This window comes from Carcharhinus amblyrhynchos, chromosome 2 (genome assembly GCF_965287045.1).
Source record: "Carcharhinus amblyrhynchos chromosome 2, sCarAmb.v2.hapA, whole genome shotgun sequence".
NCBI classification, from domain to species: Eukaryota; Metazoa; Chordata; class Chondrichthyes; order Carcharhiniformes; family Carcharhinidae; genus Carcharhinus; species Carcharhinus amblyrhynchos.
In genome coordinates, this window is record NC_137325.1 from 32,666,027 (window position 1) to 32,738,115 (window position 72,089).

The 72,089-nt window shown below is 42.9% G+C and overlaps 1 protein-coding gene across 1 annotated transcript; it reads right to left on the reverse strand.

Moving 5' to 3' along the window:
- Window positions 1–10,407: 10,407 nt before the first annotated feature.
- LOC145353422 (N-acetyllactosaminide beta-1,6-N-acetylglucosaminyl-transferase-like) lies at window positions 10,408–55,574 on the reverse strand. Its single transcript, XM_080204179.1, has 3 exons — window positions 54,478–55,574; window positions 41,127–41,216; window positions 10,408–12,341 (listed from the first exon to the last, which is right to left on the reverse strand). The coding sequence occupies exons 1-3, from the start codon at window positions 55,433–55,435 to the stop codon at window positions 12,157–12,159; spliced, it is 1,233 nt and encodes a 410-aa protein (XP_080060305.1). The 5' UTR covers window positions 55,436–55,574; the 3' UTR covers window positions 10,408–12,156.
- Window positions 55,575–72,089: the final 16,515 nt, after the last annotated feature.

Here is a 72,089-nt window from a genome sequence, read left to right on the forward strand (position 1 = left end):
TATATTTAGAGCTAGTTTAGCTTTGGGGCCTCCCTATGGGGCTGTTTTCCCCACAGTGCCACTGTGGGCTGACCACTTCCTGAAATGTTCAGCCTCCCATGCTCAAAAAACGTGAGCTTGCTTTCAACCATTTAGGGCACTTTCTGCACGAGACACAAGATAGATTAAGATTGATTTAGAGTGCGTGTGTGTAAATGCCTAAAGGGTGATAAATAACGATACTGAACACCACATTGTTGCTTGTTGATCACAGTAGACAAACGGGATAATGGATTCTTGTCTTGAACAATGGGAGGCTTAGAAACTGTGTGTTCTTGGTTACAATGTATTCAAAAATATATTGTGGCTGTGGCAATACTTATAAAAATATACTGTTGTCGAACTAGAAATGATTAACTCAGTTAATATGTATTCAGTCAACAGAAAGACTGATGGCAGAAAAAAAACGTTTAGCATCGTGAAGAGGATTTTTCCACTCCAATGTGGAAAAATAGTCATCGCAATAAAATTATTTGCCACTAGATGGTAATAAGGAGCCACCTGTGAGATTATGTTGACGGCTGGCTGGAACCATTCTCGCCTAAAGGTGGAGACAGTAATCTTCCAGGTATTGTTCAAATATCTAGTAAGTTAGGGTTTGCAAGGGCAAAATATGGCACACCATGTTCAAGCCTGATAATATCCTCAGCCAAAATCCAGATTCAAACACTTAGCACAGCTTCCATAAGACCACAAAAACGAAAAACGAACAGGTGTAGGCCATTCAGCCCTTCGAGCCTGCTCAGCCACCTAATAAGATTAAAATGCTCCATCCCTACCCATTTATTGCCTGACCAGGATAAGGGAATATGTTTGAATCCAATCCTTCCATGGGTCACTTCTACTTGAAATCTTTGAAAATGAATGATCTTGTTCACCTCACGATTTTGAATTTCAGATGGTGCAGGTTGTTTGGGGGGGGGGGGGGGGGGGGGGCTGCGGGGAGGTGGTGGAGGTGGTGTTATGGTAAAAAAAATGCTAATGTCAATGGACTAGTAATTCAAAAGGCCAGGGCTAGTACTCTGAAGACATGGATTCTAATGGAATTTGAATTTAATTTTTGAAAATCCATCATTAAAAGCCAGTCTCAGTAATGACGCCCACAAAATCATCATTAACTGTCATAAAAAAAAAACTCTAGTTCACAAAAGTCCTTTTGGGAAGGAAATTTGCTGCCCTTACCTGGTCTGGCCAACAGCTGACACCTGGCCCAATATGGGAGACTCTTACTTAATTACCTTCTGAAACAAGCCACTCAATTCAAGGGCAATCAGGGATGAGCAACAAATGTCGACACTTGCCAACAACACCTACCTTACATAAATGAGGAGTGGCCAAAGCCAACTAGTTGGAGATCTCATTGAGACGTGCAAGATGTTGAATGGGATGGATAGGATAGAGGTGGAGAGGCTCTTCCCGCTCAGAAAGGACAGTAGGACTAGAGGGCACAGCCTCAAGATAAAGGGGGGGGCGGTTTAGAATGGAGTTGAGGAGGAACTTCTTCACTCAAAGGGTGGTGAATCTCTGGAATTCTCTGCCCGTTGAAGTGGTGGAGGCTGCCTCACTCAATATTTTTAAGACGCGGGTTGATAGGTTTTTGATAGGGTTATGGGGAGAGGGCGGGAATGTGGAACTGAACCACGACAGATTAGCCATGATCTTATTGAACAGCGGGGTAGGCTCGAGGGGCTAGATGGCCTACTCCTGCTCCTATTTCTTATGTTGTTATGTTCTTATGTTCATAGCCAAAGCAATGTTGGAAACACACAGATGGTTAAGTCATAGAGGTTTACAGCATGGAAGCAGACCCTTTAGCCCAACTTGTCCATGCCACCTAGTTTTTACCATTAAGCTAGTCCCAATTGCCTGCATTTGGCCCATATCCTACTATATTCATCTTACCAATGTAACTGTCTAAATGCTTTTTAAAAAAAAACAAAATTGTACCTGCCTCTACTACTGCCTCTGGCAGCTTGTTCCAGACATTCGCCATCCTCAGTGAAAAAATTGTCCTTCATCATATAACTCTGCATTACAAATGAAGAGAAGCAAAAGGATATACTCATATAGCATAATCATGTCCTCAAAGCACATCACATACTGAGCACTTGGACAAATTTAAGCTGATCAGAGAGAGTCATTATTTATTTATCTGGCTAATCTAGTTGAATCTTTTTGATGTTACTAGGAGGGAACTTTCAGCAAGGTTTTGATTAGGTTTCCCCATGAATTTAAAAAAATTGGTGGTAATCTTTAGACTTATTCCTGTAACTGGTGTGCAATTACTCAACATTTAATCTCCATCAATAATTTTCCCCACCAAGGCAGATCGTGGAATTTGAATTCAATAAGAAATATCGGGAATTAAGAATCTACTGATGACCACAAAACCATTGTCGATTGTCAGAAAAGCCCATCTTATTCACTAAGGAAAGGAAATCTGTCATCCTTACCTGGTCTGGCCTACATGTGGCTCCAGATCCACAGCAATGTGGTTGACACTCAATTGCCCTATGAAATGGCCTAGGAAACCACTCAGTTCAAGGGCATTACGGAGTATATTCTGGCTAGCCTACGATGCCAATGTCCCTTGAATGAATTTTAAAAAAGCAAAGATAAAGAATTGGCTAAAACAAAGACACGGTGAATGGCTTTTATTTCCAGATTGAGAGTTTGTGATCCTCAGGTTCTGTTTTTGATATACATTCATGACTAGGAGAGTACAGGGTATAATTTGAATAGTTGCAGATAAGTGTAGTTAACAAATAGGAAAATAGTGATAAGACTTTAAGAAGACAAAGTCAGGCTGGTGGAATGGTCAGCTAAATGACAGATGAAGTTCAATATAGAAGTGAGGTGATACTTTTTTTATAGAAAGAATGAGAGACAACACATGAAAAATGGCATTATTTTGATGTAGATAGCGATTTGGACTCTGAGCTGATTGGTCTCCTTTTATAGTATTCATTTTACAAAGATTACACAAATCTTTAAAAATGGTAACAAAACAATTAATAAAGCATTTGGCATCCAGGACTTCACAAATAGAGGCATAGAATACAAAAGCCAAGGCATTTTAGGGAACCTATGTGAGGCACTAGTCTGGATGCAGCTGAGGTATGATACCCAATAAGACAAAGTCTTCAGATAAACAGTACAAGAGATTTACTAGAATGGCTCAAAGGATAAAGGATAACTGGTGTGAATTGACTCAAGAAGCTGTGACTCTTCTTTCTAGAACAGGACTTATTAGAGGTGCTCAAAACCATAAAGAATTTAAATAGAGTAAATAAAGAGAAATTGTGCTCAGGAGTCAGAAATCAAAGGGTTTTAAAAGTTGATTGGAAGATGAGGCAAAGACGATATGCAGAACACACTCTTCAAGGCAGTGGATATAGATTTAGGAACTAGATAAATATTTTGAGAAAAAAATTACAAGAGCCTAAAATTTTTAGGATGGCAAACATCGGCACCTTACCCATCCCTGCCAACTCTGACAGGTCCACTGCAATTTCACATTCAATTGAGCATTAATTGGCAGCAGATGGGACCGCCATCCAGCCTTGGAAGGAGGTTCCAATCTGGAGAACTGTTCCATCCAGGTAGTGCTGCAGTGGCCAGAAGAGATACTGCAGCGTTGTTCCTCAGCTTACATCCTGGATTGGGTGGGCGAGGTGGCAGAAGAGATACTACAGTGCTGTTCCTCAGCCTATGTCCTGGGCTGGGTGGGGGAGGGGTCACAATCTTGGCACTGGGGGTTCAGGTGGAGGGGGTATGGTAATGGTGGGGAGGGGGGGGGGTTGGATCTCCCAGGTCCTGGAGGAAACTCCAAATTTAAAAGGGGCTTTAGATTGAGGTGCCCCTCCCCCACTTCCAACTCAAGATGGGGATTCATTCATTTTTCAGTTTTCCACCCTGCTCTGACATGCACCCAGTAGCCTAAAAATTGAGGCTGGCCAGGAAAAGGTCTTCAAGTGGCCTTAAGTGGTACTTAAGGGCCTTAATAGCAGAAATAATGGGTTTCCTGCCCAGAGGCCCTGTCCGCCCTATTGTGAAATTGTGTCAGGGTTGGGGCAGACAGGATACTGGAGGGAACCCCAGTAATTTACGCTGCTTTGCACCCCTCAGAACTCGCCTGTAGGAGCGTAAAATTCCAGCCAAGGATATTCGTAAAGAACATGACTAAAATGGGAGGGAGATGGGAACCCATGCAAGGAGTCAGAGGAGGGAAATCAAGGACAAGTATAAAAGACAGAAAAGGGACTAAGTGATAGGCTGAGAAATCAAGGGCAAAAATCAAACAGGGCCCCACCATGAAAAATAGTGGGATTCATAGAATCCCTACAGTGCAGGAAGAGGCTATTTAGCCTCTAGAAATAGTGGATGCATTGGCGATCATCTTCCAAGATTCTATAGATTCCGGAATAATTCTTACAAATTAGAGGGTAGCTAAAGTAACCACGCTATTTAAAAAGGGAGGTAGAGAGAAAACAGGGAATTATAGGCCAGTTAGCCTAATATCGGTAGTGGGAAAAATTCTGGAGTCCATTATCAACGATTTTATAGTACAGCAGTTGGAAAACAAGGGTAGAAATGGTAGCGTCAGCACAGATTTATGAAAGGGAAGCTATGCTTGACAAATATACTGGAATTCCTCAAGGATATACCTAGTAGAGTTGTTGAGAGGGAGCCAGTGAATGATTTATTTGGACTTTCAGAAGGCTTTCGACAAAGTGTCACATAAGAAATTATCTTGTAAAACTAAAGTGATGGGACTGGGCGTAGTGTATTGAGATGGATAGAAAACTGGTTGGCAGACAGGAAATAAAAGAGTAGGTATAAATGGGTCTTTTGCCAAATGGCAGACAGTAATTAGTGGGGTACCATAGGGGTCAGTGCGAGGACCCCAGCTACATATATATGGTTTAGATAAGGCTACTGAATGTAATATCTCCAAATCTGCTGATGATACAAACCTGGTTGGAATGGTGAGCTATGAGGAGGATGCAGAGATAATTCACTGTAATTTGGACAAACCAAGTGAGTGGGCAAATGCATGGCAGTATAATGTGGATAAATGGGAGGTTATCCACTTTGGTGGTACCAAAAACAGGAAGGCAGGTTATTATCTGAATGGAGATAAATTAAGCAAAAGGAATGTGCAATGAGATCTGGGTGTATACCAATCACTGAAGGAAAGCATACAGGCGCAGTTGGCATCAAAGGCAGCAAATGTTACGTTGGCCTCCAAAGTACAGGAGCAGGGATGTCTTGCTTCAAAAAAATACCGGGCTTTGCCTGAGGCCACACCTGAAGCATTATGTACCCAGTGAGGCTCCACCTGGAATTTTACGTACAGTTTTGGTTTCATCTGTGGAAGGATGTTCTTGTAATAGAGGGAGTGCAGCGAAGGTTTACCAGAGTGATTCCTGATGTACAAGGAGAGATCGAGTCAGTTAGGATTATATTCGCTGTAGTTCAGAAGAATGACGAGGGCGAAGGAGGGGATCTTATAGAAACCTATAAAATTCTAACAAAACTACACAGAGTAGAAGCAGGAAGGATGTTCCTGATGGTGGGAGTGTCCAGAACCAGGGGTCCTACTCTAAGGATAAGGGGTAAACTTTTGAGGGCTGAGATGAGGAGAAATTTATTCACCCAGAGTGGTAAGCCTATGGAACTCACAATCACAAAAGGCAGTTTAAGCCAAAACATTGTACGTTTTCAAGGAGTTAAGATATAGTTTTTGGAGCAAAGGGGATCAAAGGATATTTGGAGGGTAGGGAACAGCATGATCAGGCCACTGAGTTGAATGATCAGCCATGATTGTAATGAATGGCGGAGCAGGCTCAAAGCTCAAATGTCCTATTCCTGCTCCTATTTTCTATGTTTTTATGAATATTCTTTGCAGTATTAATGCAGATCTAATGGACTGAATGGCCTCCTTCTGTACTGTACTTTTTACAATTCTATGTTTCCAAACAGATTTTAGGAATGGTGTCTAATAAGCTTTAAAGATCAACTTAAAATTTGGAGAGAGAACTCAATGGTGTGAAGCCAGACAGCTGAAGGTACGGCTACCAATGTTGGGGTCAGGGGACCATGGGTTACAGAGTTTTTGAAAGATTGGAGGATGTTACAGAGATGGGGAGGGACATGCACGGAGGAATTTGAACAGAAGGATATAAATTTTAAATTTGAGCTGGTAGGGAGACCATTGTCTAGTGCAGAATGGCAAACACAATTCACCAATAAGAGACATTGTAACCACTGGCTCTTCGATGATGTTAGTTAGCATCACTGAACCCCCACTGTCAATATCCTTGGAGTTACCATTGACCAGAAACTCAAGTGGACTCGCCACAAACACAACGGCCAGGATTCTCCCAAATTCTAAGTACCGAATTTATGTAAAATGGGAATAATCCTGCTTTTTTTTTGTAAAGCAAGATTTTTAAAATGAATCATCCACACACTGTGCACTGCAGGGTGCCTTAGTGAGATTCACATTGAAAATCCAGGGCGGGGCCTGTTCCTGCTCGAGGGGCCAGCAGCGTAGTGCTGAACAGGCCTGTTGCATGCACACCAATCTGTTAGAGTGGAGATCGGCGCACGCACAGTAGCCTCACACTGCCGGCCTCCCAATCACTGCCACACAGATCCCGCCACCCCGCCCGATTGCTGACGTCCCGGGTGTCTCCGGGCCAGCCCCGCCCACCTCAGGCCTGCCCAAATCTCACCCCCCCCCCCCCCGATCTGCTCATCTCCCCCACCCGATCTGCTCATCTCCCCCACCCACTGCCCTGAACCCTCTGGGAGCTCCCAACATTCCCTAATGGCTAGCCCCAATTAGCCTCTTCACTTCATCTGCCACAGCTCCCTGTGCAGAATGGTAGTGGGACCCCCACGACCCCCGACTGCCCTCCCAACAGGCCACACCCCTGAATAGGCCCCACACCCTTAGCATTGCCCAATGCCCAGTGGGCAGTGCCAATGTGTCCTCTTGGGCAGTGCCAGGGCACCTCCCCCTTATCCCAATCTCCTGGAGGGGAAGGTGGGAGGAAAGAGGCTTCAGTCAAAGTGCCAGTAATAAGATGGAAATAGCAATTTCAATATTTAAAATCAACTCCACAATGATTTCCAGCACAGAGTTGACAACGCCAGAAATCCAGGGCCCACAGATACACAGAGGCTATGGTGCACAGTGAAGAGCCCTCAAAATGGCCTCTGCTGATGATTCCCAGCCCGTTGCACTGCTCTAGCTGGGAGACTCACCCACAATGGCTACAAGCGCAGGTCACTCGTCACCTCTTGACACCACCACCCCACCCCCCCCCACCAAAGTCTGTCCACTATCTATAAGGAATAAGTCAGGAGTTTGATAAAATACTGTCCAGTTACCTGGATGGTGCAGCTCCAACAACATTCAAGAAGCTTGGCATCATTCAGAACAATGCAGCTCACTTGATTGGCACCACATCTACAAACATCCACTCCCTCACTACCGATACTCAGTAGCAGCAGTGTGTACTATCTACAAGATGCACTGTACAATTCAGCAAAGATCCTTAGGCAGCACCTTCCAAACCCACAACCACTTCCATCTGGGTGGTCAAGGGCAGCAGATATATGGAACACCACCACCTGCAAGTTTCCCTCCAAGCTACTCACCATCCTGATTTGGAAATATATCGCTGTTCCTTCGCAGTCAAAATCCTGGAATTCCCTCTCTATAATGGCATTGTGGGTCAACCCCACAGCATGTGGACTGCAGTGTTTCAAAAACACTGGGCAATAAATGCTGGCCAGCCAGTGATACCCATGTCCCATAAATTAATTTTAAAAAAACATAGGGATGATGGATAAATGGAACTTGGTTCGAATTTGGATTTGGACACCAGAATTTTGAAATTTATTAAGAACATAAGAAATAGGAGCAGGAGTAGGCCATCTAGCCCTTTGAGCCTGCCCCGCCATTCAATAAGATCATGGCTGATCTGAAGTGGATCAGTTCCACTTTCCCCCCATAACCCTTAATTCCCCTGTCTATCAGAAACCTATCTACCCGTGACTTAAATATATTCAGCAAGGTAGCCTCCACCACTTCAACGGGCAGAGAATTCCAGAGATTCACCACCCTTTGAGTGAAGAAGTTCCTCCTCAACTCTGATCTAAACTGTGCCCCCCCCCACTTTACCTTGAGGCTGTGCCCTCTAGTCCTGCTATCCTTTCTAAGTGGGAAGAATCTCTCTACCTCTACCCTATCTTATATGTTTCTATAAGATTCCCCCCTCAGCCTTCTAAACTCCAAGAAGTACAGACCCAGTCTATTCAGTCTCTCTTCACAGGCTAACCCCCTCATCTCTGGTATCAGCCTAGTGAACCTTCTCTGCACTCCCTCCAAGGCCAATATATCCTTCTGCAAGTGCAGCAACCAAAACTGCACACAGTACTCCAGTTGCGGCCTCACCAGTGCCCTGTACAGTTGCAGCAAGACCTCCCTGCTTTTATATTCTATCCCCCTCACTATAAAGGCCAACATTCCATTCGCCTTCTTGATCACCTGCTGCACCTGCAGACTGGGTTTTTGCGACTCGTGCACAAGGACCCCCAGGTCCCTCTGCACTGTAGCATGCTGCAGCTTTTTGCCTTTTAAATAATAATCCTTCCTACTATTATTTCTACCAAAGTGGATAACCTCACACTTACTAACATTATACTCCATCTGCCAGGTCCTCAACCACTCGCTCAGCCTATCCACATCTCTCTGCAGACTTTCCACACCCTCTACGCAATTTGCTTTTCCACTCATCTTTGTGTCATCAGCAAATTTCATCACCCTACACTCAGCCCCCTCCTCCAGATCATCTATATAAATGGTAAAAAGTTGAGGCCCCAGCATCGATCCCTGAGGCACTCCACTAGTCACCAACCGCCAATCAGAATAGCACCCATTGACACCAACTCTCTGCTTCCTATTAGATAGCCAATCCTCTATCCATGCTAACACCTTACCCGCAACTCAGTGCACCCTAATCTTCTGTAGCAACCTTTTGTGAGGCACCTTATCAAACGCCTTTTGGAAATCTAAAAACACCACATCCACCGGTTCCCCTCTGTCTACCGCACTAGTCACATCCTCATAGAAATCCAATAAATTCGCCAAACACGACTTCCCCTTAACGAATCCGTGCTGTGTCTGCTTGATCAAACCATTCTTTTCTTGGTGCCTCGCTATTTCTTCTTTGATGACGGATTCCAGCAGTTTTTCAACTACAGACGTTAAACTAACCAGCCTATAATTCCCTGCCTTTTGTCTGCTTCCTTTTTTAAACAGCGGTGGGAGGAATTTCAAAATTCCTGAGCCACATTTTTATTTCTTACAGGAACCACCATGATCAATGCAGCCAAATGAACCATGAATTTACAATTAAGGGTGGTAGATGGGGTGCCAATCAGAAGAGTATTTAAAGAGCTGTGTCAGAGGTCAACAGAAGCATTGATGAGGATTTCAGCAGCAAATAAGCAGAGACAGATGATGTTATGGAGATGGGAAAAGGCATGTATGACAGGAAAAAACGGGGTCAAAAGCAAATAAATGTTGAGGTTGTAAGCAGTCTGGTTCAACCAATGTGAGAAAGACCCAAGGGTTTGGTCTTAGGATGTGTGCACAGTGGTACAGTAGTCAACACTACTGCCTCAGTGCGGGGGACCCTGGTTCAATTCTGGCCTTGGGTAACTGTGTGGAGTTTGCACATTCTCCCTATGTCTGCATGGGTTTCCTCTGGGTGCTCTGATTTCCTCCTACAGTCCAAAGATGTGTTGGTTAGGTGGATTAGCCATAGTAAATTGCCCATTGGTGTTCAGGGCTGTGTGGGTTGGGTGAATTAGCCATGGCAAATGTGCAGGTTTATGGGGAGAGGGCAAGCCTGGGTAATATGCTGTTTCGAAGAATCAGTGCAGACTTGATGGGCCGAATGACCTCCTTCAGCACTTTAGGGAATCTATGATTCCATGACATGGGGTTTGAGGAGAATGGGAGCTGTTGGAAAGAAAGAGATACAAGGACGACCATATGGGTGGAGACTGCATTAAGAGCAAGGTAATAGGGAAGTCCTTCTACATAAAGGACAAGTTTTCGTTAAGGTCACAAAATAAATGTACTTGTCCATAATAGGATCATGGATGGCACTGGTAAATAGACCTTCAGATTAAAATAAGACTCCATGTAGGTACCTGACTGCAAGGAAGCAGGTTATTATAAAGTCCTGGAGTAACATATTCACTGTCCAAGCCAATTTCATAATTATGAAATGCTCGACAAGCTTTTCAATGACAGGCATCTTAAGCAACATCTTGCATTTCCCATTAACCCTTTGAAGAAAAAAAGTTGGGGAAATGATCAAATCAGCCCTGAATATAGATGGATGATTGGTGGACAATTCCTTTATAAAACATTTTAAACTCTTAAGTAGCTTTGACCAAAATTAGCAAAACTGGAATGTTGGTTACTCATGCACCAAACTTTGAGGAAGATTTGAAAATGTTGACTGCTGGAAGAAAGAACTGATATTGAATGTACATAGTTAAGACACATTCAAAATTCCTGAGCCACATTTTTATTTCTTCGAGGAACCACCATGATCAATGCAGCCAAATGAACCATGAATTTATCTATGTAGTAAAATGTAATCAGCTCCATTAACAATGAGGTCAGTAAGACGGCCATAATACAAAAGGATAATTAAAAAGATTGCTTGATTTACAATCTTAAAGCATTACAAACTTCCAGGAGAAAGCTTGCACATTGGAATTTAATAATGTACTACACTGGTCCCTACTGCTGTTGATTTCTGTAGTGCCTTTCCTACTTTACCTCATTAAGAAAGTACATGCATCTTGCACTTTGTGATTTTCTATGTAATAAGGTCTTTTTGCTTCATAAGTTGTTGGTAGCTGCATACATGAAAAGTATGAGTACACTGTTTAATGGAACCAAAAAAAAACCAAGATGGATTTATTTCATGTGATAATAGAATATCCTTCAAATTACACCACCAGTCCAGTCAGTATCTTGACTAGGGCTAGTCAATGCTTCAGGTAGAATACTTTGTTAGCACTTTGTCACGCTGAAGTGTTCAATCCAAAATACTATCCTACGATCTTCATTCGGCCACTGACTGTCCTGAAATTAAACATATGCATTTCAAGCTTCTTTGATTACTGTTGACTTTTAGAACTCGTCTAGAAAAATAAAACGTGATGATATTTCCAAGAATCCCCGGTCCTTTCACCTATATTGAAAAAAATTCACCTGAAAGGGTTAGCGAATTTTAAATGCCCAAAATTGCAAGAAGCAGAGCAACCATTTCATTATGGAATTATTTCATTTGCCGGCAGTTTTAGCTCCAGACACCTTCATTCTGTTAAAGTACACAAATCGATTTTGCAAAAGGAACAATAGCAGTCAAGGGGGTCATAATGGAAAGTCCTGGAATGAGCTTCACTTGAGGGAAGCAAGGCTGGGGCAAGTCACAAGGCCCATCTGCAGGCAGTGCTGCCATCCCTCAATGCTCTTTATGCCAACATACAGCCTTGTAAAAGATCTTCCTATTCCAAAATAACAGGAGGTGTCTTTCATATGAAATGTCCCAAAAAAGATCTCAATATTTTCACACAGTTTTCATAACTCGTTGACCATGGAAAGTGCAAATGCAGCTTGTGTGCAACTAACTGGCAACTCTTACAGTGCATGAAGTTTAAACTCTCAAGTTCCAAGTAACCCAAATTGACTAGTTACCTCTCTGCAGCCCCTACCTACCCACCCCACTCAAGTAAATATGGGAGGGCAAGGGAATTGGTGACCCAAAACAAACATGGATAATAGGGAATGCTCTAGTACTGTGGAATTTTCCCCTGTGCAGACATTTTATGGGTATGCTCTATTCTCATGGTGCCAAATAAAAATGAATGGAACATAACACATTTAAACAAAAGAAAAAAATCAAAACAGTTAAAAAAAAGTCATGGAGAATCAAGTATATCCCAGATAGTTTCTCAGTTTATGTTCATTCTGTCTTTTCACGTCCTGCGACGTTACAACCTACGCGGAGTCATTCACAAACCAGTTTGCGAAGCAATGATACTCTGATTCCGAGCTCGTTTGAGGATCCGGTATTCAAGGCATTCCAGAGTTGGTGGATAGGCATGGACTTCAAATTTATTAGCAAACAAGCAGTTTCTTTCATTCAACCACTTCAAATCCTCAGGTCCATAAATACAAATACTTCTGATATAGTGGCCTGCAAGACATAAAAAAATGTCCAACGTATAATTTATAGTCTGAGTTTGGCAACTGCACGAGAAAGCCCTTTAATCACACAATTGTGCAATATCTTGTTTGTCCATAGCTGAAAAATATCTTTATCATTTGCTTTCAACAATGACGCCCAATCGACAGCCCTACCCACGACCCAGAGCCCAAATGGCAGCCCACACCTGCAGTCATGAACCCAATGGCCATCTCCACCCATGTTCCTGAGCAATTAGATAATGGGACCTGCAAAATGGGTGAGTGGAAAGACCTCGAGACTAAGATGAATTAAAAACTAATGGGGATCAGGTGGTGCTCTCTAGCGTGTACTGTACAGCACAACAGTTGTTTTGGACCAACTGAAAACCTGATTAAATTCAGATACTACTTAAAGTAATTTCCTTGTATTTTTCAGTGCAGGTTGTTGAGTGTTTTTGATAGCTGTCCAGCACACTCAAAGTTTTTAGTACACAGGGTATAAAGGCACAAGATCACTCTTCTAAACTCCAATGGATACAAGCCTAGCCTATCCAGCCTTTCCTCACGCCATAACTTGTTCATTCCAGATATTGTTTAATAAAGCTAATAATTGAACTTCTTCCAATGCATTTATACTTTTCCTTAAATAAGGAGACAAATACTTGTACAGTACTTCAAATGTGGTCTTACTGTATAACTGAAACAACCTCCTTACTCTTGTATTAAATTCCCCCTGCAATAACCAATAATACTCTATTAGCTTTGCTAATTATTTGCTGCACCTCCATGCTAACCTTTTGTAATTCACACACACTAGGACACCCAAATCCCTCTGTAATCTCTTACAATTTAAATAATATGCTTCTTTTTTATTGGTCTTATCAAAATGGATAACTTCATGTTTTCCCACATTATACTCTGTTTGCTAGATCTTTGCTCATTCACTTAATCTAAATCTTTTTGTAGCCTCCCTACGTCCTCTTCATAACTTACTTTCTTTCTATCTTTGTGTTGTCAGCAAATTTAGCAACCATGCTAAATCTTCATCCAAATCATTTATGTAAATTGTAAAGAATTGAGGGCCCAGCACTGATTCCTGCAGCATACTCATCACATCCTGCCAAACAGCAAAATCACCCATTTATGCATACTGTTTCCTGTCAGCTAACCAATCTCCCTCTATGCCAATGTGTTACTACCCACACTAAGAGCTATTGTTTTCTGTAAAAACTTTGATGTGGCACCTTATCAAATTCCTTCTGAAATTTAAGTACAGTACATCTACATCAACTTCAATTAATTGGTTAAATGTGATTTCCCTTTTCCAAAATCATGTTGACTCTGCCTGATTACCTTGAATTAATCTAAGTGCCCTGCTATAACATCTTTAATAATGGCTTCCAACAGTTTCCCTATGAGAGATGTTAAGCTAACTGGCCAAAAATTTCCTGCTTTTTGTCTCCCTCCCTTTGAGCAAAGGAGTTACATTGGAAACCAGCTAATCTAATGGAACCAAATTAGGTGAATTTTGGAAATTAAAACCAACTATCTCACTCACCACTTCTTTTAAGATACAGGAAAGATAGAACAGGAGGTAAGAAAAGGAGGGGGAGTTGCACTTTCGATTAGGGAAAGCATCACGGCTGTACTGAGAGGGGATATATCCGAGGATACAACCACTAAGTCTATATGGGTAGAACTGACAAATAAGAAGGGGGAAATCATTTTGATGGAGTTGTACTATAGGCCCCCAAATAGTCAGTGGGAAATTGAGGAGCAAATATGTAAGGAAATAGATAGCTCCAAGAAAAATAGGATGGTAACAGTCAGAGATTTTAATTTTCCCAACATTGACTGGGACAGTTGGATGGAGAGAAATTTGTTGAGAGTGTATTCAGAAGAAATTTCTCATTCAGTATGTGGATGGCCCAACTAGAGAGAGGGCAAAACTTGACCTCCTCTTGGGAAACAAGGAAGGACAGGTGATAAAAGTGTTAGTGAGAGATCACTTTGGGACCAGTGACCACAATTCTATTACTTTTAAGGTAGCTATGGAGAATGATAGGTCTGTCCCAAAAGTTAAAATTCTAAATTGGAACAAGGCCAATTTTGATGGTATCAGGCAGGAATTTTCAAAAGTTAATTGGGGGAGTCTGTGGGTAAGCAAAGAGACATAAGTGGCATGCTTTCAAAAGTGTGTTAACCAGGGTTCAGGGTGAACACATTCCTCAGAGTGAAGGGCAAGGTTGGCGGAAGTCGGGAACCCTGGATGACTCGGGATATTGAGGCCTTGGTCAAGAAGAAGAAAGAGGCACATGATATACATAGGCAGCTGGGATCAAGTGAATCTCAAAGAGTGTAGGGGGTGTAGGAGTAGAGTTAAGGGAGAAATCAGGAGGACAAATAGGGGACACAAAATTATTTTGGCAGATAAGGCAAAGGAGAATCCAAACAGCTTCTATAAATACATAAAGGGAAAAAGAGTAAAAACGGAGAGAGTAGGGCCTCTTAAGGATCAACAAGATCATCTGTGTGTGGAACCACAAGAGACAGGGAGATCCTAAATGAATATTTCTCAACAGCATTTACTGTTGAGAAAAGCATGGATGTTAGGGAACTTGGGGAAATAAATAGTGATGTCTTGAGGAGTGTACATATTACAGAGGTGGTGCTGGAAGTCTTAAACCACATCAAGGTAGATAAATCCCCGGGACCTGATGAAGTATATCCCAGGATGATGTGGGAGGCTAGGGAGGAAATTGCAGATCCCCTAACTGAGATATTTGAATCATCAATAGTCACAGGTGAGGTGCCTGAAGACTGGACAGTGGCAAATGTTGTGCCTTTGTTTAAAAATGGCTGCAGGGAAAAGCTTGGGAACTACCAGGCCAGTGAGCCTCACATCTGTGGTGGGTAAATTGTTGGAAAGTATTTTAGAGACAGGATTTAGAGGCATTTAAGAGATGCAAGGACTGATTAGGGACAGTCAGCATGGCTTTGAGTGGAAAATCATGTCTCAAATTAAATTGAGTTTTTTGAAGGGGTAACCAAGAAGGTAGATGAGAGCAGTGCAGTTGATGTTGTCTACATGGACTTTGGCAAGGCCTTTGACAAGGTACCACATGGTAGGTTGTTGTATGAAGTTAAATCTCACAGGATCCAGGGGGAGGTATCTAAATGAATGCAAAATTGGCTTCGTGGTTGTAGAGTTGTTTTTCAAATCGGAGGCCTGTGACCAGCGGTGTGCCTCAGGGATCAGTGCTGGGCCCACTATTATTTGTCATTTATATTAATGATTTGGATGAGAATATAGAGGGCATGGTTAATAAGTTTTCAGGTGACACTAAGATTGGTGGCATAGTGGACAGTGAAGAAAGTTATCTCCAATTGCAACTGGATCTTGATCAATTGGGCCAGTGGGCTGACAAATGGCAGATGGAGTTTATTTTAGACAAATGCGAAGTGATGCATTTTGGTAGACTGAACCAGACCAGGACTTACTCAGTTAATGGTAGGGCGCTGGGGAGAGTTAGAGAACAGAGATCTAGGGGTACATGTTCATAGCTCCTTGAAAGTAATGTCACAGGTGGACAGAGTGGTGAAGGCAGCATTCGGCATGCTTGGTTTCATTGGTCAGAACATTGAATACAGGAGTTGTGACGTCTTGTTGAAGTTGTACAAGACATTGGTAAGGCCACACTTGGAATACTGTGTGCAATTCTGGTCACCCTATTATAGAAAGAATATTATTAAACTAGAAAGAGTGCAGAGAAGATTTACTAGGATGTTACTACTTGATTGTTTGAGTTATAAGGAGAGGCTGAATAGATTGGGACTTTTTTTTTCCTGGAGCGTAGGAGGCTGAGGGGTGACCTTATAGAGGTCTATAAAATAATGAGGGGCATAGACAAGATAGATGGTCAATATTTTTTCCCAAAGGTAGGGGAGTCTAAAACTAGAGGGCATAGGTTTAAAGGAGAGAGGAGAGAGATACAAAAGTGCCCAGAGGGGCATTTTTTTCACAAAGAAGGTGGTGAATGTCTGGAACAAGCTGCCAGAGGTAGCAGTAGAGGCAGGTACAATTTTATCTTTTAAAAAGCATTTAGATAGTTAGATGGGCACGATAGGTATCGAGGGATATGGGCCAAATGCGGGCAATTGGGATTAGCTTAGGGGTTTTAAACAAAAAAGGCCAAATAGACAAGTTGGGCCAAAGGGTCTGTTTCCATGCCATTGACTCTAAGATGCCAAGATAAAATCCATCAGGATCTGGGAACTTGTCGTCCCAAGTTCCAACAATTTGTTTCACTAATTATTGTGATTTTTGAGTTCCTTCCTCCCTTCCTTTTACACAGCTATTTCTGTGATGTTACTCGTATCCTCTACAGTGAAGACCAACCCAAAGTTTCTGTTCAATTCATCTGGCTTCTCCTTATTTTGTATTAGTAGTTCTCCAGGCTCACTTTCCATAGAACCATTTTGTTAACTCTTTTTTAAAATACCTATAGAAAGCCTTACTATCCATCTTTATATTTCTAGCTAGCTTTCTTTTACATTCATTTTTCCTTCATTCTGAATTTTTTTAGTTATTCTTTGTAATTCCTGATATTCTGTACAATCCTTTGACCTACCACTCACCACTGCGCAATTATATGCTTTTCCTAAAAATGTAAGACTAACTTTATTTTTTTTAATTAACCATGAATGGAGAGTCCTCTCCTTAGAAACGTTCTCACTGGAGTGTATCTATTTTGTATGTTCTGAAATATCTTAAATGTCTGCCACTGCATCTCTATTGACAAGATCTCAAGTTAAATGGCCAGTGCTGCTTTTATGTCCTCAAAATTTCCCATATTCAAGTTAAAAATACTAGTCTGAGACTGACTTTTCTTTCCCTCAACTGAACGTAAAATTCAATAATATTATGACCACTGCTACCTAGCAATGCCTTCATCATGAGGTCATTAATTAATCCCATCTCACAGCATAATATCAGGTCTGGTACGGCCTGCTCCCCGTTTGGCTCCAGGATATGTTGATCTAAGAAACTGGTATCCTGAAAACATTCAATGAATGTGTCATCTACGCTATCTTTCCCATCTGATTTTACCAGTACATACGCACACACGAACAAAGTTCAACTAAAAACAAAAGGCTAGACGGAATTATTGGTTGCAACAGCTCAGCAAATATTGCATGTTTAAAGAATGCAGGAAGTACAAAGTGCCAGAACTGAAAAATCAGTAGAAGTTCTGACCAATAGGTAATATTACTGCTCTAGTATATAATGGATGTGAAGAACTAAGTACATTTATATTCCATTATCCCACTAGTACAAAGGTCTTCAGCACCCACAAGTAGATATTTTTTAATTTGGAGGGAAATCCTCAATGTATTTATAAATTTATCTTATGTTCAAAAAGCTTATTCAGTCAGAGAGGAGCCATTAAGACAGAAATGTTTTAACAATTTCATATTACAAAACCTGTGACATGTAGATAACAGACAATGAATAATTACATCCAAAAATTCAGACTTTTTGAGGGAACAGGTAGGGAGTCCACTGGTCACTACATGAAACTTCAAGACATTCGCATTTGGCTATAAGTTGACATAGACAATTTTCCCCCCAGCCTGAGTAATCCAATGGAGCAGATTGCTCTCTTACTTGCAGACTGGCACAATACTGCTGGACCAGCAGGACCCAGCTTCGCCAAAAAGCAACCTTAATCATTTTTATCCAAAATGTTCAAATATTGACCTAAAAATTATTGAGCCCTCAAAATAACAATGAAGCATTGTTTATGCTGCAGGCAAGATGGGAAATCAAAGCATTGTTAATGTCTAGACGCATTGCTCTGCCATTTGCTGCATGAAAATGGCATCTGGCTGTCAGGCTTCCCATTCAAATGCATTGAATGGCTTGAAGGCCCTGCACTCACTCTGTAGATGCACTGCCAAGACTACAGATAGTTAAGTCAAATCATTTTATGTCCATGTGCCCTTTTAACAGCATGATAAGTTCTAATTATTTCTTACTTAACACCTCACCTCTCTGGTACTTAAAGTTAATCATTATATGCATAGCGTCTCATTCCTTCAAGTTTTTGAATACTGGAGACTTTTATGTTTAGTTTGCTTGGTGCCTTTTTCTCTCTCTATCCAGTCTTTCTTTCTGTGCCTAATTTAGCAATAAATACATCATTCTAACGTACACTTCATTAACAGATTTTGTGAAGTAAACGGCATGTCAGATATATAATTTAAAACATGGGGGTGCAATTCTCTCCAAAAAATTCTAAATGTCGAATTCATGAAAAACTAGTAAATCCCACTGGTAAAACCTTGTAAATCCTCCCCCCCCCCCCCCATCCCCACGGCCTGATCGCTGGCACTCCGAACATGTCCAGGCCAGCCTCAAATCCCTCCGCCCCAAGATGCCCCCTGGGCACTGTCACTCTGATTTTAATTTGATTTGATTTATTGTCACATGTATTAGCCTCCTGAAATGTACTGTTTGTGTATGCGATACAGACAAAGTAGACCATTCATAGGGAAGGAGACAGTGCAGAATGTTAAAAGAGTTAGAAATAAAGTTTTAGAAGCATTGAATGAGAGTAAAGGATAGAATTAAAAGGCATGCTGGGTACAGCCTGCAAGAAGTCACCTCGCTCTGGTGCCATCTTGATTTGCCCCTTGCGCAGTGCTGGGGGCCCAGGCTGGCACTGCCAAAGTGCCAATGCCCAGGGTGCAGCCTTCTCAGCACCCAACCCTCAACTGCCCCCTTCACTCCAGCGGGTTGAGCTGGTAGCTCCCCACAAGTGGGGAGCTGCTGTAATCCACACCAAAAAGTGAAGGGGGGAGGGAGGGGCTAGCAGGCTTGGAGATTTCAGTTCCAGGCCCATTAATGATATTTAAAACTGATTTACATGCACTGCTCCAAAAATCGGCGCAGAGCTGATGGCGCCGGAAATCCAGCTATTGGAGTTGCACAGAGGCTGTGAGGCCCAGTGAAGAGCCCTGAAACGGCCTCCACTCGAGCCTCCCAGCCAACTGCGCTACAAAAACAGTGTAGTGCGCTGGGAGATTTGCCCCAATGGACTCTGCCCAGATGGAAGCTTCTGGACCTGCCTTTGATGATTTAAAAATGGATACTGATGAAATGTTAAGATGGCTGCCAAGGATGCTAGGTTGCAACCTCAACCTAGACTATCATGTAAACAGAGGGGCGATAGATTTGTCATGTAATAAGGAAAGCTAATGAGACCAGTTATCTACAAGTTAAGAACAGATGTTCTATGGTATATCGATGACTATTGACCATGAAACTGGTTCTCTGATACTGAAATTCTTTTAACTCAGGAGACACCTGGGAGCAGTCGCAGATGAATACCGACATGACAAAAGCTACAGAGATGCAGTGTCACCTTTGCCTTTTCAGAGCCTTAAGTGTCTTTTAAAAAGCCATACAGTCTGATTTGAATGCTCTGATTTCATCTGTAAAGTTATTGGGCCTCCTGATACAACAGCCACTTGAGTCCTTGACTTAATTATCTACTCAACATCCTTCTCTTTGAAGTAATTCTGATATCTGATCCCCAGCCACTTGAACTTACCTAACTTATATTTCAAGAGTGGGGAAATCTTCCTCCTTCATTGGACTCGCAAAGATACATGAATTGTTAACTACGCTTTTGGCTTAAATGTGTACAAGCTCACTATCGCCATTAATTGCAAGCTATATTAAACTTTGGTTAGGCCACATTTGGAGAATTGCGTGCAGTTCTGGTCACCACGCTACCAGAAGGACATGGAAGCTTTGGAGAGAGTGCAAAGAAGGTTCAGCATGTTAACTGATCCCGAGGATGTTAACTATGAGGAGAGATTGAATAAACTAGAATTGTTTTCACTGGAAAGACGGAGGCTGAGGGCAGACTGGATAAAAGTATACAAACTTATGAGAGGCATGCACAGGGTATTGTCAGAGGCTTTTTCCAAGGATGAAAGTGTCAATTACAAGGAGGCGCAGGTTCAAGGTGAGAGGGAGAAAGTTTAAGGAAGATGTATGGGGGAAGTTTCTACGCAGAGAGTGTGGTGGATGCCTGGAATGGACTGCCAGAGGACATGGTGGAAGCAGGCACCTTAGCAACATTTAAGAGGTTTCTGGGTGAGTACATGAATAGAGAGGGAAGAGAGGGATATGGACTGAATAAGGGCAGAAGGTTTGTTCTTCAGTTTAGCTAGGGCATCAAGACCAGCACATGCTTGGAGGGCCAAAAAGCCTGTTCCTGTGCTGTACTTTTTTGTTCTTGGAGTGTTTAGTGTGCAATTGGTTGAGTGCTTAGTCACAGATACACACATACATACACAGACAAAAAGAAATTGAGGGTACAAAAGTAATTGGAGATTAGCTGCATGTTCGGTTCACAGGAAAAAAAGGAATTGGGGATTAGCTGCGTGTCCTGTGGTTGATACCACAACATTTCCATTATAGAACTGTCAACATTAGATAAGAAGGGCAGTCTATGTAACAGCGAGCATGTTTAATCATCCAGTTACAGGAATGTTTAGGCCATCGGAAATAAGAGGGTCAACTTCTGACACAACAGAATCCAACATATTAGGCCCAACATTACATAAGCTAAAATAAAACTTCATAATGTATGGGTTCAAGTGGGGTTACCAACCCTATCTTCCTTTGGTGTTACTAGGAATACAAGATTATTCACTTGAACATTACTGTGAACAATCTAAGGAAAAGCAAAGTCAAAATTAAAAAGGTTTTCTCCCATTTTCTTTGAAAACTTTTGTTTATTGTTAGCTAATAATTGTAAATGTATTGAAGAGGAGTTTTAAAAAAAGGTTGGGCGAGTGGAAGTGAAGTATTGGACTCACCAGGAACAAAGCCAACCAGAATTGGTAACTCTAGTTTAGACTAATTATTTGGGGGGGGGGGGGGGGGGGGGGGGGTCCTTAAATGTGGCACGTGGTTTCATTTCATGTATATATTGGCTCTAGCCAATATATAAGCAAACGCTTTTTATACTACAAGAAATCTGTGACTTTGTGTAACTTACTTTAAGCAGTTCTCATTCTGCCATCAATTCATTCTCAGCAGTTTGTTCTGAAGAAAAATCAACAAAAGAGAAGTTGCAATAGCTAGATGTCTCCCTCATTATTCTAAAGTATGCACATATAGAGCCAGAATAATAAGCAACAGGACCATCGTTCCCTGCTTTTGAGCACAAGAACCTAACAAAATGAGAAAAAGTAAATATTTTGCTAATTCTTCTAAATCCTGTGATATTAACCCCACCGTCCCTCTCTGTCCTGACAAACATACTCCATTATATCAATCGTCGACCCAAGTTTGGTGACCTCCATCCTTCACTTGCTGTATAATTCCTTCTATATCTACCCACTGCTGGAATTCACCCACATCCTTTGTCTAGGATATGCATTTGTCTCAGTCACTTACACCAAATGTAATGCATCCACTCGGTGAATATGTTGCTTTCAGTCACTCACACCTTGTTTGCTTTTATCCTAGTAGGACAAGGGAGTGAAAAACACAAGGGAGGGGAGAGATGACTGCAGGTGGACCACACAAATACTCCAACTCACTGCTGCAGACGAGGCAGCCCTGGAGAGAAGAGGCACATTTGTGTCCTTCACAGTTGGAAATGGAGAGATGGAGTTCGTGGATAGCTTGTGACAGACTTGAAGCATCTGATATGAATGCTGACTTTGATGAACATTGTTACTTTGTATGACAATTCATGGCTATTTTTATCTTCAGGTGCCATCACGCATAAAGTGTGGGAGATGTGCGGGCATTTGGAGAAGGTGGGCTTGTTTGTGGCAGTATCTGTTTTAGTTGCGATAATGAACCAAAACTTAAGCTATCCAAAAGCATTTGTAGCAGCAATGTACATGGCTGAATTGGTAATGGCCTGGCTGACTCCATCATCTCAGAAGAGCCCATTTATCCTCCTCCCTCTCCAATCTTCTCCACTGTGCAATGTTGCAGAGGACGCACACACAATCTTTCTGGACTGAAGGGCTCCTCCGGATTAATGTACCTGTAGCTCATCAACATTCCAATGACTTTCTCAATGACAGCCATGGTAGTCATGTGGTTCTTGTAGAGTTCCACACCTCATTGACGGATGTCACGAACCCATTTGAGGTGAATATCCCCTGATTCACGTAAACAGTTCTTAATTCTACTCCCAGAATAAAATGGTCTGGGATGTTGGACTGCTTCAATATGAAAGCATTGCAACAGCTTCCAGGAAATTTGGCATACATCTGCATGAACGTCTTCCTGTGGCTGCACACTAGCTGCATGGAGCAACATCACATGATTGATCAAAAACTCCTCATTACTGCAGTGGTGCTCTGATTGTTACGTGCATGATGCCACTCTCTACCAGTGGGAATTTGAATTATTATTGTCACATGTATTGGGATACAGTGAAAAATATCGTTTCTTGCAAGCTGTACAGACAAAACATACCATTCAGAGAGTACATAGAGGAGAAGCAAAGAAGAAGGTGCAGAATATTGTGTTACAGTCATAGCTAGGGTATAGAGAAAGATCAGCTTAATATATGGGAGGTCCATTTAAAGTCTGATGGCAGCAAAGAAGAAGCTGTTCTTGAGTCAATAGCTACATGATTTCAGACTTTTGTATCTTTTTCCTGACGGAGGAAGGTGGAAGAGAGAAGGTGAGTGGAATCTTTGATTATGCGGGCTGCTTTTCCTAGACAGTGGGAAGTATAAACGGAGTCAATGGATGGAAAGCTGGTTTGGATGATCGACTGGGCTACGTTCACAACCTTTTGCAGTTTCTTGTGGTCTTGGTCAGAGCAGGAGGCATATCAATCTGTGATACAACCAGAAAGAATACTTTCTATGCTGCATCTGTAAAAGTTGGTGAAAGTTGTACTGGACATGCCAAATTTCCTTAGTCCCGTTAAAGTAGAAGCATTGGTGGGCTTTCTTAACTATAGTATCAGCTTGGAGGGACCAGGACAGATTGTTGGTGATCTGAACATCTTGAAAGTTAAAGCTTTTGACCATTTCCACTTCTTCACTTTTGATGTAGACAGGGGCATATCATCCACTATGCTTCCTTAAGTCGATGACCATCTCCTTCATTTTACTGACATTGAGGGAGAGATTATTGTTGTTGCACCATTTCTCCTATACTCCGTCTCATCATTGTTTGAGATCCGATCCACTATGGTGGTATCATCAGCAAACTTGAAAATGGGAAGTCAACCATAGAGACAAATCTTAGTTGCTTGCTCATTCTAGCTACTTTGGCACAGGGAACGTTTACATAGCACCACATTTTCATTAATAATGGGAAACAAGAAAATGGCAGATGCCTTCACCAAGTATCTGTCTTCACAACACAAAAAGCATCCGAAGAAAATGAGAAAATCAAAAGGACAAAAGGGGAGGAACATAGAACAAGCTGGACTTGATGACCTGCATCGTGGGGTCTTAAACAAAATGGCTACAGAAATAGAGGATACATTAGTTGTGATCTTCCAAAATTCCTTGGATTCTGGAAAGGTCTCAGCCAATGGGCAGCATGGTGGCACAGTGGTTAGCACTGCTGCCTCACAGCACCAGGGATCTGGGTTCAATTCCCGGCTTGGGTCACTGCCTCTGTGGAGTTTGCACATTCTCCTCTTGTCTGTGTGGGTTTCCTCTGGGTGCTCCAGTTTCCTCCTACAGTCCAAAGATACGCAGGTTAGGTGGATTGGCCATGGTAAATTGCCCCTGATTGTTGTCAGGTGGAATGGCTACAGTAAACGCATGGGGATGTGGGGAAAGAGCCTGAATGGGATTGTGGTCGACGGGCATGATTCACTTACCCAGTTCATCACATCTTGGATAAAACACAAAATATTATGATGCAGCATCTAGAAATTCTGCCTTATTCAACTGCCAGATTCAACTATCCAATGTTAAGAGCAAGCATCTTCCACATCCTCAGGATGTACCACAGTGCTTCAAATCCAATTAAATTGTGGTCACTGCTGGAAATTATGCCAACATATAGCAAGTTAAGAATTTTTTGAAGTGCAAAGTAGTAATGTCGGGAAATGTAGCAGCCAATTTGCACACAGCAAGGTACCATAAGTAGCAATGAGATATATAGCTGTATAATTACTTTGAAAATGATGTTACTTAAGAGATAAACTTTGGGCAATACACTAGGGACAGCACACCCACTCTTTTTTGAATTGTGTCATGGGATCCTCCACTTCCAGCTGAGCAGGCATAACATCTCATCCAGAAAAATACAAGCTCCCTGAACTGCACTGAAGCGACAGTCTGAATTATTTGTTCAATTCCCTGCAGGTAAGACTTTGCACTTATGACTTTGTTCAGACACAACTGTTACCACTGAACCAAAGTTGGCGCCAACAGCACTATGTTTATTTAATGCTCCTTAAGAGGCAAGGAGGACTGCAATTTTAACAACATTGACACTGAAGTGGCAGCAAAATGTGTGAAACTTTTCAGGTATTAACAACAGAAGCCAGCCTCTTCCCAGAGTAGGATTTCACTGGACCTGAACACATGGACCTCTACAGTATCTCAGTCATTGGTTTAATAAGCACCTAGACACCTGAAAACTCAGTTGTACATGGCAAAACTGTGCGCGCAGTTCTGGGCACCCAATCTTAAGGATGTCCCAAGACCTTTGAGAGCGTGCTGATGGAATTTACTCCAATGACACCAGGGATGAGGGACTCCAGTCATGTGGAGAGACTGGAGGAGCTGACATCGTTTTCCTTAAAGCAGAGAAGGTAGAGGAAGTTGCTCAAATCATGAATGGTTTCGGTCATTTCTCTTTATTCCTACTGCCGTTGAAGCTAGGTAGAGGTAAATGTTTTGGCTCGTTAGTCCAAACAAAATCTCAAAAAATAATTAATGGACTTCACTGAAACCTGGCACACAGTGTGTGAAGCCCCAGAAAGAATGGATTAGTTTTGGTGAAGATATGGATCTGACTTCAGATTCTGAAATGTTTTAAAGTATTCAATAACACAGGGAAATGGAGCAAACTGACTTAAAAAAAATTGCAAGTTGTTTTGTCTGGAATGTTGGTGATTGTCTCACAGCTGTCATAATTGGAGCAGAGTTTTCAAAGCAGGTTATTGGAGAAGATGTATTGTCCTGAAGTTTCTGTGTGATAGAAGTTTTTGGATTAAAAAAATTTGTTTTTTTACCTTTGTAGTTACACAGCATCAACTCAAAGAAGAGCTGTGCTATTGCAGTAACACTGAATTAATGCAGCGTTGCAAAGGTATGCGCTCTACTGAGTGTCCTCTTCACTTGTTTACTCTGTTCCCAGCTTTAGAAGGGTTGGTAACCAGAGATCACGAGTTTAAGCTGATTGGTAAGAGCCAGAGGTGACAAGTGTAAGAAAAAATGATAGAGTGTGGTGCAAAATGGTGGTTGAAACAGATTCAGGAGAAATTTTTCAAAAGGGAATTGGAGAAATACTTGAAGGGAAATCGAAATTACAAGGCTGCAGGGAAAGTGGTGTTGAGATCAGTTGGATAGTTATAGCATATGCACCTGGGGCAGAATGATCTCCTCTAGCTCTTATGACTTTAAGTCTTCAATGTTAACTCCTCTGTTACAAGGCACGTTTGGAGGCTTGTCTCAAAAAAGTGTTTAAAAAAATAATTTCAGCCAGTTCTCTTTTAAAATTAACACCCAACTAATATGTCAACACCTAGCCTATATTAAAGCTCTGTATTAGTAATTCACACTGACTGTGGCTTTAAATAGAGCAGTTGCCAGTTCACAATAAACCAGACAGAGGTCTCAAGTAAGTGTTACAGAGAGCCACTTTAAAATTACGGATTTTCTTTGATACCAGGTTCCACTAGGTAACTGCCAATTGAATTTCCCAGAAGATACAAAGACTGACGTGAAAACTTTTAAACTGGGAAACAAGCCCATAGGAAATAAAGCTTGTACTCAAGGGAATTTTTTGAGGAGGTGACAAAAACGTCATCTATATGGATTTCAGTTAGGCGTTTGACAAAGTCCCTCACAGTAGGTTGGTAGAAAAGGTTAAGGCTCATGGGATACAGGGACAGGTATTAGATGGATTGAAAACTGGCTAGGCAACAGGAGACAGTAGTAGTGGAAGGGTCCTTTTCTAGCTGGAGGTCTGTCACCAGTGGTGTGCTGCAGGGCTCAGTACTGGGACCTCTTCTATTCGTAATATATATAAATGACTTGGAAGAGGGCGTATGTGGTGTGATCAGCAAGTTTGCAGATGATACAAAGATTGGCGGAAAGCGAGGAGGAGTGTCAGGTGACACAGCAGGACATAGATAGGCTGGTATATTGGACAGATAAATGACAGATGGAATTTAATCCTGATAAATGCAAGGTGATGCATTTTGGAAGGAATAATGCAGGAAGGAGTTACATGATAAAGGGTAGGCCAATTAAGAGTATAGAAATGCAGAGGGACCTGGGAGCGCAAGTGCACAAGTCTCTGAAGGTGGCAACTCAGGTGGAGAAGGTTGCGAAGAAAGCTTACGGTATGCTAGCCTTTATAGGAAGGGTATAGAGTATAAGAGCTGGTGTCTAATGCTACAGTTGTACAGAACGTTGGTTAGACCGCATTTGGAGTACTGCGTCCAGTTCTGGTCACCTTACTACCGGAAGGAGGTGGAGACCCTGGAGAGAGTGCAGAGGAGGTTTACCAGGATGCTGCCTGGTATGGAAGGACTGGGTTATGAGGAAAGATTGGGTAAACTGGGGCTCTTTTCCTTAGAAAGATGGAGATTAAGGGGACAATCTGATAGAGGTGTATAAAATAATGCAGGGTATAGATAGAGTAAACAGTGGCAGGCTTTTTCCTAGATTGGAGACAAATATCATGAGAGGCCACGAGCTTAGGGTAAGGGGGGAGAAGTATAATTTGGATGCTAGAGGGAGGTTTTTCACACAGAGGGTCATGGGGGTATAGAATGCACTACCAAGTAAAAGGTGGTGGAGGCAGGCACACTGGACTTGTTTAAGGTTTACTTAGATAGGCACATGAACGAAACAGGGATGGAGGGTTATAGGAGACGGTTTTAAATAAGGGTCAGAGCCTCGGGACATTACTGGAAATCTTACGCTACATGTGTTGATGTTTTGTCTCTTTTACTCTGTAGGTGCATCGGTCCACCTTGTTGTCTAACGAGGGGCATGCACGCGGTGGGTCGTGCGTGGGCTGCTCTTGGATGTTTCGAGAGTGGCCTAGTACTTCGCATCATTTGTGTATGCTTAAAACTGGACCAGCAGATGGGCACCACAACAGCTCAGTGACTATCACTGCTAGCTGTGCAGATACATGGATTTGGGCCTGTGTCTGTGGGAGTTTGCGCATTCTCCCTGTGGTTGCGTGGGTTTCCTCCGGGTGCTCCGGTTTCCTCCCACACCCCAAAGATGTGCTCTTAGGCTGATTGGTGTAACAAATTGTCCTTAAATTATTCTCCCCTGAATCTGGTTTCCAGTGGGGATACCATAAGCAAGGACATGGGTCAAGGGAGGTGTAGGAAAAATGCTTTGTTAACTTGGCGGCGCGGGCTCATTGGGCCGAAGGGCCTGTTTCCCATGCTGTGTTGTTCTTTGTTTGCTACCATGTGCCCCAGGAGATTGAAATTGTTATCCCTGTTTTAACAAACAGAACCTTTACAACTCCATATTGCAAGCTTTTACGAACATATGCATTAGAACCAGAAATAGGTTACTTGGTCCTTCAAACCTGCTCCACCATTCAACACAATCACAGCTGATCTGATTGTAACCTCAACCCAACATTCCCACCTATCCCTGATAACCTTGTTAATCAAAAATCAACAGTTCTGCCTTAAAAATATTCAAAGACTGCTTTCATCTCCCTTTGAGGAAGAATTCCAAAGACTCTCAATCCTCTGAAAAAGTTCTCAACTTGGCCTTAAATGAGCAACCCGTATTTTTAAGCATCATTCTAACTTCTCCCACAAGAGGGATTCACTCTTCAGGATCTTAAAGGTAAGGTTTCAATCAAGTCATCTCTTACTCTTCTGAACTCCAGCAGATACAAGCCTAACCTGTCCACCTTTGCCTCATAAGATAACCTGCTCATTCCTGGTACTGTCTGGTGAACATTCTCTGAATTTCTTCTAATGCAGTTATATCTTTCCTTAAATAAGGAGACCAATACTGGGCAAAATACCTCTGATATGGTTACATCAGTGCCCTGGAGAATGAAGCATAACCTCCCTACTCTTGTAAGTCCCCTTACCATAAATGTTAACCTTCTATTAGCTTGCCTACTTACATGCTATGCCTCCAGAGTATCCTTTTGTGATTAATGCATAAGGACACCCAGATCCCTCAATCTCAAAAGCTTTGCAATCTCTCACCATGTAGATGATATGCTTCTTTTTATTCTTCCTGCCAAAACAGACAATTATACATTTGCCTACATCATACTCCATTTACCAGATCCTTGCCTACTGAATTAACCAATGCCCCTTTGTAGTCTCCTTATGTTCTCTTCACACTTACTTTCCTACTTTTGTGTCACCAAACTTAGCAACCACACCAACTGTCCCTTCATCCAAATCATTTATATAAATTGTAAAGAGCCGAGATCCCAGCACTGACCCCTGCGGCATACTGTTCATTACGTCCTGCCAATCAGAAAAAGACCCATTTATGCCTACTCTCTGCTTCCAGTTAAGCAGCCAATCTTTTATCCATGCTAATGTGTTACTCCCTCCATCATGAGCTTTTATCTTCCACAATAATCTTTGAAGTGACACAATATCAAATGTCTTTTAGAAATCAGTACATTCATTGGTTCCTCTTTGTCCACAACACAGAAACTTTATCACAGTGTTAATGTAAGCCTACTTGTGACACTAATAAAGAAATTTAAACTTTTAAATACATTGTAAAGATATCAGTGCTGAATCATAGAACATAGAACACTACAGCACAAACAGGCCCTTCGGCCCACGAGTTGTGCCGATCACATCAACACCTACCAACCTACAGACCTATCTATAACCCTCAATCTCATTAAACCCCATATACTCATCCAGAAGTCTTTTAAAAGACCCCAGCGAGTTTGCCTCCACCACCACTGACGGCAGCCGATTCCATTCACTCACCACCCTCAGTGAAAAACTTACCCCTAACATCACTTCTGAACCTCCCTCCCCGCACCTTAAATCTGTGTCCTCTCGTAGCAACCATTTCAACCAGGGGAAATAGCCTCTGAGAGTCCACCCTATCTATTCCTCTCAACATTTTGTAAACTTCTATCAGGTCGCCTCTCAACCTTCGTCTCTCCAGGGAAAATAGTCCCAGCTCCCTCAACCTAACTTCATAAGGCATGCCTCCCAGTCCAGGCAACATCCTTGTAAATCTCCTCTGTACCCTCTCAATAGCTTCTACATCTTTCCTATAGTGAGGCGACCAGAACTGCGCACAATACTCTAAATGAGGCCTGACAAGGGTCTTATAAAGTTGCAGCATTACCTCCCAACTCCTAAACTCAATCCCTCGATTAATGAAGGCCAGTACACCATACGCCTTCTTGACCACCTCCTCCACCTGCGAGGCCGATTTAAGAGTCCTGTGGACCCGGACCCCAAGATCCTTAAAAAATCATAACATTTTCAATTTTTTGTTCGAAACAAAGATGGGACAATGACTCAAGATCCATTTGGCTTTCCTTCACTGGTGTCAGCAGTGGCTCAATGGTGACACTTTGGTTCAAGCCCAACTCCAGGGACTTGAGCTCACAATCAAGGGTTAACACTCCAATACTGTACTGAGGGAGTACCACACTGTCAGGGGTCCAGATGAGGCATTAAACAAGGCCTTTTGACCCTCCACCCCCACCTCAGCTTAAATGAGCCCAAGGTATTATTTCAAAGATGAACAGCTATAGTCTTTCAGTTCCCAGACTAACTTTAAACCTCAAGTAACATTATTAAAACAGGTTACTTTGTTTTTAATGACATTAGTGTTTGTTACATGCAAATTGTCTGTAATGCTTCCCATATTATAGCAACAACTACACTTCAAAAGTAATTAATTGGCTGTAAGCTGCTTTAGGGGATCCCATGAGTACGAAAAACTAGTGCTTTCTTTCCATTTATGGAGGAGTGTGAAGTGTGTAATTCATTGTTTTACACTGCTTGTATACCCATTTATCTATAAACCAAGACTTGGTTTACATCCCAAAATTTGGGATAATTAATTGCAAAAATTAGCCTGTTTGTTTGAGAAAACAGAATCATATAATGGAATATGGTACATTGCTGTAGTTAGCGTGGAGTAGGGTTTCTTCTTAAAATGCCTAGATTTTGCCATCTTTTGTCTAGATATTAGACAAAGTACATTGCAAATCATACAAGACATGCGGCCTGCTTACAACAGTGTTCAGTAACAGAGAAACTCAGGTAAGGGTTCTTAATAATGAGGGGAGCTGAGGAACATCACAAGTAATCTGCAAGAAAACAAAGATGTGGGTATAAAATTCAGCAAAGGTCACAAATGTAAAATATTGTCTTAACATTACAATTCCTCCATGGATTGGGGCCAACAACTGCTGGTGTTTTTGGGAGGGTGACAACATGCAGGGTGAAAATGGAAGAGCGAGTGAACATTAAGGGACACCGCATCTGGGAGAAGCTACTCCCCAGTAACGGATTCTATCTCTTGCATACTGGCTGCTCCAGCTCCAATTAGAGGTTCCTTCTCTTCCAATCTTGCTGTTCCTCCAGAGACAGGAGGGACTTTCTTACGACCTCATCCCACCCATTGTCTGGTGAGGTGAGGTAGTAAGATTGTATGCAAGGTAATATTTCAGCAAAGCGCCTGGTTTCATGCAGGTTCTGATCTTATCAGACGTCTTCTCCAGGCGTGAACAGCTTTGTGCCGAAAATGGTTGAAACTCGCATTTAGCATGCATTTCAATATAAGTACCGAGTGCGGCATGCAATTGTCCCCCCTCACTTTTGTTAACCACCTCATTGGTCAGACGTCTTGCAGGTGAGAATTACAGCTGACCTACATAAGTGGGTTAGCAGTGACAAAAGCGAGTGAGAAGCAGAGTACTAATTTCACAGGTGGAGGGGCTTTCAGCCATGCCCATAGTGCAGGATACAGGGCTTGCAATGGGTGCAGTGATTTGAGGGGAGCTCGTGCCAGTCTGGGATCCTGCGTTCATTGGTCACTGCTGGCATGAGTTTCTGGTGCAGATGGAGGACGACAAAAGTGGGTTCCCGGACACGCGTCCTTTGTTTGAACAGAGGGGAGTACGGTAGGATGAGAGAGGAATTGGCGAATGTGGACTGGGGGAGCGCGTTGGAAGGTAGGTCTGCTGAGGAGCAGTGGAGGATTTTTAAGGAGATCTTTCTTGGTGCTCAGCAGAAATCTATTCCGATGGTCAAAAAGGACCGTAGGAGGAGAGGTAATCAGCCGTGGATAACGAAGGAGGTGAAGGAAAGTGTTAAATTAAAAGCGGAGGCATTTAGAGTAGCTAAGAGTAGTGGGCGAGAAGAGGATTGGGAGAGGTTTAAATGTCAACAAAGATTGACAAAGAAATTGATAAAGAAGGGTAGGAGAAACTATGAAGCTGGGCTAGCGCTTAATATAAAAAAGGATAGCAAGAGTTTTTATAAGTATATAAAAAGGAAGAGGCTGGCTAGGGTGAACGTTGGACCCTTAGAGGATGAGAAGGGGGACTTAGTGGTAGGGGATGGGGAAATGGCTGAGGTCTTGAATAACTTTTTTGTTTCGGTCTTCACGGAGGAGGACGTGAATAATTTGCCGGGTGTTAGAGATAGAAAGGTGGTAGGACTGGAGGGTCCCGATGACATTGCTGTTACTAGAGAGGTGGTGCTCGACAGACTGGAGGGGCTGATTGTGGACAAGTCCCCAGGACCGGATGGAATGCATCTGAGGGTTCTGAAAGAAATGGCGGAGGTGATAGTGGATGCCTTGGTGGTTATTTTCCAGACGTCGCTGGATTCCGGGGAAGTGCCGGAAGATTGGAAAGCGGCTAATGTTACGCCGTTGTTTAAGAAGGGTGCCAGGCAAAAGGCGGGGAATTATAGGCCGGTTAGTTTAACGTCTGTTGTAGGTAAAATGTTAGAATCCGTCATCAAGGAGGAAATAGCGAGGCATCTTGAGGGGAATTGCTTGATAGAGCAGACGCAGCACGGTTTTGTTAAGGGGAAGTCGTGTCTGACAAATTTACTTGAGTTCTATGAGGATGTGTCTAGGGCGGTGGATAGAGGAGAGCCGGTGGATGTGGTCTTTCTTGATTTTCAGAAGGCGTTTGACAAGGTACCTCACAAGAGGTTATTGCAGAAGGTCAGGGGACATGGAGTTGGGGGTAGGGTGTTAGCGTGGATAGAGGATTGGTTGTCAAATAGGAGGCAGAGAGTGGGGGTCAATGGGTACTATTCGGATTGGCGGTTGGTGACTAGTGGAGTGCCTCAGGGGTCGGTGCTGGGGCCTCAGCTATTTACCATTTATATAGATGATCTGGAGGAGGGAACCGAGTGTATGGTGTCGAAATTTGCTGATGACACCAAGATTGGTGGAAAGGCAAATTGTGCGGAGGGTGTGGAGAGTCTGCAGAAGGATCTAGATAGGCTGGGCGAATGGGCCAGGAACTGGCAAATGGAATTTAATGTTGGCAAGTGCGAGGTGGTCCACTTTGGTAGGAATAATGGTAGGAAGGACTATTACTTACGTGGAGAAAAACTGCAGCAGGCGGCGGTGCAGAGGGACCTCGGGGTCCTTGTGCATGAGTCGCAAAAACCCAGCTTGCAGGTGCAGCAGGTGGTCAGGAAGGCGAATGGGATGCTGGCCTTCATAGCGAGGGGGATTGAATATAAAAGTAGGGAGGTCTTGCTGTGGCTGTATAGGGCATTGGTGAGGCCGCAGCTGGAGTACTATGTGCAGTTTTGGGCGCTGTACTTACACAAGGATATTTTGGCCTTGGAGGGAGTGCAGAGGAGGTTTACTAGGCTGATGCTGGAGTTGAGGGGGTTGAGCTATGACGAGAGGCTGAATAAACTAGGCTTGTACTCGTTAGAGTTTAGAAGAATGAGGGGAGATCTCATTGAGACGTATAAGATGATGAATGGGATGGATAGGATAGAGGTGGAGAGACTCTTCCCGCTCAGAAAGGACAGTAGGACTAAGGGGCACAGCCTCAAGATAAAGGGGGGGCGGTTTAGAATGGAGTTGAGGAAGAACTTCTTCACTCAAAGGGTGGTGAATCTCTGGAATTCTCTGCCCGTTGAAGTGGTGGAGGCTACCTCGCTAAATATTTTTAAGAGGGTTGATGGGTTTTTGATAAGAGACGGGATTAAGGGTTACAGCCACGACAGATCAGCCATGATCTTATTGAATGGCGGGGCAGGCTCGAAGGGCCAGATGGCCTACTCCTGCTCCTATTTCTTATGTTATGTTCAATGACCCCCGAGTGGGTGCATATGTGGTCAACCCCCAACCCTACTGGTGTCGCCATGGTTACCCTACCATTTGTTTGCTGGGCAGGCTCTATAGCTGACTGCTGACATTCCATCCCAAGCCCCACTAACAGAAACAAGCAGCAGCCATATCAGCTGCTGCTCCAATCAAGGATGTTCGGCAGGTATTAATATGGCTCCTCACACAGTATGGACTCTGCAGTGCTGCCTTCGATGAGAAACCATCTTGTGCTAGTCACGAGAATACTTCTCCACCGTCTCCTTGAACTGCAAGCCATTCCTGGAAGCCACTGCACCAGTCATCTAGCCCTTTTCAAACCACTGCACCCATGCAAGCCCCCCCATCCCCACCTTAGCTGCACATCTTTGGACTTTGGGAGGAAACCAGAGCACCTGGAGGAAACCCACGCAGACAAAGGGAGAATGTACAAACTCCACACCGCCACATGCCCTAGGCTGGAATTGAACTCAAGTACCTGATGCTGAGGCTTATAACGGAGGTATAGAAAGAGTTTGCAAATTTGTGTTTCTAACAAACCTTTAGATTTAAGGGGTCCCTGAAAACCAAAACATAGTCCCTTAAAAAAGTAGCCCTTAAGAATAATTATTTTGATTCCTGACCCTGAGGGATATCCTATGAAAAGGCCCAACAATGGTAACACTATCCCAAACAGTAAAGCTATTCTTGAGAGATACTATGATAAAGGTCCTGCACGTACGGAATTGTGATCTGTTTTAACAGCCAAGTTTGCCTCAAGTTACTAGTATTACTAAAGAAACCTTGTGAATGATCCCAGGGATGAGAAGAAAAGAACACACCTCAAATTACTGAAACTTTAATCACTTGGGGAACTAGAATTGTTGGAAGCTGGTGTCGCCTACAGCAAAACCAACAATATTTTGTTTTGAAAAATAAAAGGTGGCTTCAAGGAAAGTGCACAGTCATTCCGATTGGGAATTATAATTCCCAACGCTGGTTTTAGCAGACTAAATTTAAATGAAAGACAAATCCTCATTCAATTGTGTTTATTAGTGAGTTTGGTTATTTTAATTACCTATGAATGACACATCAATGGTGCAAACATTGCCATTGTCAAGTGCCCCCTTTTCCTTCCAACAACCCTGCTAATCTGACTCTTACACATTTTGATTTGGGTCATGCTCTCCTTGCCAAATCCTAGAAATGGGCCCCTGAAATCTCAATGGAAAACACCATCACATTTTCTCAAACTCTTTCATGCCCATTGTAACCCCCTATTTCCTCTCTTCATATTTCAGTAGCTGCTAGAACAGAAGTCATAATGGTTCATCATTTACTCAGCCACCAGAAATCAGTTCTTTATAATTATTACGCAATTCCTATGGAGTACAGAGCTTGATGGTGTAGAGCTTGCATGTTCTGCCCATCTGTGTCAATTTTCTACAGGTGCTCCGGTTTCCTCCCCAACTCCAAAGATGTGCTGATTGGCCATACTGAATTGCACTTAGTGCTGGGGGATTAGCAGGGTAAATACATGGGGTTACAGGGATAGGGCCTGGGTGGGATTGTTCGATGGGCCAAGCGGTCTCCTTCTGCACTGTAGGGATTCTATAATTATCTTTAGTCTCGGCTTGTTAAGCAGGGAGGTATATGCAAGTTTAAAATAGCACTAGGGCTTGGGCTGACTCTCCAGCATTAGTCAGCTTCATGCTTAAGCAGGAAGACTTAAAGATTTGCCATTAATTGGTTATTAACAGGATGGGAAAACAGTTAGATCTGCAAATTTATGTTTACTTTTTTTATTGGCACCAACAACACAGAAACAAGGACAGGTTTATAATTAAATGGGTAATTAAATGACACAAAAACAAAAATTGGTGATAAAGTAAGGAGTTATAATGGCTAAGTTAGTAGTTTAATAAATTAAGAGCTTGTTACAGAAGTAAAATAGTTATTGATAAAGGATGTTAGTTGAATTTCCTTTGTTGGAATTTTATTTTAATCTTTATAATGATTACATAATGTAGAATTATATGGACAGTCATGTAGAGGGAGTAAGAGAAATGTATAAAACTTGCCTATTTGTAGCGAGTATTGAGCCTAGGAGAAAGAGAATTGAAAACTGTAACAAGTCCAAATTCTCAAGACACCCTCATTAGATTATTTACAATACATATTGATGACTTAGACAAGGGAAGTGAATGTATTGTTGCCAAGTTTGCGGATGACAAAAAATAGGCAGGTGAGGATGACACGAAAAGTCTACAGAGAGATTTAGACAGGTTAAATGAGTGGGCAAAAATTTGGCAGATGGAATATACCGTATGAAAATGTGACATAGGAAGAATAAAGAAGCTGATTATTTAAATGGAGAAAGACTGCAAATACCTGGAGCACACAGGAATTTAGGGATTCACTTACATAAATCACCAAAAGCTAGCATGCAAGTTCAGCAGGTAATAGGGAAGGCAAATGGAATATTGGTCTTTTGTTCAAAGGGGGTGGAATATAAAAATAGGGAGATGCTAAAACCATTCAAGGTACTAGCTAGACTACACCTGGAATACTGCAAACAGTTCTGGTCCCCGTATCTAAGGAAAGATGTACTGGCTTTGGAGGCAATCTAGAAAGGGTTCACCAGGTTGACCCATGTAACAGGGAATGTTGAAACCCCTGCTTATTAAGGGGCTTTTAAACCAAAGTAGGCTAATTTAAAATAGGGACCATGATGTGCCTTATATCGAAGGTATTATATTATACAAGGGTATTGTTTACAATTCAATAGTAGTGAATTGTTAACAAATATTGTCATTTTAAAAGTTTTGAATGTCTTGTAAACTTTACCTAAGGGCGGCCTGTCCTAAAAGCATAATGGGAAAAAGCAGAACCAGACAAGCTACATTTGCTAGAACAATGAAGTATGGAACCTGATCAGTGAAAGAAAGTCCTTGCAGCTGGAAGGTACTAAGATAGTGATATGAAGAGAAGGATTTAATTGTGAATTTAAATGAATAGAAGAATTCTGCTCCTGACTCTTGGCCTCCCTGTGGGGACTGTGATGATAAATTATAGCTAGCTAGGCGGAAGGACTTTCAGTTCCCACAGTTTACAAGTGATAAGGGGAAACCTTGAACTTGTCAGACTGCATAGGTAAGGTTGCTAGGCAACAGTGGGAAAGATTTCCAAGTCTAATGAGTATCTAATTAGGCTAAGGGATAGAATGCTATTGGCCAGGGTAAATAGTGTATTAATGTAATTGGATCATCCAGTTTGGATGACAGGGAATATGAATGTTTGAAAATAGGATATCAGAAGTGTTCGTGTGATGTTGTTTCAGAGAGAAGCTGGAATCCATCCTGCATCTCTCTCCCAATATGTACTTGTCAAATAAAGAATGTCTTCAACCACATACTGTCTCTCACAAGTCTTTGTATTTAACTGGATTTGGCTACATGCAGGACCCTCCAGATTGGAGGCCCCAGTGAATTCCCTAACACTCAGGAATGGAGAGGTTTTCTTTTGAGGAGAGATTGAGTAGGTCAGACTGTACTCATTGAAGTTTAGAAGAATGAGACACAATTTTGAGACATATAGGATTCTAAGGGGACATGCCAGGGTAGATGGTGAGAGGTTGTTTCTTCTTTGGGAGAGTCAAAACCAGAGGGCATAATCTCAGAGCAAGGGCTCTCCTGTTTAAGACAGATGAGGAAGAATTTCTTCTGAGGATTGTGAATCCATGGAATTCTTTACTGCATTCTTTACTTGTCCAGTAGAGAGTGGGTCATTAAGTATGTTCAAGGCTGAGATCAACAGACATTTAATCAGTAAGGGAACCAAGGGTTACAGGGATAAGACAGGAAAGTGGGGTTGAGGATTATCAAATCAGAGCAGTGACGATCTCTTTGAATGGCAGAGCAGACTGAATGGCCTCCTGGTGCTCATATGTCTTAAGAGATGTGATTGTAAATATTAATTATATATTGAATTACTATTGCATAAAGAAATCTAAGCTGATGTTAATGATAAACAGCCTAACTAATAATTAAATGCCAGCAGAAGTACGAAAAACAAATATATAGGCACATAACATGAATTTTTTAAAAATTGATTCATTCATGGGGTTTGCCAGCATTTAATGCCCATCCCCATCTGTCTTTGAGAAAGTTGCTGTGAGCTGCTTTCTTGAACTGCTGTAGTCCACAGTGCTGTTAGAATGGGAGTTCCTGGACTTTGACCTGCCACAGTGAAGGGCAGGTAATATAGTTCTAAGTCAGGATGGTGTGTGGCTTGGAGGGGGAACTTGAAAGTGATGGTGTTCCCATATGTATGCTGCCCTTGTCCTTCAGGCAGTAGAGATCACATGTTTGGAAGGCGCTATTGAAGGAGGTTTGTTGAGTTGCTGCAGTGCATCTTGTGGATGGCACACAGTGCTGCCACTGTATAGTCATCAGCGGACATCCCCACTTCTGACCTTATGACGGAGAGAAGATCATTGATGAAGTAGCAAAAGATGGTTGTGCCTAGGTTGTGCCAAAAATGTGCGGGTTAGGTTGATTGCCATGCTAAATTGCTCCTTAATGTTAGGGGGATGTCAGAAAGATGAGTAAGGCAAATGTGTGGGGTTGCGGGGATGGAGCCTGGGTGGGATTGTTGTCAGTGCAGGCTTGATGAGCCAAATGGCCTCCTTCTGCATTGCAGGTATTCTAAGCTGATGCCCTGAGACTAAGATGCTTGACCTCCAACAACCATAACCATCTTTCTTTGTGCTAGGTATGACTCCATCAACAGAGAGATTTTCCCGATTCCCACTGACTCCAGTTTTGCTAGGATTCCTTGCTGCTATCCTCAGTCAAATGCTGCCTTGATGTCAAGCGAAATTATTCTGAGCTCACTTTGAGGTCAGCTCTTCTTCCACTTTGTCCACGAGGTCAGGAGCTAAGCGGCTCCAGCACATCCCAACTGAACATCAGCGAGCAGGTGATTACTGAGCAAGTGTGGCTTGACAACACTGTCGAAGGGTCACAATGGGGAATATGCCAGGCCATAAGGTTATAGGTTTTGGTTGAATACAAGTCTGCTGCTAATGGCTACATAGCCTCATAGATGTCCAGTGTGGAGTTGCTAGATTTGTTCGATATCTATCCAATTTGGTACTAGAACGTAGAACATTACAGCGCAGTACAGGCCCTTCAGCCCTCGATGTGGAACCAATCTAATGACCCTCTAACCTAAACTATTCCAATGTTATCCATATGCCTATCCACTGACCATCTGAACGTCCTTAAAGTTGGCGAGTCCACAACTGCTGCAGGCAGGGCATTCCACGCCCTTACTACCCTCCGACTAAAGAACCTACCTCTGACATCCGTCCTATTAATACCACCCCTTAATTTAAAGCTATGTCCCCTTGTGTTAGCCATCACCATCCGAGGAAAAAGGCTCTCACTGTCCACCCTATCTAACCCTCTGATCATCTTGTATGCCTCAAATTAGGTCACTTCTTAACCTTCTCTTTAATGAAAATAACCTCAAGTCCCTCAGCCTTTCCTCATAAGACCTTCCCACTATACCAGGCAACATCCTGGTAAACCTCCTCTGCACCCTTTCCAATGCCTCCACATCTTTCTTATATTGCGGCTACCAGAACTGTACGCAATACTCCAAGTGCGGCCGCAGCAGAGTTTTGTACAGTTGCAACATGATCTCACGGCTCCAAAATTCAATCCCTCTACCAATAAAAGCTAACACACCTTACGCCTTCTGAACCACCTTATCAACCTGGGTGCCAACTTTCAGGGATCTATGCACATGTACACCGAGATCTCTTTGCTCATCGATACTACCAAAAGTCCTTCCATTAGTCCTATATTCTGTATTCCTGTTACTCTTACCAAAGTGAATCACCTCACACTTTTCCGCATTAAAACTCCATTTGCCACCTCTCAGCCCAGCTCTGCAGCTTATCTATGTCCCTCTATAAACTAACATCCATCCTTGCTGTCTACAACTCCTCCGACTTTGGTGTTGTCAGCAAATTTACTAACCCATCCTTCTACGCCCTCATCTAGGTCATTTGTAAAAATGACAAACAGCAGTGGCCCCAAAACAGATCCCTGAGGCACACCACTAGTAACTGAACTCCAGGTTGAATATTTCCCATCAACCACCACCCTCTGTCTTCTATCAGCTAGCCAATTCCTGATTCAAACTGCTAAATCACCCTCAATCCCATGCATCTGCATTTTCTGCAGTAGCCTACCATGGGGAACCTTAAACGCTTTGCTAAAATCCATATACACCACGTCAACTGCCTTACCCTTATCCACCTCTTTGGTCACCTTCTCAAAGAACTCGATAAAGGTTTGTGAGGCACGCCTTATCCTTCACAAAACTGTGTTGACTACCCCTAATCAATTTATTTCTCTCTAGATGATTATAAATCCTCTTATAATTCTTTCCAAAACTTTGCCCACAACAGAAGTAAGGCTCACTGGTCTATAATTCCCAGGATGGTCTCTACTCCCCTTCTTGAACAAGGGGACAACATTTGCTATCCCCCAGTCTTCCGGCACTATACCTGTAGCCAATGACGACATGAAGATCAAAGCCAAAGGCTCTGCAATCTCCTCCCTAGCCTCCCAGAGAATCCTAGGATAAATCCCATCTGGCCCAGGGGTCTTATCTATTTTCATACTCTCAAGAATTGCTAACAACATTGTACTGTGGTAGTGCCGCACAATACAATGGAGGCCATCCTCGAATGTGAAGACTGGACTTGCAGATTTATTAACTGAATTTAAATTCCACTATCGTTATGGTGGAAGTTGAATCTGTGGTTTCAGAGTATTAGCCTGTGCCCTGACTTGTCCAGTGATATTACTATTAGGCTATTGTTCCTGCATGTCTGATCAGAACCTCCATAAGTACTTCCTCACAATAACTGGGCACTCTGACACAGTTCTCGATACAAGTGCTCACCCTACTGCTTTGTATATGTCTCATAATAAAAGGCAGCTGGAGGAAAGCAGAAGGTTTGTGTCACGTGCAAATCAATCCAAAAGAAAAGACATCTTTCACCTCTATAACATAGCCAACAGGAAAAAATATCAAAGAAGGGAGATAGTGTTTCAATACAATCAACAGATGTGGTTACACTTCAGTATTGAGGAGTGATATTACTAACAATACAGAATGAGAACAAAATTGAAAAATTTACCCAAATAGTCAGTGTACAGTAGGAATCAAAGTTTAAATTTAAACAAATTACCGTGGCAACCATCATGGTTTTTGTCATCACTCCATTTTACGGCACGCAAGTTCCCTTCCCATGCTGCTGATGGCATTGAACCAGGTACACCTGAAGGATGGATATGTAGCATTAATACTGATATCTGCAACTACAAAATACTGAAAACCGACCTTACATTACAAACAGTTATCAATAAAAACAACAGAACTGCTAAATTCCTTGGTTAAAATTTCCATTTGGATTAATGATAAACATTGGAAATGTTCAATTAGCTTACAATTGTGCAATGTTGATAGATTAATGGGAAATTAATCTTCCAAATGTCTCTCAAGGAATGGTTCTGAGCCATAGAACTCCAGGGTGAAGACCTGTGGGCCAGACTTTGCAGGTCAGGGCGAGGGAAGGATAGTTGCTGTTGATTTTGAAGAAAGCTGTCCACAATGATCTAACCATCTCTGGGGGTGTGTTTCCCCTCTCTTGATGGCAAATTAGTTCTGGCAGCAGATCGAGGGGTTCTCTTTGCAATCAGTCACTATAATGCCAGGAACTGCAAATCATATTAATGTACTCGTACATAGAAAATCATTCAAAAATCACTGAAACCCTTTGCTTTTAATTTAAGTTTTTGATTAGCTGATTTTAACTTGTGTTACACAGAAAATAGGAGGAAGAGGCCATTTGGCCTCTTCAGCCTATATTGCCATTCTATCAGATCATGTCCGACCCAATTATCACCTCAGCTCCACCACTCCGCCCGCCATCCATAATTAATCAGCTCCATCATCGACTCCCTTGTAGATCAAAAACACAACTCAGCCTTGAATATATTCAATGACCCAGCCTCCCCCTGCTCTCTTGTGGCAATAATTCCAAACATTAAATGACCTCTGAGAGAAGAAATTCTTTCTCCAAAGATAAATAAACTTGCAAAAAAGAAAAATATATTTTTAAAAATGCAGATTTTTTAATTTTGGAGAATTTTGACATTTTACAAATAAATTCTTTCAGATCCAGTAAGGACAGTTTAGCAGTAACTAAGAAGTCAGTACACCTTTAGATACCTAGTTAAATCTCATTCAAAACAGGAGACTAGGAAGGTCATTCAGATGCAGTGCCAACTGGAGTTACACGAGGATAACACAAGATGGCATGTAAGTACCAGCCTGATTGGAGTGAGTATGAGAGAGTCAGAGAGAGAGAGAGAGAGAGACACACACACACACACACAGGAAGTGTAAGCATGTGTCAGTGAATCAGAGAGAATCATGGGACAAGAGGAAGTTTATGACTCTGAAAGAGGCCACTTGCCCATCGTGTCTGTGCTGATTGGATATCTGAACCACCCAGACTAATCCCACTTCCAGCACTTGCTCCATTTCCCTGTTGGTTACAGCGTGTCATGTGCCTTTCCAAACACTTTTTCCTACTCTTTCAGACACTGAACTCCCGACCCCCACAACCCTCTGGGTGAAAAACATTTTCCTCACCTCCCCCTAATCTTTTTAACAATCTCTTCAAGTCTGAAGAAGGGAAAGTATTAATGAATTTAATGCATTTTGTATCTATCACAAACATAACCCTTCCTCGTAGCTGATCTCTCCAGGCTTATGCTGTTCCTGGCAATCAAAACGATTGATTCACATTTTCCTTACTGGTTCCTGTCTTTCATTTCTATAAAGACAGATAGTTAAACGTGAATGTTACTTTACAGACATTACAAACCTTACCTGTTTGTACTAGCTAAACATAGTTAAACAGCTGCAGATGGTAGAGTGCAATAACAGCTATTTGACAGAAGGACTCCTGCTGGGAAGCCGCAATCACACAACTTACTTCAATGGAGAAGCTGCGGGTCGTGACCGTACCGATGGCTACATCCTGACGGAAGCTGCCAGACGAACTGCTGGTCCTGGCTGAAGCCGGAGGCTACACCGTGACTGGAGTCAGAAGCGTTGCGGGTCCTGACTGATACCAGAGTTTGCATCATGACTGGTATTGGAAGCTATGATGTATAAATATCCACACTTATTTATGTTCAGTGAGAAGCCTGGAAAACTGCTGTTACGTGTCAGATCTCTCCCAAAAGATTTTGTAATAAAACTACTGCACTTTGACTCACTAACAGTCTCAGAGGTGTCCTTTTACCTACAACAAATCTAAGGGTAAAGCTGCCATGGTTCTGTCCCATCATATCGGGCAGTGGGACCCCGTGCGAGAACCTCTCTGGCTACATCAAGGGCATCCTGAAACCCATTGTACAAAGAACCCCCAGCTTTTGTCGCGACACTACGGACTTCCTACGGAAACTCAGCACACATGGAGCAGTTGAACCAGGAGCACTCCTCATCACAATGGACTTGGTACTCTACACCAGCATCCCCTATGATGATGGCATTGCTGAAACTGCCTCAGTACTCAATGCCGACAACTGCCAGTCTCCAGATTTTACAACTCATCCACTTCATCCTGGACCACAACATCTTCACCTTCAGCAACCAGTTCTTCATCCAGACACATGGAACAGCCATGGGGACCAAATTCGCACCTCAATATGCCAACATCTTCATGCACAGGTTTGAATAAGACTTCTTCACCGCTCAGGACCTTCAAACGATGCTATACACTAGATACATCAATGACAGGAGAGGTATAATTTGGAAGTGAGAGGAAGGTTCGTTACGCAGAGAGTTGTGGGGGTATGGAACGCGCCACCGAGTAGGGTGGTGGAGGCAGGAACATTGGACTCGTTTAAGGTTCAGTTAGATAGACACAAGTGAAACGAGGATGGAGGGTTATGGTAGGGGCTATTAAATAAGGTTAGAACCTCGGGAGACACCAGAAAAGCAGACTTGTAAGATTAACGTTTTTGTCTTTTTATTCCGCAGGTGGAGGTCCACCTCGTGTCAAACGAGGGGCATGCACACGGTGGGTCGTGCGTGGGCTGCTCTTGGAGGTTCCGGGAGTGGCCTAGTACTTCGTGTCGGTGTGTGTGCTTGATCCTGGACCGGTAGACAGGCGCCGCAACAGCTCGGTGACTAGCACGGCTAGCTGTGCAGATACATGGATTTGGGCCTGTGTCTGTGGGAGTTTGTGCATTCTCCCTGTGGCTGCGTGGGTTTCCTCCGGGCGCTCCGGTTTCCTCCCACACCCCAAAGATGTGCTCTTAGGCTGACTGGTTTTACCAAATTGACACTATTCTCCCCTGAATCTGGCTAAGTTAGGGGTTCCATTCGTAGACACGCAGGGTAGAATAGGTGTAGGGTGATGCGGCGGCGCGGGCTCGTTGGGCCGAAGGGCCTGTTTCCCGTGCTGGGTTGTTCTTTGTTCGACACTTTCTTCCTTTGGACTCATGGTAGGGGTTTGAGTTTAAGAGCTGTGGGGTTATGTTGCAACTATATAGGACCTTGGTGAGACCACATTTGGAATAGTGCGTTCAGTTCTGATCACCTCACTATAAGAAGGATGTGGAAGCATTGGAGAGAGTGCAGAGGAGATTTACCAGGATGCTGCCTGGTTTGGAGGGTAGGTCTTATGAGGAAAGGTTGAGGGTGCTGGGGCTTTTCTCTTTAGAGTGGAGGAGGATGAGAGGTGACTTAATAGAGGTTTATAAGATTATGAGGGGGATAGATAGAGTGGATGTTCAGCGACTATTTCCTCGGGTGGATGTAGCTGTTACAAGGGGGCATAACTATAAGGTTCATGGTGGGAGATGTAGGAGGGATGTCCAAGGTAGGTTCTTTACTCAGAGAGTGGTTGGGGTGTGGAATGCACTGCCTGCTGTGATAGTGGAGTGGGACACTTTAGGAACTTTCAAGTGGTTACTGAATAGGCACATGGAGCACACCAGAATGATAGGGAGTGGGATAGCTTGATCTTGGGATTGGACATAGTTCGGCACAACATTGAGGGCCGAAGGGCCTGTACTGTGCTGTAATGTTCTATGTTTCTAAAACGATGCAACCCTTTTGAGGGTTTTAGAGGAGTCGAAAAGTGGAAGGTTTCATCAAATTTACTTGCAATCTATGGAAACTGCTCAGGAACACCTTAAGGTGCAGCATAAATTCATTGACAGCAACTTGTGGATTTCCATGTTATTCTGTGCATATGTGCACACCCAAAGTTGCTGCCAGTTTTAGCACTGTGATGGCAGTTTTGGCATCATTACCACAGCAAAATCCAAGCCTTATCATTAAAGCCTTTCTAAATCATTGGGTGAAAAGAAATATGGTGTCAAAGCTTTTCATCTTGCATTCATCAGGAAAATTCACAAGAACACCAAATGTAAAAGGAAACAACAATTTATACTTCCTTATATTAGCTTAGCAGTTAACTGTCAGTTAATTAATGCATTCTCAATGGTGATGCCTCAGCCTGAGTCCACGTCCCACCAATCAGCACTCTTCTCATGAAGTATAAATGGTTGTTCCTTTCGCATTTGGCATTCTTGCAAATTGTCCTGATGAGTGCAGTGCAAGACCAAAAGCTTCAGCATTTTTTTTCAGCAATACTTAAACCTCTACGAATTCCATAAAGTATTAGTTTGAATATGACTCCTCATACTGTATATTTGTAGCAGCATGCAAAAGTACAGTAATAAGTCCCAGATTTAAATAGGGTCATCAGAGCACATTAATCTGAAGTCTCCATGACATTTGTGATGGCTGCTTTATCAATATCAAAAAAGCATGAAGAGACATTGTAGCCCCCACCCCCGAATAGATGAGGAAAGTATTTTAAATATCTCGCTGCTCGAGATGTGAAACTGGTGGAGAAACTTTGTGCTAATGGCGTTCAAATTCACAAGAAAACCAACTGATATTCATTATTTTGGAAAGACCCCAGTGTTCTCAAGTGTGCACATTAAGAGACCATAACATTTTTCTAGCTTGGTAAGATTATGGCCCTCCTGCAATACAGTGATCTGTTTATTTTATACTTGGGAACTTTCTGGTTAAAAGAAATGATTCACAATGAAGCAAGAGGCAAACTGGAACTGCCGAATACATCTGAGAAAAGGAAGCATTGCCCATAATAAAAATATATCCAGGCAGAATGAGGGTTCAGCAGCAGTTTAAAGTACACAAGGGTAGGAATTGAATGGGTGTTAGGTAGTTCTCTTTCCCCATGGAGTAGTAATTATCTTGAATACTAGGCACATTGTAAGATCCCATGAGGTTGCTGTGAAAACTGCAATAAATTTATTTATTCTGCAAATCTCCATCTGAAGACTTCCTAATAGATGAAACACATTCTAAGCTTCACCCACAGCTTTGGGTTCAGTAACCATGTTGATTTTTAGTTACCACTCAAAATCAATAGATTCAGAAGCAAATGACACTAAAGCACAGCTAGGAATTCAAGGTAAAAGAAATCAGTAACTTTAATTTTCACAGCTTCAGACATCCCAAAACAGTTTGAAAAGGACTTAATCAGCTGTGAAGTGTCACCTTTAGAAACATAGGAAGTTACAGTGTGAAAAGGTCACTGGGCTCATGATGTCAATGCTACTGAAAACGAGAGTTATTGCGCCTAACCCCACTTGCAAGTTATTTGTCAAGGTCACCACACGTCAAGTGATTTCAATGCAATGTGGGTTTAAGAGCGAGAGTTTTTGCCTCTAGTACCCTTTCAGAGTGCAATTTCCACACATCATTCTTTGGGTGAAAATATCTCTCTGCAATTCCTCTCTTCTGGTAATTACTGTAAATCTATTGCTCCAGGTTATTCATCTCTCTGCTAAGGAGAGTGTTCTTCCTATCTACTCTATGCCCCTCAATTTTGTACACACCAATTAAGTTTCCCCTCAGTTCTCTGTTCCAAAGGCAATAACCCTGGTCTGTCCAAGCATTTCATACCAAAATCTTTGATTCCTATCAATATCTTTGCAAACTTCCTCTATGCGCACTTTAGTGTGATTATATAATTTCTGTAATGCAATGACCAGGATGGTACGCACTATTCTAGCCGTGGCTTAACTATAGTGCCATGAACATAGATACCTCCTAGACATGTGGTATTCCTAATACTACTGTTCCTGCTGCATCCTTTCCACCCTTAGTGCTTTTTACAGTTGTAGCATAGTCACCCTGCTCATACTGTGCCTCAGTTAGGCAAGAAAAGTATCCTGTGTCTTAACAAACTTATTTACTTGTCTTGCTAACTTTGAGAATGTGTAGACATAAGAACATAAGAACTAGGAGCAGGAGTAGGTCATCTGGCCCCTCGAGCCTGCTCCGTCATTCAATCAGATCATGGCTGATCTTTTTGTGGACTCAGCTCTACTTACTCGCCTGCTCACCGTAATCCTTAATTCCTTCATTGTTCAGAAATTTATCTATCCTTGCCTTAAAAACATTCAATGAGGTTACCTCAACTGCTTCACTGGGCAAGGAATTCCACAGATTCCCAAACCTGTGTGTGAAGAAGTTCCTCCTCAGCTCAGTCCTAAATCTGCATCGTTTTCAAAATTTCACTTCTGCACTTAATACACCTTTCTGCTCTTGGTTCTTTATCAAAGGATTGCCACGTCCTGTGCTGTATGCTGTTGATATTAGTGGGGTTTTATGTTTGGATGTCAGCAGCAACCCCCCCCCCCCCCCCCCCAACTTCCCTTTTCTCTTTGTGGGAACATATTTGTTTTAAATCCTCTTGATATCCTCCTTGAATGTCTCCCACTGCTTGAACACTGACTTGTAAAGTTGGGAAATGCAGAAGCCAATTTGCACAATGTTCATGGTAAATTCACTAGGCCAACTCCTGGGATGAAGCATTGTCCAATGAGGAAATGTTGGACAGTTTGGGCTTATATTCATTGGCTTTTAGAATGAGACATCATTCTGAGGGGATTTGACAGGTAGATCCTGAGAGGATAGTTCTCCTCTTTGGGGAATCTGGAACGAGTGGGCAAGTTTAAAAATAAAATGGTTTCTCATTTAAGATGGAGAGGAGGAGGAGGAGGAGGGGGGGAAAATTGCTTCTCTCAGTTCATTTATCTTTAGAATTCTCTTTCCCAAAAGAGCAATGTAAGCCAGTTCATTGAACATATTCAAAGCTGAGTTTGGCAGATTTTTGATCAAGGGGAGAGTTAAGGGTTATGGGCAGCTGGGGGTAAGGAAAGGAATAAAGTGAAGTAAATAAGGCCGCAATTAGATCAGCAATAATCTTAGTGAAGGGCAGAAGAGGCATGTTGGGCCAAATGGCTTACATCTGCTCCTATTTCTTAGGATGTTATTGCAAATTTGTCATGCTAGTGGTTAGGATCTGGAAATGCACTGCCTGGGAGTGTGGTGGAACAGATTGAATTATGACTTTTAAAGGGGAATTGGATAATTGTCAAGAACAGATTATGGGGACTGCGGAAAAGGCAGGGAGGTGGAACTAGCTGAATTGCTCTCTCAGCTAACCAGCATATTCATGGGCTGACTGGCTTCTTTATATGCTGTAACCATTATATGATCCTATAACATGTTAATCTCAAAGACAGAGGGCAACATGATCCAAACTAAATGGTGTCCTTCTGTTCTATAATTTTGGCAGTTCCCAAGGTATTCCCATTTCAGCTTAGACAGACTTGAAGGAAAAGTCAGAAATCTGAGTACTACACTTATAGAAAATCTGTACAAGAGAATATAGTATATAACGAAGATCACAATGTGCATTGTCAGATAGTGCCTAATTATAATCAGCATGGTGCAGAATATCATTTTTGTAATAACAAAGCAAACCATTTCACCTTACTGCAAAGTGGTGAGCAATCAACAACCATAAAGGGAATGCAATATTGAAATCAAGCAACTGTTGCTTACCTCTGACTCATTGCTCTAGACTGAGATTACATTTAAAAATTATTCAGCATATATCCAGTAACTGGCAAGTAAATCCAATTCCAGTTACTAATTTGAAAGCTTAATCCTACGGGCCGTTGGCCCTTGTGATTTATGAAAGCAACAAGCCCATTGTCAAATCTTTCATTCCACCCACTCTATTTATATACCATGAAGGTGAGGAATGTTAAAGTTTATTTATTAGTTTTTGATAAGAGAGGGAATTAAAGGTTATGGGGAGAGGGCGGGAATGTGGAACTGAGCCACGACAGATCAGCCATGATCTTATTGAATGGCGGGGCAGGCTCGAAGGGCTAGATGGCCTACTCCTGCTCCTATTTCTTAAGTTCTTATGTTCACAAGTAGGCTTACATTAACAAAGAAATTGAGTTATTATGAAAATCCCCTGGTCCCCACACTCCTGTGCCTGTTTGGGTACACTGAGGGAGATATTTAGCATGGCCACTGTACCTAACCAGCATGTCTTTCGGCCCGTGGGAGGAAACCCACGCAAACACAGGGAAATCATCCGCACAGACAGTGACCCAAGCCAGGAATTGAACCCAGGTGTCTATGGCACCAAGGCAGCAGTGCTAACTACTATGCCCCACCATGCCACCCCGTTAGTGTTTGGAATAGAGCTTTTCTCATTTCAAGCACACAGCTTCTGTACCAAGCACTGCCAGAAGCAGGACAGAAACTGCCAGAAATCTCCTATCATTATTTAATTTACCCAATTTGTTGCAGGGCTAGCCTTACACTACTGCGCCAAGGTGACCTTTTTACTCCCACCAGCCATGATGACCTTTTGAGTAAAAGTAGTGTTGAAGTTTATACCATAAGCCCATGCTCACTCCTCAAAACCAGGATTAAACTGCACCGATCCACTTTGTACTGCACTGCACACATAACAGAAAGAGTAAAGAATGAATTGCATGCATTTATATAGCACTTTTCATAACTTCAGAATATCCAAAAAGTGCTTAACAGCCAATAAAGCACTTTTGGATTTGTACTATTGTAATACAGGGAATTTGGCAGTCAATAATGCATACATCTTCCACAAGCAACAGTATTCAGGCCAGATCATCGTTTGTAAGCTAATGATGGTGGAGAAATAGATTTTTAAAATACTGCCGTGGGATCTTAGGCCACCTAAGAATGAGTGCCATGTGTGATCTCAGTTTAAGATTCATCCAAAAAAAATGAGATCTTTGACAGTGCTGTACACTGTCACTACATTATGTCCTCAAATCTCTGGAGTGGGGCTTGGATCTACGCATCTGAGTAGTTGCGGATATTCAGGCCTAAGTTTTAACCTACTTCACAAAAAATGTTAAATAAAAGGAAAATTATGCAGATATTGGAAATCTGAAATAAAAAACAGAAATGAACAAAGGAAAAACAAAGAAAATTACAGCACAGGCCCTTTGGCCCTCCAAGTCTGCAATGACCATGCTGCCCAATTGACCTAAAATTCCATATCCTTCCAGGGACCATATCCCTCCATTCCCATCTATTCATGTATTTGTCAAGATGCCCTTAAAAGTCACTATTGTATCTACTTCCACTATTTCCCCCGGCAGCGAGTTCCAGGCATCCAACACCCTCTGTGTAAAAAATGCTTGATAAACTCAGCAAGTCTGGCAACATCAGTAGAGAGAGGAGCTGAGTTAACGTTTCAACTCCATATGACTTTCCTTCAGAACTGAAGAGGGGTAGAAATGTGATGGATTATGTAGTTAGAAAGAGAATGGGGCAGAATAGAAGGTCAGGGATAGGTCAGAGCTAAGGAGAGATTAACAATGTTGTCATGGACACAAAACAAAGGGAGTGTTGACGGTAGCATTAAAGCCTAAAGAAGTACTAATATTGGCATAAGGTAAGATAGCAGAACGTGCTAACAGAAGAACAAAGGTCAGTGATCAGTCAAAGCACAACTGAAAAAAGAGTGGCAAATGGTCTTATGGGGGGGGGGAAAATATGGTGTTAGCATTGGTACAAACCAAGGAAACAAAAAAAAGGGGTCAAGATGGAGAGGAAAGTTCACAGTCTAAAGTTGTTGAACTCAATGTTGAGTTCAAAAGGCTGTAACACACCCTCACCACTTCCCCTCCCTCACAGAGTCATGACAAGTTCCCTCATGTACTCACTTTACAACCCACCAGCCTCTGCATAGAAGAAACATCCTCCTCCATGTCCACCAGCTCCAGCATGATGCCATCACTGAACACATCTTCCGCTTACCCTCCTGTCAGCATACCACAGGGACTGCTCCCTCCCTGACACTCTGGTCCACTCCATCACCCCAATACTGGCCACACAAGTTGAGGACATATTTCCAGTTGATCCTGAGCTTGAAGAGGTCAGTCAGGCAGCTGATGTCCACCTGCAGGTGAGACATCCCGCCATAGATGATGGGAGCCATCCTGGAGGTGAGGAAGACATTGCCAAAGCAGCTTCCCACAGAACCTTTCATACAGTTCCAGAATGTGCAATACCTGCCCCTTTACCTCCTCATTGTTCAAGGGCCAAAACAGCTTGCATCTCCTTCAATGGTCTACTATATTCACTGCTCCCATTGCAGTCTCTTCTATATTGGGAAGACTAAACACAGACTGGGTGACTGCTTTGCAACATACCTTCACTCAGTCCACAAGCATGACCCAACCACCTGTTGCTTGCCATTTCAACTCAGCATCTTGCTCTCATGCCCACGAGATGGGCCTGCTTCGATGTTCCAGTGATGCCCAATGCAAACTAGATGAACAACACATTTTCTGATCAGGCAAGTTACAGCCTTCTGAACTCAACATTGAGTTTAATAACTTTAGACTGTGAACTTTTCCCTCCATCTTGACCTCTGTTTATTGTTTCCTTGGCTTGTCCCAACGCTGCCCATTTTAATTTATCCCCTTGTCAATTTGATTTAGTTCATTTGGTTGGCCAAAAAGATTGGTTTGTCTTAATGTAAATAAGGGAACCTCCTCAACACTTACTTAAGAAAATAAGAACATAAGAAATAGGAGCAGAAGTAGGCCATCTAGACGCTCGAGCCTGCCCTGCCATTCAATAAGATCTCGGCTGATCTGAAGTGAATCAGTTCCACTTTCCCACTTTCTCCCCATAACCCTTAATTCCCTTGGCTATCAGAAATCTACCTACTCGTGACTTAAATATATTCAACGAGGTAGCCTCCACCACTTCAATGGGCAGAGAATTCCAGAGATTCACTACCCTTTGAGTGAAGAAGTTCCTCCATTCTAAACTGCCCCCCCATCCTTATTTTGAGGCTGTGCCCTCTAGTTCTGCTATGCTTTCTAAGCAGAAAGGATGTCTCTACCTCTACCCTATCTAACCCCTTCATTATCTTGTAAGTCTCTATAAGATCCCCCCTCAGCCTTCTAAACTCTAACGAGCACAGACCCAGTCTATTCAATCTCTCCTCAAAAGCTAACCCCCTCATCTCTGGTGAACCTTCTCTGTAGTCCCTCCAAGGTCAATATATCCTTTTGCAAATGAGGGGACCAAAACTGCACACAGTACTCCAGTTGCGGCCTCACCAGTGCCCTGTACAGTTGCAACAAACCTCCTTGCTTTTATCTTCTATTCCCCTCGTTATAAAGGCCAATATTCCATTCGCCTTCTTGATCACCTGCTGCACCTGCAGACTGGGTTTTTGCGATTTGTGCACAAGGACCCCAGGTCCCTCTGCACTGTAACATGCTGCAGCTTTTCACCCTTTAAATAATAATCCCTCCTATTATTTCTACCAAAGTGGATAACATCACATTTGCTAACGTTATACTCCATCTGCCAGGTCCTCGCCCACTCACTCAGCCTATCCAGATCTCTCTGCAGACTTTCCGCGCCCTGCACGCAATTCGCTTTTCCACTCATCTTCGTGTCATCAGCAAATTTTGTCACCCTACACTCAGCCCCCTCCTCCAGATCGTCTATGTAAATGGTAAACAGCTGAGGCCCCAGCACCGATCCCCTGCAGCACTCCACTAGTCACCAACTGCCAACCAGAAAAGCACCCATTCATTCCAACTCTCTGCTTCCTATTAGATAACCAATCCTCAATCCACACTAACACTTTACTCCCAACTCCGTGTACCCTAACCTTCTGCAGCAACCTTTTGTGAAGCACCTTATCGAACTCAGTAAGAGAAGTTTATAGGGTCCAAAGAGCAAAACGTAGAATCGTTGTGGGTAGAGATAAGGAACAGTCAGGGGAGAAAGTTGCTGGTGGGTGTGGTCTATAGGCCCCCAAATAATAACTTTGAGGTGGGGGGGGGGGCTATAAACAAGCAAATAATTGATGCGTGCAGAAATGGAACGGCGATAACTATGGGGGATTTTAACCTGCATATTGATTGGTTGACTCAAGTCGGACGCAGTGAGCTTGAGGAAGAGTACTTGGAATGCTGTCGGGATAGTTTCCTTGAACAGTGTGTAACTGAACCTATGAGGGAGCGAGTTATCTTAGATCTGTTGCTGTGTAACACTTGTTCTTCAGTTTTGCTTTTACTGACCACTGACTTTTGTTCTCCTATTAACACAATCTGATATTTTACTTGTACACCACTATCAGTAACTCTTTAATCATTAATACTACCATGTTCACGACATCTTTGTCAGTTGCTTCTTAGCTCTTACGTACCCCCAACTTTCTATTCTGCACCCACCCTCCCACCATTTAATTTATCACATTTCTCTCTCTTCAGCTCTGAAGAAGTCACATGGAGTCAAAACGTTAACTTTCTCTCCCTACAGATGCTGCCAGAACCGTGGAGTTTTTCTGTTTTTATCCCAAACAATATGAAAGCTGGGACCTAAGGCACAGTGCCATTCTTGATGGGAATCACAAGATGCAGAAGAGGCCCTTTGACTCATTGTATGCCAGTGCAGACTCAAGAAACAGCTGGTCGGAATTTTACAACTTCACTTGGGTGAGGCTCGTAAAATCCCACCCAAGACCAACAGTGAATTCCATTGTGAGCCTTGCCTGCCCCAATCTGGGGTGGGCAAGGGGTAAAATTCCAGCCCTGAATTCCTGCCATTTGCTTACACTTGGCCCACAGCCTGGAATGTCATGATGTGCAGGTGCTATCCAGAGATTTTGCCTCACATTCCCCAAGCCTTTTGCCTCTCACCTTGAGCTTGTGTCCCCTGGTGACTGACCCTACAACTAAGGAGCACAGCTGCTCCCAGGGCAGCACAGTAGTTAGCATTACTGCCTCATAGCGCCAGGGACCAGGGTTCGATTCCAGCCTCGGGTGATCGTGTGGAGTTTGCACGTTCTCCCCACGTCTGCATGGGTTTCCTCCGGGTACTCCAGTTTCTTCCCACAGTCCAATGATGTGTGGGTTAGGTTAATGGTCAATTTGCCATTGCCAATTAGTGTCAGGGGGACTACAGGGATAGGACCTGGGTAGGATTGTTGTTGGTACGGGCTCGACGGGTTAAATTACCTTCTTCCGCATTGTTAGGCTTCTATCCACCCTGTCCATACCCCCACCTCACGCTGATGTTGCACCTACCTGGTATCCTGTTGAGTGTTACCCAGTAGTGTTCGTCTGGACTGTATGTGTCTTTAGACCAGTCTAACAAATCCAAAGCTCTCTGGTCTGTCAGAATAAATTCGACGAAATCGATGGTCAGGGCATAGTAAGCCGAGCCAAAATAAATGGTCAGGTTGTGGGGAGGGGGCGACTTCTGCTGCTTAGTCCTGACCACATAGGTCTTCTCGGAGGACAAGACCTCCCTGTAGACGAACTTGGTGCGGCTTTTGGCATGTTCGGGGGGCAGGACGCCGGGGGTGATGTTCTTGCCTTTGAAGGTTTTGAGGTGACGGATGATTTCCAGGTTGGTTCTGAGCGGGTAGTCCTGGCCGCACAGGTTGAGGACGTATTTCCAGCTGGTCCTGAGTTTGATGAGGTCGGTCAGGCAGCTGATGTCCGCCTGCAGGCGGGAGATCCCGCCATAGATGATGGGCTCCATCCTGGAGGCGAGGAAGACGTTGCCGAAGCAGCTCTGCAGCCGCTGGAGTTGGGTGTGGAAGTGGCCCGGCGACTTCTCGTCCACATGGATGCAGTAGAGGTTGTGCGGTCGGTAAATGGCCCTGAAGAGGCTCTCGAGGGTGTCGAACTCCTTGTGCACGGTGATGATGAAGGCCAGCGGGAAGCTCTTCTCCTCGGCGGTGAGCGGGCTCTGGGCAGAGTGAAGCAGCTCCCGCAGTCCGCTGCAGTACCCCGAGCCCCCCGGCTGGAGGGCAGCTGCCGGCGGCTCCCGTTTCCACAGGAACACCTTCTTCCCCTGGAAGTAGGAGTCGCAGGCAGCCTCCCAGCCGGCTGCCTCTCTCCGCCGGAGTGACCTGCCAAGGTTCTTCAGTTTACCCCAGCTCCCAGCTGGCTGAACCCGATAAAACCAGTAGCAGCTCACCGCCACGAACAGCAGCAGCGTGAGGAACCCAAGCTGAATCCTCTGCCTCGCCTCCATTCCTCCAAATAAAAGATCTCCCCTCTTCCCTCTTTTCCCCCCCCTCTCAGCTGCTGCCCAATAGACCCAGGATGTCGAAGGAGTCCCCCCTGTGCTTCTGTCCTTTCATCTGGACGGAGCTGGGCTGGGGAAGCTTCAGTGAACCACACCAGGCGGAGTGCCTCCCAGCCCACAGAGAGGATGTCGACAGTGCTCTGCACTTCAAAGACTTTTAACACTTTCCACCCTGGAACTCTCCGCTGTAACTAACATTTAACCCTCCCCCCGGCTACTTCCAAAGCTATTTTATCCTCTCTTACAAGCAGACGAGGGAAGTGGGATCACCACGATGTGTGTGCATAAGTGATGGATTCATATGTTCAGGAGCAAATTTTAAGAAACATTGGTTTCTATTTAGGAAATCAGACCTTGGATAGTTAATTTCACACATTCAGACAAAACCCACGCAATCCAAGTATCAGCCTACGAATTTTATTCCCTGAACAGGTGATGATCTTATATAAGGGGAAATGGTAGCTTAAAAAAATACTGTTCAATAAGTCAAGACGTTGTTTGTGTGCGGAGCTGGTAACTTTGGTGACGGAATGAAATAAGCTGGTTGTTATGGCTGATGTGATTTAGGAGTAAGTAGTAGCAGCAGAATGTTTTATAGACTGAATTTAGATTTGGAAACAAAGTGACCACAGCATAAACACAAACTCAAATTGGGAGCGGCCAAAAGTAACGTGTATTTGTTCGTGGAAGAGTCTCTTTTGTTCCCTTCCTCGTAGCCACATGATTGGAAGATAATGGAGTTAACTAATTATCGTAATTAATCGCCCCCCTCTAATTAATCCAGCACGATAATAACTGGAAGAAAACGGCAACAGATCCAGGGGTGCTTTTTGTCTTTTGTTTTGTTCTTGCGGGTCGAACCAAGTAAACAAACTTTCTCTCCTTAGCACGCCACACTTTTTGCATGTCAAATTATTCACATACTGATGTGTATCCTATCTGAAATAAATCTTTCTCACTTGCGTTTGAATGAATCAATACTAACCCTAGGGAAACTGATCTCTAAAATATTGGGAGTTTTTTTGCAGCTCAATTTAGAATTTACCTATCTGGTTCAACAGTTCTGGGCTTGTTATCGTGTACTTTGTAAATTAAGCAGAAAAAGTTGGAAGTAATGAACAGGGTCAGGCAGGATCTGTGGAGGAGAAAAGCAGAGTTAATGGCTACAGCTGTACTGCCCCACCTGCCACGGAAATCGGAACAGAACATAGTACATGGAAAGGTCAGTTGACCTCGGGCAGGATTTCGGGAGGAGTAAGGACGTAAAATCCATATTTCAGATCTGTGACTTTTCATCAGTATTTCCAGTTTTTATTTTGGATTTCCAACATCCGCGGTATCATCTATGTTATCCTGTCCTTTTTCAATCTTAAAACAGAAATAATTCCACCTCTTGTTTTTCACCCCCATTTACACAATCGCTCCTTATAATCCAATTTCTCCATCACAGCAACAGTGGCCCAGGTTCGATTCTCAGCTTAGTTCACGGTCTGTACGTTGTCTGCACGTTCTCCTCGTGAGTGCGTGGGTTTCCACCCACAAGCCAAACGATGAGGTGGTTAGGTGCATTGACCATATTAAATTCTCCCTCTGTATACCTGAACAGGTGCCAGAGTATGGCAATGAGGGGATTTTCACAGTAACTTCATTGTAGTGTTGATGTAAGCCTGCTCATAACTGTAATAAATAAACTAATCAAGTGTTTTTGTTGTTTGTATCCATATACTTTTTAAAGCTGCAATTCCCTTCTGGACTGTGACAATGTTGAAGTAAAATTAAGACTGTGACCTTTGAACACTAACGTGTACATGACCACAGGACTAGCTGCACCCAGCACTTATGTTGTGGTTAGTGTACAAAAAAACTATGGAACAGACAAAAAAAAAACAGACTTTGAGGTCCAGATGGTCAGCTTGGCTTAAGAAAAAGTGGAACCGAAACAATAAGTTTTGTTAACGGTTGTTTTTGAAGGAAGGTGATTGGGGGGCATAATTGGCTAATGCATGTAATCACCCAAAGCTAGTGATGAGATAACCGCTGATGTCTCTATGATTAAAGGGAATAAAAAATGAGTAGCTGCAACTCCAAATCGAGAAGGTGCCTGCAAGCAGCGTGGAGTCGTAAGTGCTTCTCACAAAGCTTTGTTCAATAAACTGCATGTTGAATCTTTAAGTCTGACTCTGAGTGGTGCTTTCCCACAACAATCTATGAAGAAAATGAATCATGGAGTTCCTATAAAGAGCATTTTCAGTACTTTCGACAAGTGAATGAAATTGCAATCATATTGTCGTACCAGTTTCTTTCAGTACAGTAGGAAGTAAAATCTACAAATTGCTCCAGAACTTGGTTCATCCAGCAAAGGCAGGAACCAAAACTTGCGATGACTTAACAAAAATCCTTGAAGAAATCAAAACAGTAACAAGCATGTCACAGATGCGCCAAATGGGCCATTCAGTGAGTAACTGCTGGAGCAAAGATAGTTAATGCAAGAATTGTGGCAAAATGATTCACATTGCAAGAACTTATTGGGTTAGACCAGCCTCGCCTGAGAAGAATATTCAGAAGAAAATTGAGTACATTCAAGATAAAGAACAAGTTGCATTCACAAAGTTCCTAAGTCAAGCAGTTTCATCTGCTCCTGTTGTGTTGAGTGCGGAAAGGCCTCCGCTGAATCCACTGAATTAACAACATGGAAGAAAATAATTATGACTGAGGAAGAAAATGTCCAGAAATATGATGAAGAGTTCCAACCAAATGTCTTATCCATACCAAGTAAATCACATTGATGCCAAAGTTAGATTGAAGGCTAATACTGATGCTACTGTATCTTTAATTCCTGAGATTAGATATCAACAAAAGCTGAAGTATCTTCCTTTAAAACCAGCTGATGTAATTTAAGGGCATGCATAAAAGGCTACATTGTAGTCAACACAGAGTTGAGTCGACAGACGGTGGAGATGGCTCTCCATGCGGTCCATGGTCATTTTCCACCTCTATTTGGGAGATCATGATTGGAGAAGACAAAGCATAACAAGAGTGCTACCAACAGTTTGCTCAATGCCAAAACAGACACAGCACCTTCTCTATTAAATACATGAGTATATTCAAAGAGGCACTTGGCTCAATGAAGGGAGTTCAAGTGAAACTCAAGATTAAGCCTACTAGCCAACCAAAAAGTCTCACAGCAAGAGCGGTGCCATATGCAATTCGTCCCAAGGTCAAAAAAGAACTTATGCAACTTGTTAACACTCGCATTATAATGAGTGACTGGGCTACCCCCATTGTACCTGTCATGAAACTAGATAGTTCAGTTCGTATTTGTGGTGATTTTAAAACAACCAGTGTTGTATGCTGATCAATGTCCACTTCCTTTAATTTAAGATTTGTTTGCTGGGTTATCAGGTGGGCAGAAATTCAGCAAAATTGATCTTTCACAAGCATATCTGCAGGTGAATGTAGCCACTACATGTAAAACATTGTTTACTATTGTTACTCATAACCTACAGCCTTTTTCATTATAAAAGATTGCCTTTGGAATGACATTTGCACCAGCCCTATTCCAAGGATCGATGCATCAGATTTTAAGTGGTCTCTCTGGTGTGCAATGTTCTTAGTACAGGGTCCAGTGAATAAGAGCACTAGAATAATTTAGAAGCAACATTGGAACATCTTCAAGCACGTGGTTTATGTATGCAGAAAGAGAAGTGTGATTTTTTTTTAGATAACAGTCCAGTATTTGGGTCGCATTCTTAATAACAAAGGCCTACATAAAGCACCAAAAAAAAGGACACTTTTAGAAGAACCACGTACAACAAATGATGCTTTTGAGATCCTTTTCTAGGGTTAGTAAATTATTATCGCAAATTTGTTCCTAACTTAATAAATTTATGCAATGGCTTTAATAATGTATCTATGTGTGAAACAGTCATGGACTGGACAACAGAATGTGTAAAAGCATACAGGGATGTCAAAGATGCTTTGCAGAAGACTGAAGTGTTAATTCATTTTAATCTGAAGCTACCATTACTACTTGCTTGTGATCCTTCATCTTATGGAGTAGCGGCAGAAGTCTCACATATTATGCCTTCGGGAGAAGAATAACCAGTAGCTTTTGCTTCACAAACTCCTGAGTCATGATGAATATAATATGCTCAGTTAGAAAAATTAGCATTGGGTATAATTTTTGACATACAAATGTTTCATCATTATTTATATGACCATCATTTCACATTGACTGATCATCAACTCTTCTATTTTTGGGCTGCAAAAGGAATACCATCATTAGTTGCTAGTCAAATGCAGAGAAAGTCACAGATCTTATCTGCATATTCATACTTTATAATGTAACATCAATCAGAGTGCCATGCTAATACTAATGCATTATCATGCTTACCTTTCTTTACCTATTGGGCAGAAGCCATCAGCTAGGTTTGCTAATATTCTTTGTCTTTTGCTGGTAGGTCATTTGCCTGTGGCAGCTTCTCGCATTCAGAGACATACCAGAGATAATCCCAAGATGGGGAAGGTGATGGATATGGTATTTGAAAGGAATGATAGCTGGAGCACATCATCTGCATCCTTATTTGAAACCATATGTGTCAAGAAAGCTCAGCTTGACTGTCCAAGTTGGATGTCTATTGTGGGAAACCTGAGTGTTCATTTCTCCTAATCAGCATGAAAGAACATAGAACATAGAACATAGAACACTACAGCACAAACAGGCCCTTCGGCCCACAAGTTGCGCCGACCACATCACCTACCAACCTACAGACCTATCTATAACCCTCAATCTCATTAAACCCCATATACTCATCCAGAAGTCTTTTAAAAGACCCCAGCGAGTTCGCCTCCACCACCACTGACGGCAGCCGATTCCATTCACTCACCACCCTCTGAGTGAAAAACTTACCCCTAACATCACTTCTGAACCTCCCTCCCCGCACCTTAAATCTGTGTCCTCTCGTAGCGACCATTTCAAACCGGGGAAATAGCCTCTGAGAGTCCACCCTATCTATCCCTCTCAACATTTTGTAAACTTCTATCAGGTCGCCTCTCAACCTTCGTCTCTCCAGGGAAAAGAGTCCCAGCTCCCTCAACCTAACTTCATAAGGCATGCCTCCCAGTCCAGGCAACATCCTTGTAAATCTCCTCTGCACCCTTTCAATAGCTTCTACATCTTTCCTATAGTGAGGCGACCAGAACTGCGCACAATACTCCAAATGAGGCCTGACAAGGGTCTTATAAAGTTCCAGCATTACCTCCCGACTCCTAAACTCAATCCCTCGATTAATGAAGGCCAGTACACCATACGCCTTCTTGACCACCTCCTCCACCTGCGAGGCCGATTTAAGAGTCCTGTGGACCCGGACCCCAAGATCCTTCTGCTCCTCAACACTACTCAGACTTCTGCCCTTAATAGTGTACTCGTTCATCCCGTTGGTTCTGCCAAAATGGACGACAACACATTTATCCGCGTTGAAGTCCATCTGCCACTTCTCCGCCCAGTCCTGCATCCTATCTATGTCCTGCTGCAACTTTTGCCATCCTTCCAGATCATCCACAACACCACCGACCTTCGTGTCATCAGCGAACTTACTTACCCATCCCTCCACTTCCTCATCCAGGTCATTTATGAAAATGACAAACAACAAGGGTCCCAGAACAGATCCTTGAGGCACTCCGCTGGTGACTGACCTCCATTCAGAAAAAGCCCCATCCACAACCACTCTCTGCCTTCTGCAGGCAAGCCAGTTCTGGATCCACAAGGCCAAAGGCCCTTGGATCCCATGCCCTCTCACCTTCTCAAGAAGTCTTGCATGGGGGACCTTATCAAACGCCTTGCTGAAGTCCATGTACACTACGTCCACGGCACTTCCTTCGTCAATGTGTTCAGTCACATTATCGAAGAACTCAACTAGGCTTGTAAGGCACGACCTGCCCTTGACAAATCCATGCTGACTATTCCTGATCATGTCAAACCTCTCCAAATGTTCGTAAATCTTGTCCCTCAGAAGCCTCTCCATCAGCTTACCAACCACTGAGGTCAGACTCACCGGTCGGTAATTTCCCGGGCTATCTCTGTTCCCTTTCTTAAAAATAGGAACTACATCCGCAATCCTCCAATCCTCTGGAACCTCTCCCGTCTCCATTGACGACGCAAAGATCATCGCCAGGGGTTCTGCAATCTCTTCCCTCGCCTCCCACAGTATCCTGGGGTACATCCCATCTGGTCCCGGCGACTTATCTACCTTGATAGAATTCAAAAGTTCCAACACATCCTCCTCCTTAATATTCACGTACTCAATCCTTTCCATCTGCTGCAAATCCATAACAAAATCTCCCAGATCGGCTTCCACCGTGAATACTGAGGCGAAGTACTCGTTAAGCACCTCCGCCATTTCTTCTGGTTCCACACAAACCTTTCCCCCCTCACCTTTTATCGGTCCTATCCCTTCTCTTCTCATCCTTTTACCTTTCACATATTTATAGAAGGCCTTGGGATTCTCCTTAATCTTACCCGCCAAGGTCTTCTCATGACCCCTTCTGGCTCTCCTAATTTCCCTTTTAAGTTCCCTCCTACAGTCCTTATACTCCTCAAGATCTTTAACATCTCCTAATTCCCTGAACCTCTTGTACACCTTCCTTTTCTTCCTGACTAGGTTCAACACATCCTTTGTGCACCACGGTTCCCTCGACCCACCAAAACCCCCTCGTCTCATCGGAACGTTGTCATTCAGAGCTCCAGACACACATTCCTTGAATATCTGCCACCTTCCTTCGGTACTTTTCCCTAAGAACGCCTCCTTCCAGTTTATTTGTCCAAGTAACTTCCTGACTTCTTCGTATCTCCCCTTACCCCAGACAAACACCTTCCTAGCCTGCCTGATCCTATCTCGTTCCAACGCAATTGTGAAGGAGATAGAATTATGGTCACCATATCCAAGATGCTCTCCTACCGAAAGATCCGTCACCTGCCCTGGTTCATTCGCCAGTACCAGGTCAAGTACAGCCTCTCCCCTCGTAGGCTTGTCCACATACTGCGTCAGGAAACCCTCCTGAACACACCTAACAAACTCCTCCCCATCTATACCCCTTACCCTAGGGATATTCCAGTCGATGTTTGGGAAATTGAAGTCTCCCATCACGACAACTCTGTTATTAAAACATCTCTCCAGAATCTGTTTCCCTATTTGCACTTCAACTTCCCTGTCACTATTGGGCGGCCTATAGATTACACCCAGCAAAGTTTTTGACCCTTTGCTGTTCCTAACTTCCACCCACAGAGATTCTGTAGACAATCCCTCCACGACATCCTCTTTCTCTGTAGCCATGACACTATCCCTGATCAACAGTGCCACGCCACCACCCCTTCTGCCACCCTCCCTGTCCTTCCTGAAGCACCTGAAGCCTGGCACCTGAAGTACCCAGTCCTGTCCCTGAGACATCCAAGTCTCCGTAATGGCCACCACATCACAATCCCAAACAGCTATCCACGCCCTAAGCTCATCTACCTTATTCACTATACTCCTTGCATTAAAATATATACACTTCAGCCCCTCAGTCTGGGCATTTCCCATCTCCACCACCTGTCTAACCTCCCTCGCATACTGCCTGCGGTCCTCCCCTACCTGGGAGCGAACCTCCTCCGTCCCAGTTTCCCCAACACAGTTCCCTCCCCCCATCCTTTCTAGTTTAAAGTCCCCCCGGTAGCCTTAGCCAGTCTTCCCGCCAAGATACTAGTCCCCCTGGTATTTAAGTGCCACCCGTCCCTACTATAGAGGTCCCACCTACCCCTAAAGAGGTCCCAGTGATCTAGGAACCGAAATCCCTGCCCTCTACACCAGTCCCTCAGCCACGCATTCACCCTCCACCTCATTTCATTTCTTCCCTCATTCTCCCTTGGCACAGGCAGCAATCCTGAGATTACTACCTTCGCTTTTCTCTTCCTCAGCTGCCTACCCAGTTCCCTATAGTCCTTTTTCACAACTACATGAACATCCTGATATAGTCCGGTTTAAGGAATTAGCACATAATCTTTGACCGGGTCTGGCTGCTTAGATTCAAGAAGTGCAACAGTATCAACAATACTGTTCACAAGTAAGAAATACACCACTGTTGTCACCTTTACATTCTTGGGAGTGGTTTAAAATGCCATGGCAATAATTTCTTGTAGATTTTGCTGGTCCATTTGAGGGTTACATGTTCTTAATCATAATTGATGGACACTTAAAGTGAACAGAAGTTACCATGTGATCTGCTACATCTGAATAACTTGACAGAAGCTTGTTCAAGATTTGGTAATTCAGAACAGATTATTAGTGATTAATGGTTCACAGTTTACTTCTCAAAAGTTTGAGGATTTTCTCAAAGTAAATGGTATTCAGTATATAAAATCCACACCTTATCATCCATCAACCAATGGATTAGCTATAAGATTCTTATAATCCTTGAAACATTCTTTTAAAAGCTTCAAGACAGCAAGGTTCATTATGTTGTAAGAACATAAGAAATAGGAGCAAGAGTAGGCCATCTGGCCCTTCGAGCCTGCCCCGCCATTCAATAAGATCATGGCTGATCTGTCGTGGCTCAGTTCCACATTCCCGCCCTCTCCCCATAACCCCTAATCCCCTCTCTTATCAAAAACCCATCAACCCGCTTCTTAAAAATATTTAGCGAGGTAGCCTCCACCACTTCAACGGGCAGAGAATTCCAGAGATTCACCACCCTTTGAGTGAAGAAGTTCTTCCTCAACTCCGTTCTAAACCGCCCCCCTTTTAGTTTGAGGCTGTGTGAATAGGTTTTTGGTATCTTATAGGAACACTATTCTTGGGACTACCCAAAATTCATCTGCATTACTACTCTTAAGGAGAAAGTTGAGAACTGTTTGATTTGTTATCACCACTAGAAACCTAAGAGATGGTAGAATGTTAATAACAATCTCAAGTTGCTATGTGAGAGGTGAAGGCAAAACACTCATTTCTACAAGGAGATCGAGTGTTGATGCATAATTATACCAAGAGTGAGAAAGGAGAACCAGCCTGTTTTAGCCAAAACAGATCCAATTTCTTAATCAGTTTAAACCAAAGATTAACTAATTTGGTGATGCTGTGCTGACTGATTGTTATCTCAGAATGATCCTCTTTGGAAGTACCCACCTTCTTTAGTTCCTAGTGTTGTGAGTACTGCTATGGAAGACTTAATTGAATCTGACCTGCCTGATGATTGTATCTATGCTACTATATCACTTGAGAATGGTGCAGAATTATCTCCATGAAGAGAAGTGTCTACTAAAGTTCCAAATCATACTTCTAGGGTCAAAGATAACCAAATTTCAGAATGTCATATACGACTAATCAAGAATAGACGTCCTTCTGATCAAATTTCTTGTTGATTGTGTAATAAGCTTAATGATGCATAGTACTGTGGCCAAAGTATTATTGATCCTATGTATAACATCGTTGTAATTTGTTTCATGACCACAGAAGTAAATGGGGAGGGGTGTTTATATATTTAGTCATTGCAGTTTTCTTTAAGAGCTGATCATGTGATTTGATGGTGATGCCATTAGGATATTTGCAAAAGCTGCTGTTTTACTTTCAGTTTGTATTAGCAAGGCCTCCTGGAATAAGCCTGTTGTTAGTTTGAACCTATGTGCGCAAACCACATCTTTTATTTTTGTGTAAAACCCACAACTCCTAACGTAGTTAGGATATTACAGTTAGCTTCCCTAGGCAAGCCTGAGTACTGGCGGGGCGGGCGCAATGTGAACGCTGATCCATTGCTTCCCCTCCCATCAAGAAGGCCAATCTGGAAAAAACCTCCCACACAGGACTTCAATGCAAATTTCACCTGACAAATGAATGGAAATCATTGGGTGTGACAAACAAGCACCTGGTCTCAAATCCAACCCAACCCTGCCAGGTTTCTGCCTTCCAAGGAAAGAATGGTCCATTGTCCAAAGGTTCAGCAGCAGCCACACCCCTACTTTAGTCAGCCTTCACAGATGGGGCATTAGTGCCAGCCCCCTATGTGCCTGTGGAAGAGAGCAAACAATGCACTACATCATAAAAGAGTATCCAATCCACAAACTCAGCAGAGGCCTTTCCACACTCAACACAATAGGACCAGAAGAAACTGCTTGATTTAGCAACTTTGAATTTGCTAAATAAATAAATGTCATTCCAAATTTTCAAAGAAAATACAGGTTTTTAAAATAAAAACAGAAAATGTCAGATGAACTCAGCAGGTATGGCAACATCTGAAGAGAGAGAGAAGCAGAGTGCACGTTTTGAGTCCATGTGACCCATATACAAAACAATTCTTGAAGATATGCTTTCCCAACAAAAGTATATAGAAGGGTGCCAAAAAGCTATCTGAAGTGAGCATGAGGCCAGCAGAGCATTTAGAGGAGGAATGAGAAGTGACAGCATGACTCAGTTCCCTCAACAGGTTGTAGAACCATTTCTCAATATGGACTTAGGACATATTTTAGGGGGACAATGCAGTATACAGTAAGAACTGATCCTACTCTGTTTAGAGTGTACGCATAAAGTAAATATGATCGAGTCTACCTGTGAGTTAATTCCAGTCCATAAATCACAGAGGGCAACTCAATAATCAAAGTCTGTAGAATATTATGATGCACTTTTTGGAAGTCCTTAAGTTAAATTTGAGGATATTTTTGAGCATTTTGAAAGATTACTCTGCATGTAGGCATCACATTCATGAACTGCTCAGTTGAATTAGCATACAGTACATAACATGGATAACAGGTGTATGAGCCATCAGAAAAAGTGAATTTAGACTGAGTGGTATATTTAATTAAATGGAAAATTATCCTAAAAATCATATTGGCGTCGATAGTGGAATTCAGTCTTAACAAAAAGGATTGGTGTAACTTGAATAATGCAATAACATTCACAAAGAAAGTAGGTGATGAGGATAAGGTTAAAGTTAAACTTATTAAAAGTTTTGTTTTCTTGGGTACTCCCTTTGATTTATTTTTTTGGGGGGATTTTCCAGTAGGATTTTCTAATCCCCCAGAGAAAGACCAAACTCTTCCTAGAATGTGTGCCCAGAGGGTGTTTCAGGTTTGTCAGAAAATCAACAATAGAAAGGACCCTTTATAAGGTTCACAAGGTTACGAAAGATGACAAAAGTTTTTCAGGCTACTACAATTGATCAGTTTATAAAGAGCCTAGGTCCTCCAGTTGTAAAATCAAACTGTTTCTTAACAAATTTAGGATGCACCCATTCTTTTCCTATTAGCTGAAATGAAGTACAGAGTTCCTGAGCAATGTCTTGGCTGTGGTAGATAACCGTTAGGTTCAGTGGATGTATTGGCCAGTGTTCCATCATCTATCAAGCTTGCTTTTTTGTGATTTTAAAAACACAAAATGTGAGATAACATAAGAACATAAGAAGTGGGAGCAGGAGTAGGCCATCTAGCCCTTCAAGTCTGCCCCGTCATACAATAAGATCATGGCTGATCTGAAGTGGCTCAGTTCCACATTCCCGCTTTCTCCCCATAACCCTTAATTCCCTTTGCCTACCAAAAACCTATCTACCCACATCTTAAATATATTTAGTGAGGTAGCTTCCACCACTTCAACGGGCAGAGAATTCCAGAGATTCACCACCCTTTGAGTGAAGAAGTTCCTCCTCAACTCCGTTCTAAACTGTACCCCCCCACCCCGCTTTATTTTGAGGCTGTGCCCTCTAGTCCTGCTGTCCTTTCTGAGCGGGAAGAATCTCTCTACCTCTACCCTATCCACCCCTTTCATTATCTTATACGTCTCTATAAGATCCCCCCTCATCCTTCTAAACTCCAGCGAGTACAGACCCAGTCCATTTAGTCTCTCTTCATAGGCTAACCCCCTCATCTCCGGTATCAGCCTAGTGAACCTCCTCTGCACTCCCTCCAAGGCCAAAATATCCTTGCGCAAGTGCAGCGGCCAAAACTGCACACAGCACTCCAGCTGCAGCCTCACCAGTGCCCTGTACAGTTGCAGCGAGACCTCCCTGCTTTTATATTCTATCTCCCTCACTATAAAGGCTAGCATCCCATTTGCCTTCTTGAGATAAACTCGGCTGGTCTTGCAGCATCTGTGGAGAGAGGAATATGGTTAACGCTTTGAGTATTTATGATTTTTCTTCAGTGCTGACGAGGGTTGGAAATGTGATGGATTATTTAGTTGGAGAGGAGGGGGTGAAGAAGGTGTAGCAGAATAGAAAGTCAAAGATAGGTGGGAGCTATGGACAGATTGACACAGACGCAAGACAGAAAGTGTTAATGGTAGCATTAAGGACTAATTAAGTGCTGATTGTGGCATAAAGATAAGATAACAAAATGAGTTAATAGGAGAGTCAGTGCTCAGTGAAAGAAAAACCTAAAGAACAAGTGGCAGATAGTCTTGTAGGGGATGGAGTTTTGTGTTAAGGCAGACATAAAAAAAAGCAAAAAGATGGTCAAGATGGAAGGTAATGTTCACAATCAAAGACTCATCTCCATCTGAACGCCTTTCAGTTTTTTTCTGTGTTTGTCCCAACATCAACCCCACCTTCTCCCACAGGGTCATCATTTTTAATTTCAGATTTCCAGCATCCACAGTATTTTACTTCTTATCTTTGTTTAATGTTACGTCTAAATTGCAGAGAATTTCTGTCTCATGGGCATCAAGGGTGTGGGTTTTAAATCATCATAATATATTATGTGATGACCACTGTTATTCAATCACTGAATAGTTTAATATGCACTGTTTGGTTATTTTCTTAAAGATGGATGAATAGCAGGCGTGTTTCTTCTTCAAAATGCAAGATGACATTCTTTCAAAGTATAATTTCACCCACAACCTGGAAGATTCTCCAATTAACTTAAAAATGACATTGTTGAGTTGGAGATGGTCAGAGAAGGTAACAAGAAATTTTCTGCAACCTAGGGCTTTAAATTGTACAGAAAACTTGCAGAGCTGAACTCCTTCTCACTGGAGGCATGATCTAGGTCATCAAAAAACTCCAAGACATGGATATTGTAGATATAACGACACATATTTAAACTGAGCAGAGTTAGAGACATAGGTTTAAAATAAACAGCAACACTAGAAAATAGTAGAAACAAAGGCTGGCTTCTGCTCAGTAGTAACACCATTGTTCCTAGATCAAGGTACCATGTTCCACTCAAGTGACTTGAACACATAATCATGGACAGTGTCCAAAGCACTTGCTGCTCACCATGTGGCAAATCAGCCACAGACAAGGAGTGAATTGATGGGCTTTGATAAAGGGTCATCCTGATTTGAAACATTGGCTCTGTTCCCTCTCCACAGATGCTGTCTGACCTGTTGAGATTGTCCAGCATTTTCTGTTTTTGTGTGAATTGATGCTGTTTATTTTTACAGCCACAAAATAATGAGCTGTATTAAAGTTGCTGCAATGTGTATGATTATAGGTGTCACTCATTAGACCAATACTCATCATCCATCCCTAATTGGGCAAGAAGGAATCGACCAAATGCTGTTAGGAGTCACGTATCAGTCTGATTGCTACTATGTTTATCAGAATATTGTTCTGTTGTCATTTTGCTAGTGACCTAGAAACTGAAGGGTCAATTGGCCAATGAAAGAAGAAAAAACAGTCTACTGTTTGTTACCTGCTCTGTTCCATACTCTGTTGGTTGTCTCTAAGTGACGATACCTGTGGGATTGCTTTATGAAACCCTACAACAGCAGAACCCCATTCAGAAGGACAGCAGCCTGATTGCTCTCAAGATATTCTTGGGCAGTCCAGTGACATGGGATGCTAACCAGAGAACTTGGTTTTGTTTATCTGGCAGGTTTTGCCAAACAGTTGTGATGGACGGCACTGCTTGCCTGCCAGTGAGGGCTGAAATGTGCAATTTTAAAAAGCCAGAGCAGTGCAACAATATCCAAATAAAGCCTTCACTTTAATAGAGCTTTTGAAATGAGCAATTGAAAGGAATTGGGCACTTTTGGTGTAAAAGGAGAGATTGTATAAGGTTGGCTGTGAACCAAAGATCTATTAAACATCCAGAAGTTGTAATCAGAAATGACAGGCAAAAGATTCAAGCAAAGAAAGAATCAGAGCACAGAAACCAATAGGTAGATATTTGTTGACCCTTTTCCCTCCTCCGAATCTCCTAATTATGTCAATTCTTACAAGAGATCATATATTTGCTACTTTAAAATAAATGGAGAACACTGTCAGAAACAGGACACATCATAAAATCCCTGCAGTGCAGAAAGAGGCCATTCGGCCTACTAAGCCTGCACCAACAACATTTTCATTCAGGCCGTATCCCTGTAATTCCACATATTTACCCTGCTAGTCCCCCTGACACTAAGGGGCAATTTAGCAGGGCCAATCAACATAACTCGCACATCTTTGGATTGTGGGAGGAAACCGGAGAACCCGGAGGAAACCCACACAAATGCAGGGAGAACATGCAAACTCCACACAGACAATGACCTGAGACCAGGAAAGGCCCTTGGGTCCTTGGCTCTGTGAGGCAGCAGTGCCATCATGCCACCCCAACTTCAGTTAACAGATTGTCACCATCCTTTTGAGAGTTTGGGCGGCACAGTAGCACAGTGGTGCTCATGGGATACAAGGACAGGTGGCTAGATGGATTGAGAACTGGCTTGGTAAAAGGAGACAGAGGGTAGCAGTGGAAGGGTCTTTTTCTAGCTGGAGGTCTGTGACTAGTGGTGTGGCGCAGGGCTCAGTACTGGGACCCTCTGCTATTTGTAATATATATAAATGATTTGGAAGAGGAAGTAACTGGTGTGATCAGCAAGTTTGCAGATGACACAAAGATGGCTGGACTTGCTGATAGTGATGAACATTGTTGGACAATACAGCAGGATATAGGCTGGTAAATTGAGCAGAGAAATGGCAGATGGAATTTACTCCAGATAAATGCGAGGTGATGCATTTTGGAAGAAATAACGTAGGGGGGAGTTATACAATAAATAGTAGGACTATTAAGAGTATTGAAACACAGAGGGACCTAGGTATGCAAGTACACAAGTCCTTGAAGGTGGCACCACAGGTGGAGAAGGTGGCAAAGAAGGCTTATGGTATGCTTGCCTTTATAGGAAGGGGTATAGAGTACAAAAGCTGGTATCTAATGTTGCAGTTGTACAGAACGTTGGTTAGACCGCATTTGGAGTACTGCGTCCAGTTCTGGTCGCCATCCTACCGGAAGGACATGGAGACCTTGGAGAGAGTGCAGAGGAGGTTTATCAGGATGCTGCCTAGTATGGAAGGTCTTAGCTATGAGGAGAGATTGGGCAAATTGGGGCTGTTCTCCCTGGAAAGACGGAGAATGAGGGGAGACCTAATAGAGGTGTATAAGATTATGAAAGGTATAGATAGAGTGAACAGTGGGAAGCATTTTCCCAGGTTGGATACGAAAATCATGAGGGGCCACGGGCTTAGAGTGAGAGGGGTGAGAAATAATTCAGATGTTAGAGGGAGGTTTTTCACACAGAGGGTTGTGGGAGCCTGGAATGCATTGCCAAGTAGGGTGGCGGAGGCAGGCACGCTAGAGTTGTTTAAGGCTTACCTAGATAGGCACATGAGCAGACTAGAGATGGAGGGATACAAAAGATTGTTCTAAGTAAGGATCAAGAGCCTTAGGACGTATATAGTTTTAAGGTTTGAAATGTTATGACTAATTCGTATAGAACTGTAAAAAGGTTTATTTCTGCACTGTTTGCAATTCAAAGACATGTAGATTTGCAATGGTTTAATTTGAGATTTTTATGAATAAAGTATATTTTTGGAAAAAATAAATCAATAGATTCCTATGGGCTGTCCAGCATATTTTATAGCTCACCTGTCTTACGTTTGAGCTTCTGGGGATCTTCCGTGAATGTCTGTATAAGCTGTGTATGTTTATTGATGTCTTTTTTTTACATCCACAGATGATTCAGTCTGCCTTGTTGTCCAACAAGGGGCTTACACGCAGTGGGTTATGCGAGGACTGCTCTTGGATGTTGCTTCAAGAGTTGTCTAGTGCTTCACGCCGTTAGTGTACGCTTAAACTGGACCAACTGACGGGCAACACGACAGCTCAGTGACTATCACTGTTTGCTGTGCAGATACATGGACCTAGGTCGGATCTCCAACTTGGGTCGGTGTCTGTGGGAGTTTGCACATTCTTCCCGTGCTTGCATGAGTTTTCTCCGGGTGCTCCGGTTTCCTCCCACACCCCAAAAACGTGCTTTTAGGCTGATTGGTGTAAACAACTTGTCCCTAGATTAGACCTCCCTTAATCTGACACACACATAATTCTCTAAATTTGCACACCTTTATTGTAGAGTCCAAGAGGTGTAGACAAAAGTCATAGGTAGAAGAAGGATTGGAATGAGGCACTCACAATGTTAAAATGGCGGCACGGGCTTGTAAGGCCGAAGGGCCTGTTTCCTGTGCTGTGTTGTTCTTTGTTTTTTTGTTCCTTGTTCCCAACAAAGCAGATAAGTCTGAAGTTAGATCCTTCTTCTACAATATTGTGCTCAGGAGGCTCCTCCTCACCATCTGTTGCATATCACAATGTGGTGTAGAGTAACTGCACAAATCA

What these genes read in the sequence shown, in the direction of transcription:
- LOC145353422 (XM_080204179.1), bottom strand. Translation starts at nt 55,435, where the DNA reads ATGGAGGCGAGGCAGAGGATTCAGCTTGGGTTCCTCACGCTGCTGCTG. An exon ending in AACACTCAACAGGATACCAG is followed by an intron (nt 41,217 to 54,477) that starts GTAGGTGCAACA and finishes TCCATCCTTCAG; the next exon opens with GTGTACCTGGTTCAATGCCA. An exon ending in AAACCATGATGGTTGCCACG is followed by an intron (nt 12,342 to 41,126) that starts GTAATTTGTTTA and finishes TATGTCTTGCAG; the next exon opens with GCCACTATATCAGAAGTATT.